The 61,029-nt window shown below is 39.3% G+C and overlaps 3 protein-coding genes across 5 annotated transcripts; 2 read left to right on the top strand and 1 right to left on the bottom strand.

Annotated features, from left to right (window-relative positions):
* The first annotated feature begins 795 nt into the window (after nucleotides 1-795).
* On the top strand, nucleotides 796-23,331 carry usp2b (ubiquitin specific peptidase 2b). The gene is made up of 12 exons (XM_061962832.2): nucleotides 796-1,134; nucleotides 8,693-8,740; nucleotides 8,828-8,951; nucleotides 9,405-9,516; nucleotides 9,597-9,707; nucleotides 16,126-16,190; nucleotides 16,262-16,365; nucleotides 16,441-16,521; nucleotides 16,586-16,664; nucleotides 16,793-16,900; nucleotides 20,646-20,766; nucleotides 22,867-23,331. The coding sequence occupies exons 1-12, from the start codon at nucleotides 979-981 to the stop codon at nucleotides 22,970-22,972; spliced, it is 1,215 nt and encodes a 404-aa protein (XP_061818816.2). The 5' UTR covers nucleotides 796-978; the 3' UTR covers nucleotides 22,973-23,331.
* Nucleotides 23,332-27,003: 3,672 nt separating this feature from the next.
* Nucleotides 27,004-51,932, bottom strand: lrwd1 (leucine-rich repeats and WD repeat domain containing 1). 3 transcript variants are annotated; one of them, XM_061962837.2, is made up of 16 exons: nucleotides 51,847-51,932; nucleotides 49,122-49,208; nucleotides 48,826-49,060; nucleotides 46,077-46,196; nucleotides 45,650-45,796; nucleotides 42,819-42,890; nucleotides 40,827-41,183; nucleotides 40,586-40,700; nucleotides 40,412-40,509; nucleotides 37,727-37,937; nucleotides 37,591-37,663; nucleotides 31,481-31,620; nucleotides 31,268-31,371; nucleotides 31,039-31,197; nucleotides 27,591-27,700; nucleotides 27,004-27,349 (listed from the first exon to the last, which is right to left on the bottom strand). In XM_061962837.2, exons 2-16 carry the CDS (start codon nucleotides 49,199-49,201, stop codon nucleotides 27,208-27,210), a joined length of 2,163 nt encoding a protein of 720 aa, XP_061818821.2. In that variant the 5' UTR covers nucleotides 49,202-49,208; nucleotides 51,847-51,932; the 3' UTR covers nucleotides 27,004-27,207. The 3 variants fall into 3 exon arrangements, with proteins under 3 accessions (XP_061818821.2, XP_061818823.2, XP_061818824.2); XM_061962839.2 differs by having other exon boundaries at nucleotides 27,006-27,349; nucleotides 31,481-31,624; XM_061962840.2 differs by having other exon boundaries at nucleotides 27,006-27,349; nucleotides 31,481-31,624; nucleotides 40,412-40,506.
* A 199-nt stretch (nucleotides 51,933-52,131) lies between these two features.
* Nucleotides 52,132-55,942, top strand: alkbh4 (alkB homolog 4, lysine demthylase). The gene is made up of 3 exons (XM_061961642.2): nucleotides 52,132-52,281; nucleotides 55,065-55,253; nucleotides 55,325-55,942. The coding sequence occupies exons 1-3, from the start codon at nucleotides 52,192-52,194 to the stop codon at nucleotides 55,844-55,846; spliced, it is 801 nt and encodes a 266-aa protein (XP_061817626.2). The 5' UTR covers nucleotides 52,132-52,191; the 3' UTR covers nucleotides 55,847-55,942.
* The last annotated feature ends 5,087 nt before the right edge of the window (nucleotides 55,943-61,029 follow it).

The following is a 61,029-nucleotide window of genomic DNA, read 5'->3' as shown; positions in this document are numbered from 1 at the left end:
TCAAGCATTATCATCACATGCATGTACATATATATGCATATGTATACATATATATGCATAAATATATGCACATGCATATATATATATATATATATATATATGCATATGTATGTATATGCATAACATGCATTATTATACACATATGCATGTATATATATGTGTGTGTGTGTGTGTGTGTGTGTGTGTGTGTGTGTGTGTGTGTGTGTATATATATATATATTAGTTTTATTTTTTTCTTCCTACACTTTCATGACCTAATCATGAAATATCAAGAATTTTTAATATTTTCCGAAAATTAGATGCAAAGTAGAATACTTGGAATGAGCTCAATAATGATACTATGGGGAATTATTATTTATTTTATGATTACGTCCCAAAAAGGTCCAATTGGATCAAATATATGTGTTACATATTGGGAGTCAATGGTCATGTTTCATACAATCAGCTTAAAAACAAAGCGAAATGTTGGTAATAAAAACAAAACACACAAAAAAAACAATAAAGCAGAATGTACACTAGTTTGAGTACCAAAGATGCATTCAAAGATAATGGTTAAAAAGAAAATATTTCACTTTTAACCAGCACAAAATAAAACCAAAGATTGTTTTCTCTTTAATTCTATTACTTAGACAAGATAACACGTCTCTGGAGGCTTCTCTGCCCATGCACTCTATCTTCAAGTCGGAAGAATTTACAATTTTCTCTTATAAGATTTAACTTTTCCCACAGAACCTAAAGGCATCATTGGCGCCTCTTTTATCAACGGTAGAAAGAAAAGGGGCGTTCACGTCCGCAGTAAAAAAAAAAAAAGTCAGGACACGGCAGCGTTCATTCATTCCTTCAACGGACATCGAAAGGTGGCGGACGTTTGCTGCTTGGCCGATAAGACTATTATGCAACCACCTGCGAGCCGCTAGACTCCACACCGCTCGAAAATCCTCATCTTTACATCCTTTAAAAACATCCTCGACGTCCGCTATGCCGTCCCTGCGACACTCTTACACGGTGACAGCACCGGAGGAACCGGCCACCGCTCTCCCCGCAGTCAAGCCCGATTTACGGCGTAAGGGTCCGTCCTTGTCCCGGTCCATGCTGGTGTCCACATTCATGGGTCTGATCATCAACCAGGCCAAGGTAAGTCTAAATAATCCTTTAGAAGTGTTTTTAATCTGCCAACACTAATAATATTCACGTAAAATAGCATTTTTTGAGTATGATTTAGCTGCTTTAGTGATGCTAACGCCAAGTCAATCATTACCGCCCCTAGATGTAACTTTAGTGTATATCGATATGATTCCGATATCGGCAAAACGGATGAGTCACACTTAGCCCTGTTAGCATACTGATGGCTAACATTAGCATACTTTGATCTATTCAGAAGTAATACAGAAATGACCATTGCAGTTCTTTGAAATACTTGTTTGCTTTACTTTGACTTTGTTGATTAACTTAGGTTTTTTTTTTTACTCTGTAAATGTTATTTAGAACAAGCCAGTACACATAATGTACAATTGTTTTCTGGTGTTTTTAGTTTTACATCATTTTTTAAATTTATTATATTATTTGTACATTTTTCGATGTAAAAATGCATTTTTGAATGTCTTAGCACGAGCAAACATGTTAGCACACTAGCTAGCATGTTACACTTGATTGTTTTCTGGACTTTTAACAGTTTCTAGTTATGTAAGTATTGTCGCTAGCCAGCATGCTAATTCATGCACACATGTTTTAAAGTTAAAGTACCACTGATAGTCACACACACACACTAGGAGTGGTGAAATTACCATCTGCATTTGACCCCTTGTTCCACCCCCTGGGAGGTGAGGGGAGCAGTGAGCAGCAGTGGCGGCTGCGCTCTGGGAGGGGGAAAAAAAATGAACGATTCACTAATTTGCGTGTTTAATTTGCGAATGCAGCTGAGATAGGCTCCAGGACCCCCCGCGACCCCGAAAGGGACAACCGGTAGGAAATGGATGAAATTTGCTGGTTTGCTGTACCTAAAAACTCAACTTAACCATGTGTCCTTCCTCGCTTATTTTTTTCTTCTTCTAGTTAGCTCTGCTAACATGCTAGCACGCAAATTATATTTTAATATTTGTAAAATTATTTTATTAAAACCCTTTTTGGGGGGGATACTTCTCCACAATCGTGCTTTTTTTAAGTCGCGATTATTCTTGTTAGCCTTGGCTTTATTTGCTAACCACAGCATTAGAGATGAACGATTTGAGTCTTTTAAAATGGTTCTTTTAAATGATTCTTTTAAGTGAACGATACGTTTGTTTAGGAGCTGGGTTTTTTTTTTTTTTACACATGCAGATACAGCTTAAGCAACTGCCAACGCTACTGGCAACTGGACTAGAAAATTAATCAAAGGAAACATGATAGCAACATTTGGGATTTACTTCTTTTTCAAAATTAAAAACATGTATAGATAATTTTTTTTATTCTTTTTTTTTAATTCACATTTCTGGTACATTTTTCTGATATGATAATTAGTTCAAGCAAACACACATATTACTATGTATTGTCCTAAATTTTGTATTTGTACTTTTTAGATCTACAAGTACATTTTATTCTCACTTATTTGTGTATTTTTCCTCTCTTTGCAAAATGATCTTGTGCTACAAAGTTTTTTTAGTAGAGATGTCCGATAATGTCGGCCTGCCGATATTATCGGCCGATAAATGCTTTAAAATGTAATATCGGAAATTATCGGTATCGTTTTTTATTATTATTTTTTTATTAAATCAACATAAAAAACACAAGATACACTTACAATTAGTGCACCAACCCAAAAAACCTCCCTCCCCCATTTACACTCATTCACACAAAAGGGTTGTTTCTTTCTATTATTAATATTCTGGTTCCTACATTATATATCAGAATCAGAATCGTTTTATTGCCATTGTTTGAGAAAGGGTTGACAAACTAGGAATTTTTCTTGGTGCAATCGTGCAACGTAAAACACATATAACACAGATTGGTAATAACAAGAGCTGTAACTTAGCTATCAGATATTGTTATAGACTTAGAAGGAATTCAAAGGAGCTACTGTTATATATATATATATATATATATGTGTGGGAAAAAAATCACAAGACTACTTCATCTCTACAGGCCTGTTTCATGAGGGGGTTCCCTCAATCATCAGAAAATCTCCTGATGATTGAGGGAACCCCTCATGAAACAGGCCTGTAGAGATGAAGTAGTCTTGTGATTTTTTTCCCACACATACATATATTGCGCTCTACTACGGTATCGAGCACTATTTTTTGGATAACCTTATTAAGACATATATATATATATATATATATATATATATATATACAGTCTGCAAGGGATACAGTCCGTAAACACACATGATTGTGCGTGCTACTGGTCCACTAATTGTACTAACCTTTAACAGTTAATTTTACTCATTTTCATTAATTACTAGTTTCTATGTAACTGTTCTTATATTGTTTTAGGTTTTTTTTTTAATTCAAGAAAATGTTTTTAATTTATTTATCTTTATTTTATTTTATTATTATTTTTAAAAAGGACCTTATCTTCACCACACCTGGTTGTCCAAATTAGACATACTAATGTGTTCACTCCACAACTGTAAATATCGGTATCGGTTGATATCCGTATCGGTAATTAAGAGTTGGACAATATCGGATATCAGCAAAAAAGCCATTATCGGACATCCCTATTTTTTAGGTGAGGGGAAATCCAAAAATAATGTCCCTGTCAAAGCATGGAGATATGGCACCACCTAATGGAAAGTTTACGATAAAAACATAAAAAAATTGTAGCTAATATTTCAGAATGCAGTAATTCCCACCAATAGTGTAACATTTGTGTGAATTTCAAATGACTCTGATCCACATCTTATCTTACAACTGCTGGCATTGATTGTTTCTTTGATAAAAAAGAACCGTAAGAACTATGATAATGAGCCAGTTTTTTTGAAGGAAAGGCTCCTAAATTCAAAAAGCCATAAATCCCATCTCGACACGCTACCAAACGCAAGTGTTTTTCTACCCTTTAAACCGTTTCTAGGAGTATTTGTGTACTTAAAACTTTCATATTTGGACCTTCCCCAGCCACGCTGTCCAGTTTGTTTGTATAGTTGGCACGGGAGTGGTCAAGCTGGAGTCCATGTTGACACGGCCTTGAGCGGCGTCACGTAGCCGCTCGATGACGCTTCACCTCATGTTCGAGGCATGCCAACGAGCAGAGAATGTCCTGAACGCACCACTTCCTGCGTGTTTTTAGACAGGGCATTTAAGAGGGGGCTCACGGGGGGTATCGCCTGCTGAGAGGAGCGAGCCAGTGACCATCTGGTGGAGAACGACCAGAACATAATGTCCTGTATTTTGTTTTTGCAACACAGAAACTAAAAACATGTTTACAATCAACTGGTACGAGTCTGAGCTGATCTTATTAAGCAATAATAAAAGTGCTGCGCTGCGCTATATGACTCCAACAACAAGACAAGCAGTAAACAAACAAAATCTGTAGCAAGGATTCAAAGAAGGCACACAAGACGGAAACACGTATCGCATGACCTGCTTGCGCCTGCATCACATGTGTTGCTGATGTCACGGTCGCTGCAAGGGGTCAGTGTGTACCGTGGTGCCACGTTCACTCATGCCAGCATGCGGATCAGTGGCTACCAACAATGTGACGGACCGCATTCCTCTCGGTCAACCCGGTGAACTGATAAAGGTGTTCAGTCATGGTGCAGCTTTCGCCGCATTTTTACGCACCGAAATAATAGTAATGGTTGCAAAATTTTGCAGTCCTTAAAAAAAAAATGGCAGATTCTGTCCTGAACTCCTTGTTTTTCTACTGAGCGGAATAATGCAGGCTGCAGAAGTAAGCAGATCGAGATCAAACTGTCCATTGCGTGACTTATGTTGATCAACTAGCTCGAGTTCCTCCTAGAGCAGGGGTCGGCAACCCGCGGCTCCGGAGCCGCATGCGGCTCTTTGATCACTCTGATGCGGCTCAGCAGCTTACTTGCTGAACCCCCCAATTTTCCCGTGAGACTTCCGGATTTCAGTGCCTCTCGCAGAAAACTCCCGGGATATATATATACCGATTATCACCCTTGCAACTATAATAAGGGCGTGCCATGATGGTACAACATTTGGCGCACTCTACAATCTGTATTAATAGCGTGCCAGCCCAACGCTTGTTATACAATGTACATCTTCTGCTTGCACACGTACGTGACAGCAAGACATACTTGTTCAACAGCCACACAGGTTACACTGACGGTGGCCTTATAAAACAACTTTAACACTCTTACTAATAATGCGCCACACTTTGAACCAAAACCAAACAAGAATGACAAACACATTTCGGGAGAACATCTGCACCTTAACACAACATAAACACAACAGAACAAACACCCAGAATCCCATGCAGCCCTGACTCTTCCGGGCTACATTATACACCCCTGCTACCACCAAACCCCGCCCCCACCCCAACCCTGCTCCCTCACACATCAACCCCCTCTCTCTGTGCGTCGGTTGAGGTGGGCGGGGTTTGGTAGCGGGGGTGTATAATGTATCCCGGAAGAGTTAGGGCTGCATGGGATTCTGGGTATTTGTCCTGTTGTGTTTATGTTGTGTTACGGTGCAGATGTTCTCCCGAAATGTGTTTGTCATTCTTGTTTGGTGTGGGTTCACAGTGTGGCGCATTATTAGTAAGAGTGTTAAAAGTTTTTTTTATACCGGCACCGTCAGTGTAACCTGTGTGGTTGTTGACTAAGTATGCCTTGCTGTCACCCACGTGAGCAAGCGAAAGCCCATACAACGTGTGGCTGATCAGGCACGCTGTTGGTAGTACGGTAGTTGCTAAATGCTGTACCATCACGGTACGCATGACGCCGACAAGCGCCAATCGATTAAAATTTGCGTGCCGCACAAGCTATCAAATTCCATATAAAGATGAGGGCAGCGTGTCTGAGACCCCTAGTTTATACAAGCACAAAGTAAAAAAAAAAACTTTATATGCAGTGATATTACATTTGAAATTTCAAAATAGTTTTGCGGCTCCCATGGATTTCTGTAATTTGTGAAACTGGTCAAAATGGCTCATTGACTTGTAAAGGTTGCCGACCCCTGCCCTAGAGGGTCGCCGAAATGTTTCTCAGCTTTGGTCCGTATGTGCCGTTGCAGTACTCAGTTGTAATACGCTTTTCCACCACTTGTGGCAGCAATCACAATATCAAACAACAGAAGAAGTCTGGAGCTAAAGTCATAGAGAGGTTTCTTAAGCACAACAATTAAGACTAAAGTGGTGAAGCTCTATTTTAATTTGCACTTGCATACATTTTACTGACAGTTTATTTAACAAACAAATATATTATTACTATTAATAATTAAGTTAAAATTACACAATGCTAAAATGAATTATATGTAAATGTATTTTTCATCAGTTTTTATGAGTCACTTCTTTTGCAATACATTTGATTAGTATTTAATTTTGTAATTAGCCTGACCTAAGCCCTGATAATAATTAGGGATGTCCGATAATATCAGACTACCGATATTATTGGCCGATAAATGCTTTAAAATGTAATATCGGAAATTATTGGTATCGGTTTCAAAATGATCGGTATCGGTTTCAAAAAGTAAAATGTATGACTTTTTAAAACGCTGCTGTGTACACGGACGTAGGGAGAAGTACAGAGCGCCAATAAACCTTAAAGGCACTGCCTTTGCGTGCCGGCCCAGTCACATAATATCTACGGCTTTTCACACACACAAGTGAATGCAAGGCATACTTGATCAACAGCCATACAGGTCACACTGAGTGTGGCCGTATAAACAACTTTAACACTGTTACAAATATGTGCCACACTGTGAACCCACACCAAACAAGAATGACAAACACATTTCGGGAGAACATCCGCACCGTAACACAACAGAACAAATACCCAGAACCCCTTGCAGCACTAACTCTTCCGGGACGCTACAATATACACCCCCCGCTACTCCATACCCCCCCGCCCCCACACACACACACACACCTCAACCCCGCCCACCTCAACCTCCTCATGCTCTCTCAGTTAGAGCATGTCCCAAATTCCAAGCTGCTGTTTTGAGGCATGTTAAAAAAAAAAAAGCACTTTGTGACTTCAATAATAAATATGGCAGTGCCATGTTGGCCTTTTTTTCCCCCATAACTTGAGTTGATTTATTTTGGAAAACCTTGTTACATTGTTTAATGCATCCAGCGGGGCATCACAACAAAATTAGGCATAATAATGTGTTCATTCCACGACTGTATATATCGATATCGGTTGATATCGGAATCGGTAATTAAGAGTTGGACAATATCGGGGGAAAAAAGCCATTATCGGACATCTCTAATAATAATCTTGGTGATTAACACATGCTTTCATATCATTTGACAAGGTTTATCCTGTTAAACTCTAAGTACGTTAGATATAATTCTTAAATACGATTAAAATCAAGAGTAAGGTTACTAATGAAATGTTAATATTCGAGCGGGTCCCTCTGTAGCGGAAAAGTTGGGCATCAAGGTCAAAAAGGTTAACGACCCCTGAACTATTTGAGGCCGGCTCGATTAAGACGTGACTAATAAAAAGTTCAAGTCCACACAATCAACTTAAATGATACTAATCGTAAACATCTACATAAATAGCGCGACATCATACCAGTGTGAACAAGAATGAAACGATCAGTTTTGTGGAAAATTTGTGACCACTCAGTCAGCCAATCAGCACACTGCAGTGTGTCCAAAGCCCGCCTGTTTTAGTACCGAACTACTTTTCGATAACACATCGGGAATGTGCCCAAAAGTGATTAGATATTTTCGTAACCAATGAAGAACAAAAAAAGTCAGTTTCCGTCATGTTTAAAGTAATTACCAAATGCGACCAGGCAGACTAGAATGTCGAATTCTGATCTTTTTTTTCAAATCCGATCTTTTTATGTAGTCGTTAACATTACAAAAACATTTCTATTGTGAACGCAAGCTGACCAGCATGTTCCATAAACATGCTGGTCATTCGATTGTAGTCGATCTGTGGGGAATTTGTTGCAATTCCAAGGATTTTGTGCGATCAAAGTCATTATTTTATGAACCAAATGAATGCGCGTACAAGATTAAGCAGTTTGTGGGACATTTGCTACAATGTCTGCTCTGAAGCGCGTGTGAGCGAGCAGTCAGAGACAGGAGGTGGAACAGTGACGTGGGTTCCTAAAACTTTATTTTTAACTGTTTTCTGCTCATTTGTCAACTATTTATTTTTGCAACCATCTATTTTAGCGAAGAATTATGACACTTACCACTTTTTGATGACGTTCTGGTCGGATGAATGCAGCCGACGCGTTCAGAGTGCAGTCACATTCTATATATGTCCCATTTCATATCCACATACGAAAGAGGCCTGGGTCGGATTTGAAAAATTCGGAATTGCACTGTTCACATTGATTCGAAAAAAAATCTGATACAGGAATTGACCTGCAGTGTGACCAAGGCCAGAGTCACAGAACAACGAAAACTAGGTTTTAGCAAGCTAGTTTTTTCTTTCCTATCATTACACTCAAGCAATGAATATTAGGAGAAAAATATGAAAGACTCAGAAATATATTCTTGGATTAATTGTATAGTTTTAGAAATATTTTGTGAATTTTACACCAATAATCCACTGTGTTTCTCCTAACAGAAGCAGAGTCCACAAGGCTTGGCAGGACTGAAGAACCTGGGCAACACCGTAAGTGTACCAGCATGTACCTCACACGGACAAACCTCTGATCAAATCTCCCGTCTTATTTATTCCTGTTTTTTTTTTTGTATGCAGTGTTTCATGAACTCGATTCTTCAGTGTTTGAGTAACACCCCAGAGTTGAGGGACTATTGCCTGAGGGACGTCCATCAAACCGACCTGAACAACAACAGCAGGACCACTTCGGCTCTTGTTGACGGTAAGTAATTTCAGTGGAAACGTTTATTTTTAGTGCAATTTTATGAGGTCAGTGTAGTCTGTGGTCTGCTACTTGTGGTGTTCTGCAAGCTTCAGTACCATGACCAATATTGTTCACCCTACACTGTCCTGTAGGTGCTATCGCTAGAAACCAGTCCACAACTTCTCTAGTTACACAGATGACCTCGCTTATCAATGAAAATTAGCCACGCAGTCTCTTGTTTTTGCACAGCAAAGATAAGATTGACCACGATACTTCTGTCTTATCTAAACGCAAGCACACTGTTTTGTCAAGCCAGCATATATACAGTGTTGGTTGCATAACAACATTGAGTCACTTTATGACGCAGAGGTACAGTAGGCTTCTATAAACTAGAAAATTGTAAATATTGACCATGTCTTTGTAAAAATATGTCAGGCTAGAAATATGACTTTGTCCCCATTTTCCCTCAAGCATTCGTCAAGCTGACTAAGAGCTTGTGGACGTCCGTCAACAACGAGACTGTCACGCCCTCGGACTTCAGGAACCAGGTCCAGCTGTACGCTCCCAAGTTCGCAGGATGCAAGTAAGATGCACACCCTTTTTTTTTCTTCTTTGAACCAAGTCTTCTTGAGCGCATGGATTCTGACCCCGTGTCTTACACAGTCAGCAGGACGCCCAGGAGTTCCTGCGCTTCCTGCTGGACGGCCTCCATAACGAGGTGAACAGGGTGACGGTGTGCCCGAGCCTGCCTGCCGGGGACTTTGACCACCTCTCGTAAGTCGTCGCGTCATCGCAGTAGTCACCTCTGCTCCCAATAAGTCACCCAGTGGTCATAAAATTTTGCCTGAATATAATTTCATGGTCGCGTCTTTCAGTCATGCCGCCTGACACCTCTGCAAAAAACTGTGACCAACGTATACTTTTTAAATTAAATTGAAAAATGAAGCCACATTTTTCTGAAAGCAGGAGCCTATTCAACCGATTGCGTGAATCGTCGGTTAAGTACAATTACTATCTTATCTGCTGAAAGGAAAGGATGTTATGGAAATGAGTAACTCTTCCTTTCAAAGGTAGATAAAACTGTACAATCCCAGTTTATCTCCAAAAAGTACAAAAACAAGGCTGTGTAGCCACTGTCGAATGTTATCCAACTGATTGCGCGAATCATCGGTTAAGCGCAGTTACTATCTTATTTACTGAAAGGGAATTAGTAACCCTTCCGGACTTAAACAGTAGATAAAATGTTCCGCGTAATCGCTGTTTAATCTCCAAAAATTTACAAAAAAAATGTTGTGTTCTCACTGTCGAGGTTATTCAACTGATTGCGCGAATCATCGGTTAAGCGCCGTTACTATCTTATTTACTGGAAGTGGTTTAGGTGGCGATTTGTCCAGGGTGTACCCCGCTTACCGCCAGAATGCAGCTGAGATAGATCAAATGGTCTGACCAAAAATGTACAAAAACGAAGTTGTGTTGTCACGATTGTGCCGTAGCTACCTTATTCACTAGGAGTGCACAAAAAATCGATTCACATACGAATCGCGATTCTTATTCATTCCGATTCAAAGTTGATCCCTAACTTTTTAAAAATCGAGAAAAAAATATAAATATATTTTTTTATTATAGTTTATAAAAAAATGTTTTTGATAAGAATCAATTCCCAAAAATTTTTTTATAAACTATAATAAAAAAATATATTTATATTTTTTTCTCGCAAATGGTCTGACCAATTGCTGTTTAATCGCCAAAAATGTACAAAAACGAAGTTGTGTTGTCACGATTGTGCCGTAGCTATCTTATTCACTAGGGGTGCACAAAAAATCGATTCACATACGAATCGCGATTCTTATTCATTCCGATTCAAAGTTGATCCCTAACTTTTTAAAAATCGAGAAAAAAATATAAATATATTTTTTTATTATAGTTTATAAAAAAAATTTTTTTTATAAGAATCAATTCCAAAAAAATTTTTTAGGCCAACTCAAAGAAACCAAAGGGTGTTTTTCTAACCTGTGACCGGTTTTGAAAAGGTTTCATTAGGATTATGATACCAAATAATACTTTGCATGAAGCGGTTTAAATCGAAAATCTATTCTGAATATCGTTCGGTGCCTAAAGATTCACACACTTGCTATTCACTGAAATGCGATTAGTAACTCTTCAGGAGTGAACAAAATGTTCCAAACAATCGCTGTTTAATCCCCAAAAATGTACAATAACAAGGTTGGGTTGTCATTGTCTAGGTCAGGGGTGTCCAAACTGTGGCACTTGTTCAATAAGCAATATGGGAGTGGTGCACTCATCTGGGGGCCAACGAATTGTTTGATTAAAAAACTTTAAAGAGGTTATCAAGGTAGTAAATAAGGACACTTTCACATACTCTTAATATCCAATTATATATCCATTATAATATTGTAGTAATATGTACTCATATATATTTAAAGTTAAGTACCAATGATTGTCACACACACACATTAGCTGTGGCGAAATTATTGTCTGTATTTGACCCATCACCCTTGATCACCCCCTGAGAGGTGAGGGGAGCAGTGGGCAGCAGCGGTGGCCACGCCCGGGAATCATTTTTGGTGAGTTAGCATGAATCATATATGTATATGCTTAACATTTTTTAAGCCCAAATGCGGCCCAACAGTCAAAAAGTTTGGACACCCCCGGTCTAGGTTATTCAACTGATTGCGCAAATCGTCGGTTAACTGCAGTTTCTATCTTATTATTCAAAGGTGATTAGTAACTCATTATGATTTAAAATCGGTCGATTAAAATTTCCGACAAATCGCTGTTTAACCTCAAGAATGTACAAAAATATGGTTGGGTTGTCCCTGTCGAGGTTATCTAATTAACTGCGCGAATCGTCGGTGAAGTACAGTTACTATCTTATTTACTTGAAGGTGATTGTGAGTGTGAATGTTGTCTATCTGTGTTGGCCCTGCGATGAGGTGGTGACTTGTCCGGGGTGTACCCCGCCTTCCATCCGAATGCAGCTGAGATAGGCTCCAGCACCCCCCCGCGACCCCAAAAGGGATAAGCGGTAGCAAATGGATGGATGGAGTGTAGTGCAATAACTATCTTATTTACTAAAAGGCGGCTATTAAATGTTCAGGTCTTAAACCCTAGATAAAATGTTCCGACCAATCGCTGTTTAAACCCCAAAAATGTACAAAACCATGATTGGGTAGTCACTGTCAAGGTTATCTAAGTCAGTGTTTTTCAACCTTTTTTGAGCCAAGGCACATTTTTTGCGTTGAAAAAATCCGGAGGCACACCACCAGCTGAAAACATTAAAAAACGAAACTCAGTTGACAGTAAAAAGTCGTTGTCGCAATTGTTGGATATGACTTTAAACCATAACCAAGCATGCATCAATATAGCTCTTGTCTCAAAGTAGGTGTACTGTCACCACGCCGTGACTTATTTTGAGTTTATTGCTGTTTTCCTGTGTGTAGTGTTTTAGTTCTTGTCTTGCGCTCCTATTTTAGTGTTTTTTTCTCTTTTTTGGTATTTTCCTGTAGCAATTTCATGTCTTCCTTTTGAGCGATATTTCCCACGTCTACTTTGTTTTAGCAATCAAGAATATTTCAGTTGTTTTTATCCTTCTCTGTGGGGACATTATTGATTGTCATGTCATGCTCGGATGTACTTTGTGGACGCCGTCTTTGCTCCACAGTAAGTCTTTGCTGTCGTCCAGCATTCTGTTTTTGTTTACTTTGTAGCCAGTTCAGTTTTAGTTTCGTTCTGCATAGCCTTCCCTATGCTTCAATGCCTTTTCTTAGGGGCACTTACCTTTTGTTGATTTTTGGTTTAAGCATTAGATACCCTTTTCCCGCTGTTTCCGACATCTACAAAGCAATTAGCTACCGGCTGCCACCTACTGATATAGAAGAGTATTACACGGTTACTCTGCCGAGCTCTATAGACAGCACCGACACTCAACAACAACACATCATTTGCAGTCTATAATTACTGGTTTGCAAAAAATATTTTTAACCCAAATAGGTGAAATTAGATAATCTCCCACGGCACACCAGACAGTATCTCACGGCACGCTAGTGTGCCACAGCACAGTGGTTGAAAAACACTGATCTAAGTGACTGCGCGACTCGTCTGTGAAGTATCTTATTTACTTGAAGGTGATTAGTAACTCTTCCGACCTTGAATGGTAGATAAAATGTTCCCACCGATTACTGTGTAATTTCCAAGAATGTACAAAAACATGGTTGGGTTGTCACTGTCGAGGTTATCCAACTGATTGCGCGAATCGTTGCTGAAGTGCAATAACTAACTTTTTTTTACTAAAAGGCAACTAGTAAATGGTCATGTCTTTAACCGTAGATAAAATGTCGCTGTTTAAACCCCAAGAATGTACAAAGACAAGGTTGTGTTGGCACAGTTGAGGTTATCCAACTGATTGCGCGAATCGTCGGTCAACTCTTCACCCCATAAACAGAAGATAACATTTTCCGACCAACTGTTTACCCCTCAAAAGACTACAACAACAACGCGCTGTTGTCACTGTCGAGGTTATCCGACTGATTGTGCGAATCGTCGGTTGAGTGCAATTATCTTATCTGCTAAAAGGAAATGAGCTTCTATGGATCAGTGGGTTTTTTCCACAAGTACCACCTTAGAAAATATTTAAAATATAGCCTAAATGTTCATTAAAAAACAGGCAGAGGTTTTATTTACAAGTATATTTAATATTTTGGCCACTATAACGCAGTCACACACAGTTTGAACAGTAACACTGTGTTTGAATATTTAATGAAGTGATTCTTTGGCGTACCACAGTTTGAGAATCACTGCGGTAGACCGTAAGTTGTTGATAGTTATCCCCAACATCAGAAAATGCTAAAAGCATCAAAGTTCTATATTGTCACTGTTTTAATTGTGCGAATCATCGGTCAATCTCGATTAGTCTTATTAGACTAATGGAAATGAGTAACTCTCCAGACAATAAACAGTAAATCGAGATGCCTTTTCCCCCAGAAATTTCAAAAGAACAAGGACAACTCTTTTGATATGCAATTGATGGCATCACTTGTATAGTTTGAGGTCGTCGAATCGATTGTGTGAATCAATGGTTAACTGGTCGCCATTAGATTTTTGGTACAGGTACCAAAATTTCGATACTTTTCAAAATAAAGGTTCCCCTTTCTTTGAACAGAAAATATTATACATTAAACATACGTTTTTTTTATTGCAATCAAAGAAGAATTTTGTCCTTAAAAAGGATAGTAAACCACTTCATTTTTATTAATATGTCAGCAAACAAAGGCCCCTAATTTGGCTGCTGACATATGCAGTAACATATTGTCATTTCTCATTCTATTATTTTGTCAAAATTAGACTTAGACTTCCTTTTTATTGTCATTCAAATTTAAACTTTACAGCACAGATAAGAACGAAATTTCGTTACATTAGCTCATGGTAGTGCAGGATAAAAAAGCAATAAGGTGCATATATAAATAATAAATATATATAAATATATATATAAAATAAATAAATATATATAAATAAATAGATTACTGTACAGATAAATATATTGCACTATTTCACATGCGTCCACGTTTATGGATGTATGTTATATTATCAAAATTATGATGGCTTATTAATCTACTTGTTCATTTACTGTTAATATCTGCTTACTTTTCTGGTTCAACGTCTTCTATCTACACTTCTGTGAAAATGTAAATAAACACTTATTTTTCTGGTTGATACTTTACATACGTTTTGGGTGATACTACACATTTTGGTATCAATCCAAAACCAAGTAGTTACAGGGTCATATATTGGTCATAATTAATGTTATGCAGTGTCCACGGACGTATTTCTTGATTTTATAAACAATTAAAAAAAAAAAAAAATTCTGATAATAAAAAATATCGATGTGATCATTGTAGTATCGACGAGATACGGTTCTTGTACTTGGTATCGTTACGGCCGACGTATGTGTGGATCCGCCCATTTGTTTTCATTGAGTAGTGCTAGCTTGCTGTTAGCGGTGAGCTATTGTATCTTCCTACGGTGTGGAGTGAAGCATGTTTAGATATTCCTCGTTCTGCAGGGATGATACTTGTAAGAAACGTACTTTATTTCTCACCATGGAGGCGGTGATTAGTGATTTAGAAGTGCGTGTGTGTGTGTGTTACGGAGCAAAGCCATGTCTGTCTGTTATTTCACTTTACCTTTTTCTGTGTTGATTGAGCTGTGTTGAAGCAGCAAAAAAGGACGTTATGTTAAATGAAGAGTTTCTGTCTCTGATAGTTGATATAATAATGTAAGTGCATCATAAAGCCTACATGAACTCCATAGTGTTCAGGGATGCATAGTCTTTCCTATTGCTATTGTACCATTTTTTCAGCTATAGTTACATGAATCATTAATAATGCAGCAGCCTAGTTTTGAATGGCAGGGTCCCTGCTATGACATGTTGATAAAAATATAACATTTACATAATGAAAATCAACTACAGGCTTCCCAAATGCTGTAATAAATGAAGCATGATGAGTTGACTTGAAACTGTTTAATGTTGCACTTTTTATATGTAGAAGAAATGTTTTGTCATTTTATTTAATCTGAGCAACAACTTAAGGCAGTTTAATGTTGATTAACGTGGGCAGAATTATTATAGTGTTCCCAATGTTACAAGGATAAAGCCATTGTTTACAAATTTGGTAAATAAATAACCAAAAAATTAATATTTTGTTGTTTTCTTACTGTACCGAAAATGAACCGAACCGTGACCTCTAAACCGAGGTACGTACCGAACCGAAATTCTTGTGTACCGTTACACCCCTAGCTTCACCTTTATTGTTTGTTTTTAAACCAAAATACGTCCATTCTGCCTCTTCTGTCTTTACACCGTGTCTGCTTGTAAGTACTCCGTGCGTGTGCATTGCCGAACATGACGACGGCACGCGTTGATAGCCGTAAAAGTACAAAAAAAACCACCTGTATTTTTCAGAAGCAGTATAGTACTGTTTTTCATTAATTGCCATACAACCCTAGTCGCCACTAATGTCAATCATAAAGCTCCGCCCCCTCTTTCACATAAACAAGTTATCTCAACTCTGGAACAAATGTAGTTTGTGATTCCGGATCATTCATGTTAAAATATGGTGAATAAGCTAAAAATGAGTGGGTGGCTTGAACGTTATTCATAATGTTGTGTCCACAGGGAGGAGGAAAAAGCCAAGCGAATGTGGAGCATGTATTTGGAGAGGGAGGACAGCAAAGTCGTGGGTAAGTCCAGCTAACGCCGCTCGCGGTGTCCTCGGGACTGTGAAATAAAAAAAGGTTCCCGTCTCTCGCAGATTTGTTTGTGGGGCAGCTGAAGAGCTCCCTGACCTGCACCGTCTGCGGCTTCCGCTCCACCGTCTTCGAGCCCTTCTGGGACCTCTCCATACCGATCGCACCGGTCCGTACCCCCACGGATGAAAAAGTGCCCGGATTGCGGCGTGTGTTTTCTTACACCAGTGCCTTTCATCCACAGAGGACGTCGGGCGAGGTGACTCTCCGAGATTGCCTGAGGGTCTTTACCAAGGAGGATGTGCTGGACGGAGACGAGAGACCGGTAAGACGCTAACCCTTTTTTTTGTGCTGAAGTGTTGTTTCAACTTGTCTGTGCTTCCTTGCAGACTTGCAACCGATGCAAAGCCAGGCGAAAATGCACCAAAAGGTTCAGCATTCAGAAGTTCCCTCAGATTCTTGTGCTTCGTATCCATTTTGTCCAATCCCGCTAACAGCCAAGCTAGCATGTTTTATTTGTTGCCCTCCTTTCGGAACAATGTTCCAAAGTTTTGAATGCTGAGAGTTGCCCTCCTTGACCCCCCTGACCCCACCAGACCTGAAGCGTTTCTCCGACTCCAGCGTCCGAGCCAGCAAGCTGTCCACGTACGTCAACTTCCCCCTCAAGGAGCTTGACCTGCGGGAGTTCGCCTCAGAAGGCAGCGGTATGTATTATTGTTATTATTATTGTTGTTGTTTTTATTATTGTTATTAATATTATTATTGTATTATTATCATTATTATTGGTATTGGTATTACCGTATTTTTCCGACTATAAGTGGCAGTTTTTTTCATAGTTTGGCCGGGGGTGCGACTTATACTCAGGAGCGACTTATGTGTGAAATTATTAACACATTACTGTAAAATATCAAATAATATTATTGATCTCATTCACGTAAGAGACTAGACGTATAAGATTTCATGGGATTTAGCAATTAGGAGTGACAGATTGTATAGCATGTTCTATATGTTATAGTTATTTGAATGACTCTTACCATAATATGTTACGTTAACATACCAGTTGGTTATTTATGCCTCATATAACGTACACTTATTCAGCCTGTTGTTCACTATTCTTTATTTATTTTAAATTGCCTTTCAAATGTCTATTCTTGGTGTTGGGTTTTATCAAATAAATTTCCCCCCAAAAATGCGACTTATACTCCAGTGCGACTTATATATGTTTTTTTCCTTCTTTATTATTCATTTTCGGCCGGTGCGACTTGTACTCCGAAAAATACAGTAATGTTATTAATAAATGTCATTATTATTATTATTATTGTTGTTGTTGTTGTTGTTGTTTTTATTATTGTTATTAATATTGTTATTGTATTATTATTATTATCATTATTGGTATTGGTCTTAATGTTATTAATAAATTTCATTATTATTATTATTATTATTGTTGTTGTTTTTATTATTGTTGTTAATATTGTTATTGTATTATTATTATTATTATTAACTTTTATTATTGGTATTAATGTTATTTATATTGTTATCATTATTATTGGTATTAATGTTGTTAATAATATTACTGTCATTGTTAATATTATTATTATTATTATTATTATTATTACCGTATTTTTCGGTGTATAAGTCGCACCTGCCGAAAATGCATAATAAAGAAGGAAAAAACATATATAAGTCGCACCGGAGCCCTGCCAAACTATGAAAAAAAACTGCGACTTATAGTCGGACAAATACGGTATATATGGTAATTACACAGCCATACACCTTATAGTCATATAACTTGGTATGTGACACATGCTAACCGTTAGGATGTTTATGTTAGCATGCTAGCAGGCTAACATTAAAGTGTTAGCTTTTAGAGCTTTGCTACGGTTTACCCTACAGTCATTTAACCTGTAACCTTTTAACTGTTAGCATGCTAACATAAAAGTGCTAACTTTTTAAGCTATTTTAACACTGTTTGCTCAAATTCCCCAGCCTTACACCTTAGAGTCATATAACTTGGTATGTGGCACAAGCTAACTATTACCATGAATTGATTAACGTGGACCGCGACTTAAACAAGTTGAAAAACTTATTGGGGTGTTACCATTTAGTGGTCAATTGTACGGAATATGTTCTGTACTGTGCAATCTACTAATAAAAGTTTCAATCAATCAAAAAACGTTAGCTTGCTAGCATGCTAAAATTAGCATGCTAACTTTGTGAGCTAGTTTTGCAACCGTTTAACCCAGAGTCCTATAACTTGGTATGTGACACTTGTTAACTGATAGCATGCAAACTATATCAAGCTAGCAAGCTAACTTAAGCATGCTAACTTTTTCATCTAATTTTACACTTTTTTTTTTTTTTCTATTTCCGCAGCCATACACCTTTTAAGTCATATAACCTGGTATATGAAACATGCTGACTGTTATCATGCTATCGTTAGCCCACATGCTCGGTGTTAGCATTTTTATGTAAACAAGCTACCGTTTTAGCTGTTGCTCATTTTGTACACCTAAAACTCACGGATTCAGACACTTGGCACCATCTTATAAGTACGGCAGCTTTCGGCCAGAAGTCCAGGGCACAGATAGCAGCATACTTGCCAACCCTCCCGATTTTTCCGGGAGACTCCCGAATTTCAGTGCCCCTCCCGAAAATCTCCCGGGGCAACCATTCTCCCAAATTTCTCCCGATTTCCACCCGGAAATATATATCCTTAAAGGCACTGCTTTTGGCGTCCGCTTTTCCTCCATACAAACAGCGTTGCGGCCCATTGATTGATTGATTGAGACTTTTATCAGTAGATTGCACAGTTCAGTACATATTCCGTACAATTGACCACTAAATGGTAACACCCCAATAAGTTTTTCAACTTGTTTGTCGGGGTGCACGTAAATCAATTCATTTACGTTTATATTATGTGTCCCAGTCACATAATATATGCGGCTTAAACACACACGTGAATGCAATGCATACTTGATCAACAGCCATACAGGTCACACTGAGGGTGGCCGTATAAACAACTTTAACACTGTTACAAATATGCGCCACACTGTGAACCCACACCAAACAAGAATGACAAATACATTTCGGGAGAACATCCGCACCGTAACACAACATAAACACAACAGAACAAATACCCAGAATCCCTTGCAGCACTAACTATTCCGGGACGCTACAATATACACCCCCTGCTACCACCAAACCCCCCCCACCCCCCCTTTCTCACGAATTCGGAGGTCTCAAGGTTGGCAAGTATGGATAGCACATACTTGCCAACCTTGAGACCTCCGATTTCGGGAGGTGGGGGGCGGAGGGCGGGGGTGGGGCGGGGGGCATGGTTGGGGGCGTGGTTAAGATATATATATATATAAGAAATACTTGACTTTCAGTGAATTCTAGCTATATATATATATATATACATATATATTTTATTATATATATATATATATATATATATATATATATATATATATATATATAAATAAATAAAAGAAATACTTGAATTTCAGTGTTCATTTATTTACACATATACACACACATAACATTCCTCTACTCATTGTTGAGTTAAGGGTTGAATTGTCCATCCTTGTTCTATTCTCTATCACTATTTCAGAACACACACATTATACAAATATACATTATAAAATCAATAAGAAAACGGGAGCTCTAATTTGGGAGTCTGAATTAGGATCAGAAGTTCCTCTATAAACATTGCGCACTCACGTCGCCTTTTTGTATTGATTGCTGCAGCTGTGCACTGGATTCATTCACAAATACAAACTACAACTCACAAACACTTTAGAGTTAGGCTCCACCATCAGAATGTGTACTTAAACTTATAAAGATCACATGGATATTATTCAGTGAGTTGATTCACCAAAACTAACCTGTTATACAGGAGGAAAAATCACACGGGACGTTTCAATTGTTGACAGACTGGTCACGCTCATCAGAATGACAAGACACTTCCGGTCTGCAGGTGATAGCATTCAATTGGGAAAAAACGCCCTACTGCCCCCTACTGACCAATGTGAATACTGATAAATGTGCAATGACAGCTCCAAAAACGAATTCAAACCACAAAATAAAATAAATAAATCAACACAAAAATGTGACACATTATGGGTGGGTCACATATGCATGTACAACAGGCTGTCAACACGTCACTCAGGTCCGCATGGAGCTGGAGGGGGCGTGGCCTCCAGCTCCGCCTGAATTTCGGGAGATTTTCGGGAGAAAATTTGTCCCGGGAGGTTTTCGGGAGAGGCGCTGAATTTCGGGAATCTCCCGGAAAATCCGGGAGGGTTGGCAAGTATGGGATAGCAGGCCCATCAAAATTTCCGCGGGAATTTTCTAGTTATTATCATTATTCTATATGGGCAGACGATGCGCTCTTTTTTTGTGGTGAACTTTTGTCCAAGCGTGAATGTGCGTTGTCGCCCCCTGCAGAGCGTGCTGTGTATAACCTCTATGCCGTATCCAACCACTGGGGGAACACGCTGGGAGGCCATTACACCGCCTATTGTAAGAACGCCATGGTGGGAGAGTGGTACAGCTACAACGACTGCAGGTATATACAACATTCTAAATGTCTTCAAAGATCTGACTGACATTTCACTTTGAATATGCCTGCTTTCCATTTCATGTCTTTTTTGACATGGTTATCTCTACATTTTGTGAGCAACTTAATTAAAAAAAAAAAAAAATGTTTTCATATAGGACAAAAAAAATCCTCTTTTCATCAGTTTTTTTCATTTTTCTCCACAAATGTGTCAGCAACATAATATAAAAAATCACAACAAATAATCTTTTAGACTTGTTTTTCATGTAAAGACAAGAAAGTCTAAAAAATCACGACAAATAATCTTTTTGACTTTTGTTAATGTAAAGATAAGAAAATCTAAAAAATCACGACAAATCTCTTTTTGATTTTTTTTTTATGGAACGACAAGAAAATCTTAACAGTTGGGAGATACATGCTTTTATATGACTTTTTTTTTAATGACGATATCTCCAAAATGTTTTAAACAACTTCATTTAATATTTAGATTAAAAAAAAATTTCATGTAAAGAGAAGAAAAATCTTTACATTTTGGAGATACATATTTTATAAGGCCTTTTTTTTAATTTTTTTTTAAAAACACTTACACTTACTCACTTAGGCCTTAGTATTCCCTGAGGAACATAGGCCATCGACGAAAGCCTTCCAAATTTTTTTCAACAATTTAGTTTAAATATTTTTTGGGGCATTTTCTTTATGTAAAGTCAAGAAAACCTAATGTTTTTGACGTACATGCTTTTATATGACATGTTTTTTTTAAATGTTTTAATAACAGTATTTCCATTTTATTTTAAACAACTTAATTTAGATACACAACTGCACTACACAAACAAGAGCATCAAGTTGCAACTACAGGCTGAGTGTGAATTTTGCTTTTCATTTGTTTAATAATGGTATCGCCATATTTTGTGAACAATTCAATCTGGGGAAATAAGGAAACTTGTTTTTTGGCATTTTTTTCCCAGATAAAGACAAAACATATATTTCAAGAAAGTCTCAAAAATCACGACAAATAATCTTTGACTTTTTTAATGTAACAACAAGAAAATCTAACAGTTGGGAGATACATGCTGTTAAACAACTTCATTTAATATTTAGATCCATTTTTTTTTTTGCATTTTTTTCATGTAAAGAAAAGAAGGGGAGGGGGGGGAATTGTTTTTTGGCATTTTTTTCCATACAAAGACAAAAAATATATATTTTTATTATTGGGGGACATGCTTTTCATTTGACATGTTTTTTTTTAAGCTTGAAAAAAGCCACAAAGAGAAAATCAGGTTGTTTTTTTTTACTTTATCCAAAAAAAAAAAGACATATAAAAACAAAAAGATTTTTGGAGGTATATGCTTTTCATTTCATACATGTTCTTTTTTTAAGTGAGCAACTCATTTCTTTAAACACAGAAAAGAAAGTCTTTGACATTTTTCATACAAACATAGAAAAGCCAACATTTATGGAGATACATGCTTTTCATTTCATACTTTTTTAAGTATCTTCAAATTTTGTGTCCAATGTGTTGTACGATTTTTTTTTTCATGTATGGGCAAAAAAGCAAACATTTTTGGAAAAAAAAAGTTTTTTATTTGATATATTGTTTTTAAAAAGCAGGTATCTAATAATAATAAGAATAAGAATAATAGTTTTTATTTGTAAAAAGCACTTTACATTGAGTGAACAACCTCAAAGTGCTACAGTGTCTTAAAAAAAATAAAATTAAAATAAAAAGATAATTAAAAAAATAAATATAAATGAAAACTAGAACAGCCAAATAGCTAAAACTAGTATGCATATATCTAAAAAAAAAAAAGCTTTTTTAAAAAAGAAGGGTTTCGAAGCCTTTTTTAAAAGCATCCACAGTCTGTGGTGCCCTCGGGTGGTCAGGGAGAGCGTTCCACAGACTGGGAGCGGCGGAGAAAGTAAATATCTCCAAGTTTTGTGAGCAACTTAGAAAAAAAAAAGTATTTTTGGCAGAAATAATGAAGGAAAATCTCATTGATGTTTTATATATTCCACACAATGACAACGACTAGAATAAAAGTGTGAGTGACATTGTGAGGTTTGTGCTGTCAACATTTGTTTGTAACCTTTTTCTGTGGCGCTTGTGTGCAGGGTGAGCCCCATGTCCTCCAGTCACGTCCGCAGCAGCAACGCCTACATCCTCTTCTACGAGCTCGCCACCTCGCAGCACGCCAAAAGTCAGACGTGTCGCCTTTGAAAGCGCACCAAAAAAGAACTTTCCCCCCCCCCCCAACGCCTGCGGACTATAAAGACCGACTGCCGGGATTTTGTGCAGGTGCGACACGTTTGAACTGATGGACACCCTGGACTTGAATTTCTATCTTTCCTAGTCTTTTTGAGGATTTATTTTTTTTGTATGCACTTTTGACTACTGAGAACAACTGCACTCTATAAATTATTCGAGTCGACATAACAGAGGAGGACGTTTTAGAACAAGAGTGTGCGTGACGAAGCTTTATTTTTGAATGTACAACAAACTAAGGTGCTGACAGAGTGTATATACAGTGTATATAAATAGGATGTGTAAATGTAGGATTAAAAGTCAATGTTAACTTACCTTACTTGATTTCTTTTGAACAGATATGGTGGGGTCCTTTTTTAAAAAAGGCAAAGAAATTATTAATACACTTTTTTTTTTTTTATCACAGGTATCATATATTTTGACACAAAAAAGGCACAAAAATGATATCCAAAACAAAACATGGATCTTCCTTGTTTCCCCATTTATGTAGGATAGCAACATTAAAAATAACACAAAAAAGTGAGAGGAAAATCCTACATTTAGCACGGAAATGTACAAAACCAGTGAAGTTGGCACGTTGTGTAAATGGTAAATAAAAAGAGAATACAATGATTTGCAAATCCTTTTCAACTTATATTCAATTGAATAGACTGCAAAGACAAGATATTTCATGTTCACACTGAGAAACATAATTTTTTTTTGCAAATAATCATTAACTTAGAATTTAATGGCAGCAATACATTGCAAAAAAGTTGGCACAGGGGCATTTTTACCACTGTGTTACATGGCCTTTCCTTTTAACAACACTCAGTAAACGTTTGGGAGCTGAGGAGACCAATTTTTGAAGCTTTTCAGGTGGAATTCTTTCCCATTCTTGCTTGATGTACAGCTTAAGTTGTTCAACAGTCCGGGGGTCTCCCTTCTGCTATTTTAGGCTTCATAATGCGCCACACATTTTCAATGGGAGACAGGTCTGGACTACAGGCAGGCCAGTCTAGTACCCGCACTCTTTTACTATGACGCCACGGTGTTGTGACACGTGGCTTGACATTGTCTTGCTGAAATAAGGAGGGGCGTCCATGCTAGGATGGCAACATATGTTGCTCCAAAACCTGTATGTACCTTTCAGCATTAATGGCGCCTTCACAGATGTGTAAGTTACCCATGCCTTGGGCACTAATACACCCCCATACCATCACACATGCTGGCTTTTACACTTTCCACCTATAATAGTCCGGGTTGTTCTTTTCATCTTTGTTCCGGAGGACACCACGTCCACAGTTTCCAAAAACAATTTGAAATGTGGACTCATCAGACCACAGAACACTTTTCCACTTTGCATCAGTCCATCTTAGATGAACTCGGGCCCAGCGAAGCCGGCGGTGTTTCTGGGTGTTGTTGATAAACGCCTTTCGCTTTGCATAGTAGAGTTTTAACTTGCACTTACAGATGTAGCGACAAACTGTAGTTACTGACAGTGGGTTTCTGAAGTGTTCCAGAGCCCATGTGGTGATATCCTTTACACACTGATGTCGCTTTTTGATGCAGTACCGCCTGAGGGATCGAAGGTCACGGGCTTAGCTGCTTACGTGCAGTGATTTCTCCACATTCTCTGAACTTTTTGATGATATTACGGACCGTAGATGGTGAAATCCCTAAATTCCTTGCAATAGCTGGTTGAGAAATGTTGTTCTTAAACTGTTCGACAACTTGCTCAAGCATTTGTTCACAAAGTGGTGACCCTCGCCCCATCCTTGTTTGTGAATGACTGAGCATTTCATGGAAGCTGCTTTTCTCCCCAATCATGGCACCCACCTGTTCCCAATTAGCCTGTTCACCTGTGGGATGTTCCAAATAAGTGTTTGATGAGCATTCCTCAACTTTCTCCGTCTTTTTTGCCACTTGTGCCAGCTTTTTTTTAAACATGATGCAGGCATCAAATTTCAAATGAGCTAATATTTGCAAAAAATAACAAGGTTTCTCAGATGGAACGTTAAATATCATGTCTTTGCATTGTATTCTGTTTTTATTTACCATTTACACAACGTGCCAACTTCACTGGTTTTGCCACTTTCCAAAAATGTGTCTAAATCCTACTAAGATTTTATTAGCAGTAATATTATCAGTATCCAAAAGCACAACAAAAACAAAACGGGTTAATTCATGTTTTGTTATAGACAGTACTGTTACGCAATATCAACAAAATACATTTAAGTGTCGGGAAAAAAATCCTGGGTCTGCACCAAAATGTAGTAATTGTACAAAAAAAAATGCTTAATAGAAAAAAGGACCTAAAACCAGTAGTGATTTTTCATTACAATGCATGAAGTATTTATCCAACATATCCATCCATCCAATTTTCTACCGCTTGTCCCTTTCGGGGGTGGCGGGGGGGTGCTGGCATGAAATAGATGATGTAACCACAGGTAAAAGGATTCATCTGTAATATCCAGATTGGTCACAAGAGGGCGTCCTCCAGCAATTCCTGTTTCTATGTAAAATATTATTTTTGTTTTTCTATTTAAAGAAAATAGATATATAACTAACGCAGTAGTTTGACTCACGTCTTATACAGCATAGTTTTATGACAGTGAGGGTCATCGGGTGTAAACGAACCAAAAGGAGCAGATTACGAGCAGATTGGATTTAATGGCTAAACCACGTGATACACTTCCTTCCTCCAGCCTGTATGAGGATTAATGGTGCGTTTAGGGCAACTGGGAAATCGAAAACTACGGTAATACGTTTGTTTGTTTGATTGATTGATTGAAACTTGTATTAGTAGATTGCACAGTACAGTACATATTCCGTACAATTGACCACTAAATGGTAACACCCGAATACATTTTTCAACTTGTTTAAGTCGGGGTCCACGTCAATGGCGACGGCCGTCGTGAACCTTATTTTAACAATATTTGTTTGTATTTTTGGTAGAAGCCTACTAAAAATGTTACATTTATCAACGTCTGTTGTTAATTGTTGCTAAGATTATTCGTAAAATGCACTGGATTGATACAATCCAGTGTGTCATATATCCCAGCAAACATGAATGCGCCATTTAGTCATGAGGCAAAGTCACAGCCGCCAGAGGGCACTGTTTTGCAGTTGTCCCTCTTGGTGTTCACATTTCAAGGTCTTTTAAGGGCATATTTTGCACTTTGAAAAGGTGAAATACAAAATTTATTTTTTTTATCCAAGGATCTTGTATAACATCTCTTATTGTGGTGCGTCTGATATATAATATGATAAACGAAGTAAACAGAAACCACACTATGTATGTGTTATTAATCATGTTTACACAAAAAGATCATACAAACCTGAAGACAACCACAGTAAAAATAATTGTTCGGTTTCATTTATTTCTTCTACTTAATCTTTTTATTATATTTTATATGTACAATATGAATAGTTATATGTATAACATGTGTATATACAGTACATACATGTATTTACAAGCACACATACATATGTTTATATAATATTTATATTTATAGCACTATATATATGTATGTATGTATGTATGTATATGTATATATATATATATTTATGTCTATGTATATATATATGTATGTATGTATGTGTATATGTATATATATATACATACATACATGTATATATATGTATATATATGTATATATGTATGTACATACATATATATATATATACATATGTATGTATATATACATATATGTATACATATGTATATATACATGTGTGTATATACATTCATATATATATATATACATACATATGTATATATACATACGTATGTATATATATACATACGTATGTATATATACATGTATATATGTATGTATATATACATGTATATATGTATGTATACATGTATATATACATGTATATATATGTGTATATGTATACATATATGTATATATATATATATATGTAAAAAGTAAATACTAACATCATGGACGCAATTTCCTTGGTACAAATTGCCCAATTTAAGTTTGAATTATGACAATGTGTTTATTTTAGGGGACACATGACATAAATCACTATATCCTGCTGTCAAATTACAAGAAAACAAAAAGTTTTTTTTACAGGCTGAGGCAGTAAAGTAGTATTTATGTTTTAGGTGTAACATATCACTGACTCCTTCAACACCAACATTTACTACTTTTTCAAACAAAAATAAAAGGCTCTTCAAGCGTTCCAACTTCAGGATGATGCTATCCTTTTCCACACCACCACCATGTTCTTGTCGCTGAGGGCCACCAGGTACTGGAAGTCGGGGTCCATGGCCACGCTGTTGATGGAGGGGCCCTCCACTTTGCCAAGACCCTTGCAAACAGGGGCGGGCCACTGGAGCACCTGGCCAGAACAAAGTCACGTGTTAGCGGACTTTGGGGGTGTGATGTAGAGTCCCCAAGCGCAAAGAAATCAAGTTCCTTAACAACGCCGCTTGTGGAGGAAGATTGCGCAATCATCTTTATTATGGGGAATATATTTAGCATCTGCTTTCTTTCATTGTGGCTGTTGAGCCATTTATGTCACAGTTCCTGAGTCCAATACACACATCCCTACATTATACTGTGTTGTAGGAGAACGTTACCTCTGTGGGCTCGATGGCCGTCCCCGTCTGGAAGCGGTCTTTTTGGATGTCGGTGACGTGGTACGTCCACAGCCTGCCCTCGTTGTCTCCGCATACGACGTACGCTCGGCCTAAAGACAAGATGGCCAAGTTACACAGAATGCAATACCATACTGACCCCAATTTAAGACTACATCCCATTTTTGAAGAGAACATCCAAAAATATGTGGGGTTTAGAAAAGTTGATCACCATCCATCTGGATCACCATGGACATACAGGACAGGTTGAGAGAGAGCAAAAGTTGAGAGAGAAAGACAGAACAGAGGTTTCAAGAGAGAGTCCAAGAGCGAATGAGTCCGAGAGAGAGAGCGAGAGAGTCAGAGACAGAGAGAGAGAGAGAGAGAGTTGGAGAGCAAATGAGCCAGAAAGAGTCAGAGAGAGAGAGAGAGTGAGCGAGAGAGAGAGTCGGAGAGTAAGTGAGCCAGAAAGGGTCAGAGAGAGAGAGAAAGTGAGCGAGAGAGAGAGTCGGAGAGTAAGTGAGCCAGAAAGAGTCAGAGAGAAAGAGAGAGAGAGCGAGAGAGAGAGTCGGAGAGCAGGTGAGTCAGACAAAGTGAGTCGGAGAGCAAGTGAGCCAGAAAGAGTCAGAAAGAGAGAGAGAGTCGGAGAGCAAGTGAGCCAGAGAGAGAGAGTCGGAGAGCAAGTGAGCCAGAAAGAGTCATAGAGGGAGAGTCGGAGAGCAGGTGAGTCAGAGAAAGAGAGTCGGAGAGCAAGTGAGCCAGAAAGAGTCAAAGACAGAGAGAGAGAGAGTCGGAGAGCAAGTGAGCCAGAAAGAGTCAGAGAGAGAGAGAGTCGGAGAACAAGTGAGCCAGAAAGAGTCAGAGAGAGAGAGAGTCGGAGAACAAGTGAGCCAGAAAGAGTCAGAGAGAGAGAGAGTCGGAGAACAAGTGAGCCAGAGAGAGAGAGAGCCAGAAAGAGTCAGAGAGAGAGAGAGTCAGAGAACAAGTGAGCCAGAAAGAGTCAGAGAGAGAGAGAGTCGGAGAGCAAGTGAGCCAGAGAGAGAGAGAGACAGAAAGAGTCAGAGAGAGAGAGTCGGAGAGCAAGTGAGCCAGAAAGAGTCAGAGACAGAGAGAGAGAGAGTCGGAGAGCAAGTGAGCCAGAAAGAGTCAGAGAGAGAGAGTCGGAGAACAAGTGAGCCAGAAAGAGTCAGAGAGAGAGAGAGTCGGAGAGCAAGTGAGCCAGAGAGAGAGAGAGAGAGACAGAAAGAGTCAGAGAGAGAGAGTTGGAGAGCAAGTGAGCCAGAAAGAGTCAGAGAGAAAGAGAGAGAGAGTCCAAGATAACGAGCGAGTGAGTCCGATAAGAACAGCGAGAACAAGTAGGTAAGAGAGAACCCAAAAGCATGTAAGCCAGAGAGAGAGAGAGAGAGAGAGAGTCATAGAGACAGTGAGTCAGCCCGAGAGAGAAAGAGCGAGAACGAGTCCCAGGGAGAGCAAGTGAATCAGAGAGAGAAAGCGAGAACGAGAGAGTCGGAAAGAGGGAACGAGTGAGTCAGAGAGCGAGCGGAAAAGAGAGAGTCCAAGAGAGAGATTTTGAGAGCCAGTAACCCTGAGAGACAGCGAGAACGAGAGTCAGAGAGAGAGGGCAAGTGAGTTAGAGAGAGTTCGAGAGTGAGTGAGCCAGAGAGAGAGAGAACGAGATGCAAGAGAGTCAAAGAGAGAGAGAGAGAGAGTCAGACAGCAAGTGAGCCAGAGAGAGAGCAAGTGTGTTAGAGAGTGAGTCCGGGAGCGAGTGAGCCAGAGAGAGAGAACGAGATGCAAGAGAGTCAGAGAGAGAGAGCAAGTGAGTTAGAGAGTGAGTCCGGGAGCGAGTGAGCCAGAGAGAGAGAACGAGATGCAAGAGAGTCAGAGAGAGAGAGCAAGTGAGTTAGAGAGTGAGTCCGGGAGCGAGTGAGCCAGAGAGAGAGAACGAGATGCAAGAGAGTCAGAGAGAAAGAGAGAGAGAGAGAGAGTCAGAGAGAGAGCAAGTGAGTTAGAGAGTGAGTCCGGGAGCGAGTGAGCCAGAGAGAGAGAACGAGATGCAAGAGAGTCAGAGAGAGAGAGAGTCAGAGAGAGAGAGAGAGAGAGAGAGAGAGAGAGAGAGAGAGAGAGAGAGAGAGAGAGAGAGAGAGAGAGAGAGAGAGAGAGAGAGAATCAGAAAGTGAGTGAGCCAGAGAGAGAGAACGAGATGCAAGAGAGTCAGAGAGAGAGAGAGAGAGAGAGAGAGTCAGAGAGAGAGCAAGTGAGTTAGAGAGTGAGTCCGGGAGCGAGTGAGCCAGAGAGAGAGAACGAGATGCAAGAGAGTCAGAGAGAGAGAGAGTCAGAGAGAGAGAGAGAGAGAGAGAGAGAGAGAGAGAGAGAGAATCAGAAAGTGAGTGAGCCAGAGAGAGAGAACGAGATGCAAGAGAGTCAGAGAGTGAGAGAGAGAGAGAGAGAGAGTCAGAGAGAGAGAGTCAGTGAGAGAGAGAGAGAGAGAGTCAGAGAGAGAGAGAGAGAGAGAGAGAGTCAGAAAGTGAGTGAGCCAGAGATAGTGAGCGAGAGGCAAGAGAGTCAGAGAGAGAGAGAGAGAGAGAGAGAGTCAGAGAGTGAGAGAGAGAGAGAGAGAGAGAGAGAGAGAGAGAGAGAGAGAGAGAGAGAGAGAGAGAGAGAGAGAGAGTGAGTCCGGGAGCGAGTGAGCCAGAGAGAGAGAATGAGATGCAAGAGAGTCAGAGAGAGAGAGAGAGAGAGTCAGAGAGTGAGAGAGAGAGTCAGAGAGAGAGTCAGTGAGAGAGAGAGAGAGAGAGTCAGAGAGAGAGAGAGTCAGAAAGTGAGTGAGCCAGAGATAGTGAGCGAGAGGCAAGAGTCAGAGAGAGAGTCAGAGAGTGAGTGAGCCAGAGAGAGTCAGAGAGAGAGAGAGAGAGAGCCAGAGAGAGAGAGTGAGTCAGGAGAGAGTGAGTCAGAGAGAGAGTGAGTCAGTGTCAGAGAGACAGAGCCAGAGAGAGTCAGAGAGAGAGTGAGTCAGTATCTGAGAGCCAGAGAGAGCGAGTCAGAGAGAGAGTCAGAGAGAGAGTCAGAGAGAGAGAGAGTGAGAGAGAGAGAATTAGAGAGAGAGAGTTAGAGAGAGAGAGTGAGTCAGAGAGAGAGTGAGTGAGTCAGAGAGAGAGTCAGAGAGAGAGAGAGTGAGAGAGAGAGAATTAGAGAGAGAGAGTTAGAGAGAGAGAGTGAGTCAGAGAGAGAGTGAGAGAGTCAGAGAGAGAGTCAGAGAGAGAGAGAGTGAGAGAGAGAGAATTAGAGAGAGAGAGTTAGAGAGAGAGAGTGAGTCAGAGAGAGAGTGAGTGAGCCAGTGTGCAAAGTAGTGTACTTGTATTACAGTACCAAGTAACAGATTACATTATCAGGAAATGGCATCTTCAGGGTGTCAAATGACAAACGAGGCCAAGGAGTGGGCGGGGCTTACCAGGACAGGTGTTGACCGCCAAGTAGGGAATATCCGTGTTGACCCAGCGCAGCTCGGCCAGGACGGCGGCTCGCAGGCGTCCGCTCTTGCCGGGCCGCTGCGAGCGCGTCCTGTTCCAGCTCCACAGGTAGATGCGGCCGTGCGTGAAGTTCTTGGAGGCTGCGGACAAGGCGCGGTTAGACCCGTGTACCTAACCATGTGACCGGCAGATTGCGCCGACACCACACACCCACGACGTCGTCCGTGAGAAAGCTGAGGCCGTCCACGGTGTGGTAGTCGTGGTCCTTGTCCTCCTCCTCGTACACGGGGAAGGTGATCTCCACCTCTCTGGACCTGCACACACACACACACACACACACACACACACACACACACACACACACACACACACACAGAGCGCTTTGAGGACAGCGTGGGGGTGGAAGTCGGGAGTGTGACTGACCTCTTGGTGGCGCTGCTGGGGGATAGTTGTGTGTTGTAGCAGTGCAGGCCGTCCTCGCACGCCGCCAGCAGGTGGGCGTCGGCCCCGGCGGGGGGCAGGCAGATGTGTAGCGGGGTGGCGCTGCTCTCCAACGCCAGCAGCTGCCTGGAAGAACAACCCTCTCTTCACCATTATTATTATTACTAAGTGAATGCCACAAGGTGGACATTCAGCCAGCATGCTTCCCCGATCCAAAAATTCCCGGATTACCCGGAATTACCAGGAATTTCCCCCCCCATTTAAAATGAATGGGCAATATTCAAACTTCTACATACACCACATTTCTCAATGGATTTGAGCGGTTCCAAAGACAAAATACTCCTTGCTTTTGTTACTTCAGTACTAGCATGCTACTGTTAGCATGCTAGTATGCTAACATACCTGCCGACTAGTGATGGGTCCGGCAACACCGATGCATCGGCGCATGCGTCGAGCTCATAGAGCAAAACCCTGTGTCGGTGCACGTACCGCTTTTAGAAAGTCACGTGACCGATCATGAGCTGTTTTGGTCATGTGACCGATACGCCAACTGTGTCGCACTGACGCCTCCTCTGTGCCCTGTGAGCGGCTCTTTTCTACAGCCAGAGAAATAATAACTAAGAAGAGAAAGTGCCTAAAATTGAATACGTTGGAAAAACTGTTTTTTTTTTAAAATAAAAATGAGTAAAAAAAATAAAATAATCATTTCCAGGTCCACAAGCATCCTCATTCACAACACGTTCTCTTAGATTTCCATGTTATGATACATGTTCACATTATTTATTGACTGTATCTAAAAAAGACAAAAAATATATTTTTATTTAAATGAAGTTATGAAATAATCCTAAATGAAATACAATGACTTGGTTTATATTATTGTATATACTAGGTCAGTGGTTCTCAACCTTTTTTCAGCAATGTACCCCCTGTGATTTCTTTTTTTAATTCAAGTACCCCCTAATCAGAGCAAAGCATTTTTGGTTGAAAAAAAAAAGATAAAGAAGTAAAATACAGCACTATGTCATCAGTTTCTGATTTATTAAATTGTATAACAGTGCAAAATATTGCTCATTTGTAGTGGTCTTTCTTGAACTATTTGGAAAAAAAGATATAAAAATAACTAAAAACGTGTTGAAAAATAAACAAGTGATTCAATTATAAATAAAGATTTCTACACATAGAAGTAATCATCAACTTAAAGTGCCCTCTTTGGGGATTGTAATAGAGATCCATCTGGATTCATGAACTTAATTCTAAACATTTCTTCACAAAAAAAATCAAAAAAATCTTTAACATCAATATTTATGGAACATGTCCACAAAAAATCTAGCTGTCAACACTGAATATTGCATTGTTGCATTTCTTTTCACACTTCTTTTTGACAGACATTTTAGTGACAAACCTGAGCTTGTGCTTAACTGAGTTTATGAACTTATATTTTGTTGAAATATTATTCAATAAATATATTTATAAAGGATTTTTGAATTGTTGCTATTTTTAGAATATTTAAAAAAAATCTCACGTACCCCTTGGCATACCTTCAAGTACCCCCAGGGGTACATGTACTCCCATTTGGGAACCACTATAAGCGGTAAAAAATGGATGGATGGATGGATGTACTAGGTCATAAAATCAGTTTCAGTTGAGTCGGTCCATAGGTTGCCTGTAGGGATTTATAATGTCCAGCAGATGTCAGTATTTAGTGACACAGTATCAATACAGTTTTGCAATGTGTCGAAACGCTTCATGACGCCTTATCAACCCATCACTACTGCCAACTTTTGAAATCAGAAAAACCTAGTAGCCAGGGTCCAGGGGCCGCAGGCCCCGGTAGGTCCAGGACAAAGTCCTGGTGGGGGGTTCAGAGGGGCGAAGCCCCCCGACGCAAAATGATTATTAGCATTCAGACAGGTTAAAATGTTGCTAAAACCATCACTTTTCTATCAGTCACAGTGACTTTTCAAAACAAAAATATTACAGCAAAAATCATATGGGTTGATTGACATGTTTATTCTGTAAGCTAACTTCAATAGTTTGAAATTGTTTTGACAGATAATGCCAGTTATCCTGTCAACCTTTCACAAGACTTCAATTTGTTCATTGAAAGTATAAACAGTATAAACACTTTTTACAGTAAACAAATGGTAAAACAGTACTAAACAATTCCATAAAAAAAAAAATTGGTGTCATTATTAACTTTCTGTTTAAGCTTGTATAATCTACTGCCTTGTTCAATTGTAAAAAATATTCTGTGCCTAAAATTCACATTTCTATCACAATTATCATACTGTAAACATGGTAAGCTAACTTCATTAAAATTAATAGTCCTGTCAATAGCATGGAATTACAATTCAAATGTAGTTTTTTTGTAAGCCTTTCAAAAGAATTCAAAATATGAAAAATTAATGAAAATGAATTTAAGCCATCAGACACTTGAAAAGTGGCACATCACATCTCTAATGTAATCATTTGAACTTTTCAACAGAAATAGCACTGCAAAAATATTAAGGACATACTTCTGTATTTTGGTAGTTACCGTATGCTGTCAACATTTAACAAGATTTCTTCAACTTGGACTTGAAAGCATAAATAGTATAAACACTTTTAACAGTATAACAGTACTAAACAATTCCAATAGATAACATTGGTGTCATTACCTTTTTGTGGCTAAAATCCAAATGTATTCTAGTCCATGCTCAATTATTGCCTCCGTAAATAAAACTTCGGCATTTATCACATCCAAAGAATCTGTTTGGGCAACGAAAAACGTTGAAAGTTTTCCACTTGTATCGCTAGCAACGGCATTAGACTTGTGTTTTTTTGTCCCAACGTGGTCTTTTACATCGCTAATTCCTCCGTGTCCGATCGAAAAATCTTGTCTGCACAAGGTGCAATTCGCGTAGTTTTCACCCTTTTTGGAACGGATAATTATTCCCGGATAGGCTTTTGAATATTCTTCACGGAATGACTGCAGTTTTCTTTTCGGTTTAAGACTCGTTTGCGATTTTTCTCCGGCTGATTCCATGATCGTTCGCCCGTTTGGAAACAATGGCAACTGGTGCCTCGTGCTTGGCAGCGGTGCTATAAATAGCCTCGCGCATGGCATTCGGAATGGCTCGACAGGAAGTTATGGGAAGCAGTGTCGATTGTCATTGTTGTTACGCGATTTCGTGAATAAAACTTAAAAAAAAAAAAAAAATGTAATTAATGAAAAACCGTATTTTTTATCACTGCAACCGTAACCCGGAATAGGTTGATGAAAACCGTACTAATTACGGGAAAACCGGAGTAGTTGGCAGGTATGTGCTAACTTTTTCAGCTAATTTCACACTTTTTTCTCTTGTTCCGCAGCCATACACCTTAGAGCAGGGGTCACCAACGCGGTGCCCGCGGGCACCAGGTCGCCCGTAAGGACCAGATGAGCCGCCCGCTGGCCTGTTCTAAAAATAGCTCAAATAGCAGCACTTACCAGTGAGCTGCCTCTATTTTTTAAATTGTATTTATTTACTAGCAAGCTGGTCTCGCTTTGCTCGACATTTTTAATTCTAAGAGAGACAAAACTCAAATAGAATTTGAAAATCCAAGAAAATATTTTAAAGACTTGGTCTTCACTTGTTTAAATAAATTCATTTATTTTTTTTACTTTGCTTCTTATAACTATCAGAAAGACAATTTTAGAGAAAAAATACAACCTTAAAAATGATTTTAGGATTTTTAAACACATATACCTTTTTACCTTTTAAATTCCTTCCTCTTCTTTCCTGACAATTTAAATCAATGTTCAAGTAAATTTATTTTTTTTATTGCAAAAGAATAATAAATACATTTGAATTTAATTCTTCATTTTAGCTTCTGTTTTTTCGACGAAGAATATTTGTGAAATATTTCTTCAAACTTATTATGATTAAAATTAAAAAAAAATATTCTGGCAAATCTAGAAAATCTGTAGAATCAAATTTAAATATTATTTCAAAGTCTTTTGAATTTCTTTTAAAAATTTTGTTCTGGAAAACCTAGAAGAAATAATGATTTGTCTTTGTTAGAAATATAGTCCAGTTCAAAGTGTGACATGATTTATTTAAAAAATTTGAGAGTTTACTTTTGTATTTTACATGAGTTATTATTTGTACAAACATGGTGCAAAGTAATTCATGATTTGTTAAAAAATGTTAGTGGCTAGCTAGTTAAAATGGGTCTTAGAAGTGATCATTTCAAAATGTTCAATTTGAAAAAAATGCACTTAAGGAAAATATAAAAATAATGTGTTGCATATTGATATTTATCTGTTTATATATATATTTATTGTGAGAAATCATTAAGATGATCAGTGTTTCCACAAAGATAAATATCATTAATTATTAATAATAACATAGAGTTAAAGGTAAATTGAGCAAATTGGCTATTTCTGGCAATTTATTTAAGTGTGTATCAAACTGGTAGCCCTTCGCTTTAATCAGTACCCAAGAAGTAGCTCTTGGGTTCAAAAGGATTGGTGACCCCTGCCTTAGAGTCATATAACTCGGTATGTGAAAAATGCTAACTGTTAGCGTGCTAACGTTAAAGATGCAAACTTTTTTGTAGCTAATTTTGCAACCGTTTACCCCAGAGTTGTACGACTTCATAATTGACACATGCTACCTGTTCGCCATTTTCGCAGAAGTACACCTTTGAGTCATTACACTTGGTACCTGATACATGCAAACTGTGCGAATGCTAACAGCCAGCATTTCGGTTGGACTCACGCGTGTCGACGGCTCGCGTGTTTCCGCGGTGGCATTCACACGCAATTCCTACCGGAAATTGCACATATTCCATTTATAGGTTCCAATTCTTATTTCACCAGAGTTTGGCCCCTTGCAGTGTGTATCTACTATACACACACACATACATACATACACATATACATATATATATATATATATATATATATATATACACACTAGGGGTGTAACGGTACGTGTATTTGTATTGAACCATTTCGGTACGGGGGTTCCGGTTCTGGTTCGGTTCGGAGGTGTACCGAACGAATTTCCACACGGACAAATTAAGTAGCGTGTGTTGTGCCTCGGTGTGCATTGTTTACTCAAAATGCCGGACATTTGAGGCATTTAAGAAACTCGGTGTATTGTTGCGTGTATTTTCAATGTACGTTCAGGGTTAAGAAGGGGTTAAAAACAAAACAAATTGTGCGCGCAGCAGCATTGGTGAGGGAGGGACAGAGAGAGAGCGAGAGAGTTATGATAAACGCGCATGCGTCGCCAGGCTCTGCTTTTTATCCATAGATTTATCACATTTAATTTTTTATTATCTATAGCAGGGGTGTCAAAAGTGTGCCCCGGGGGCCATTTGCGGCCCACAGCTAATGTTTTAAAGGACCACGGCACATTCTAAAAATACTATTAAAATGAACAAAAACATAACAAAAGTGAAATAGAAAAACTTAAATGTAATTTAGAAAAAAGTTGCAATGTTGACTAATAAAACAAAGCTGGGTTTTTTTCTTTCCAACTGTCATTGCTCAAAACATAATATTGAATCAAAATCAATGTTATTATGAATTATTGACCTATCCAAGGTTGCGATTACTTCACATCAAATATTCCACTAAGAAAAATATTTTTGGTGGAAGATTTTGCAAATTTGGTAAATAAATAACCCAAAAATGTATATTTTGTTGTTTTCTTACTGTACCGAAAATGAACCGAACCGTGACCTCTAAACCGAGGTACGTACCGAACCGAAATTTTTGTGTACCGTTACACCCCTAATATACACATATGCATATGTGTATATACATAAATATGTATATATATATATATACACACATATATTGTCACACACACACATATATATATATATATATATATATATATATATATATATATATATATATATATATATATATATATATATATACATATGTATTTATGCATACATATTATCACAAATCTTTGTTGTTAAAGTGTCTTTTCCAAAAGTGATTTTTCTTCTTCTACAATTTTGGTTCTGGGGCCACCTGCGTATTCAGTGCAAATTATATATTTTTTTTCCATTTTAAAACATTTGCATGCTAACAAAGTGGAAACGCTTACACGACTTTGAAGTTGTAGCTGCTGTCCACACCGCCAATGTCCCACAGGATTATCTTGTTGTCATACGAGCCCGCTTTAAGACAAAAATAAGGTTTTATCTCTGATGTGGTTCTAATGACGTGAAGAGGCAGCTCACTGAAAAGGAAGTTGCCCCGCCGATGGTTGAAGCGCAGCACCGACAGCGCCTTGCGGCTGGCCCGGAACTCTCCGTAGGCCACGTTGTATTTGGGGTGGATCAGCTTGACCAGGCCTCGCTTTCCCCCCGCCGCCAGTATGCTGCAAGTCTGTGCTGAGGCCCCGCCCCCTCTGGACATCAGCACCGTGGACCAGGCCAGGGTGAAGAACTCCTGTGGGCAAAGAGCAAAGTTCAGGATGAGCTCACCTGTGAGATATTAAAAAAAAAAGATAACGCTCATATACTGATACTACCCTTGGCATCGACACTACAAATATGGGTTCAAGTAAAGTATCAAACAACAGAAGAGAAAGTGCTTATTACATTTTAAAAGTGCAAATACATGTTAAAACAGAAAACAAGCAGATATTAACAAATAAATTAATAATCCATTCATCCATTTTCTACTGCTTGTACATCACCATTTTGATAAAATAATACGAAATTGGCCCGATATGTTACCTCATACATCAGCAGCCAAATGAGGAGCCTTTGTAAACCATTTACATCCAATAAAAGAGAAGTTGTCTCGTATGTTATCTTCACTGTTATTTTATTTGAAAGTTCTTGTTTTTTGTGTGCAATAAGAAACATGTTTAAAGTATCATACGCTTTTCTGGTAAAATAATGCCAATAATGACATTTTTTGTGGTCCCCTTTATTTGGAAAAGTATCAAAACACATTTTGGTACCAATACCAAAGCATAAGTATCAAGGGATGTGTACAGTTCACATTTGAATGGATATGGTACCTATTACCGGTTCCTGGGAATCCATACCGGTACTTAACGGTACCAATGTTCAATACTTTTGTGTGGGTACCGTATTTTTCAGACTATAAGGCGCATTTAAAATCCTTTCATTTTCACAACAATCGACAGGCCTTTTGTACAGATGAATTCTGGTTGTGCCTACCGACCTCGAAGCAATTTTATTTGGTACATGGTGACCGGTAGATGGCAGTCACACATAAGAGCTGCATGTGGGCTGCAGGTTAAAGTTAAAGTACCAATGATTGTCACACAGACTAGGTGTGGAAAAACTATTTTCTGCATTTGACCCATCACCCTTGATCACCCCCTGGGAGGTGAGGGGAGCAGTGAGCAGCAGCAGTGGCCACGCCTGGGAATCATTTTTGGTGATTTAAGCCCCAATTCCAACCCTTGATGCTGAGTGTCATCTTTTCTTAACTCTTATTAATCTACTTGTTCATTACCTGTTAATAACTGCTTACTTTCTGCTGTAGCACTCTTTCATCTACATTTCTTAAACTAAAAATAAAGCAAGTATCAGCCAGGAAAGGATCTTTTTTTTTCTTCCTCCAATTAGTGATTATGTACATTTTCACGGAAGTGAAGTGAAGTATATTCATATAGCGCTTTTCTCTAGTGACTCAAAGCGCATTTACATAGTGAAACCCAATGTCTAAGTTACATTTAAACCAGTGTGGGTGGCACTGGGAGCAGGTGGGTAAAGTGTCTTGCCCAAGGACACAACGGCAGTGACTAGGATGGCAGAAGCGGGGATCGAACTTGGAACCCTCAAGTTGCTGGCACGGCCACTCTACCCCATATATATACAAATCGGACCCAAATGGGCCGATTTGTATATATATATATATATATATATATATATATATATATATATATATATATATATATATATATATACGGTATACATATATATATATATATATATACATATATATATACATATACATATATATATATATATATATATATATATATATAATATGCAAATATTACATATATGTTATATTTTATATTGCTACTATGGTACGTTTTTAGTCTACTTTATACCTGCATTATCATTTCCATCCTTTGTAAGTGAGCTACTGTGTGGAACAATTTCCCTTGTGGATCAATAAAGTTTGTCTAAGTCTAAGTCAATTCTGATCGATACAATTTCCATGCCGCATACAAAAAAAAATGATGTGATATTTTTTAACATTTTTGTAATTTTGTAAAAAAAAAATTGGAAAAATGTTTTTATCAATTAATCAAGTAAAAAGTATATCTGTATCAACATTTGAGCTTTTTCTCTTTCGGTTAAATTTTTAAATGTAAATAAATTGTATTTCCAAAGAACTACCTGCGGGGCACAAATGGGCCAGAATCTGGACACCCCCGTGTTTCCATCTTATCTGTCTTGTCTTTTAACAAAGAAACAAAGAAGTCACAATCTTCGTTCAATGAATGTTCTGCAATTTGTCGTCCCCAAAGTAAGAACTGAACTGGGCAAGAAAGCATTTAGGTTTTCAGCACCGAAGGCTTGGAATAACCTACAATCGAACATTAAACTTCAAACCCTAGTTACGCTGAATGAGTTTAAAGCTTCTGTGAAAGGACTGCAGTCTACCTTGTCTGTATGCACATGTGTCATGTGAGCAAGTTTTAATGTTGTAAATGTGATGTTTTATGTATTTGTTTACTGTTTTTAATGTAACCTTGCTGCTGCCCTCTTGGCCAGGTCTCCCTTGGAAAAGAGATCTTTGATCTCAATGGGATTTTACCTGGTTAAATAAAGGCTAATAATAAGGGGGTTGTTGTAGCAATGTTAAAAAAAATAATAACAGTACAAATGCAATCACTGCTGGCATGTCTTTTTAAAGTCTACTGTACAAACCTCTCCAGGGACCTTATACTTCTTCATGACCATGCCTGCCTCGCAGTCTATCACACACACGGAGTCTCCCCCGCAGGTGGCGACCAAGCGGCTTCCTGCTAGAAAAAAAACAGAAACACAAAGTTGTTGAAGTCACTCCAGTACTCGGGAGTACAATATTGGGACAATAAGCACCCGAAGAGGCATGCTGAGGCTGGAAGGCGCAGGCCCAAAGCTGAGTGGAGAAGTCCTCTGAGTTGTCCTGCTTGCTGTGACACTGCAGCACGTGAAGAGGCTGCAGGTGCACCGGCTGCGAAGAAGACAGATATGGACGACCAATAATGTCAATGCAAACACATTTTTATAATACAATAGATCCCTACCCATTGCTTGGATTTTACTGACGTAGGGACACGTTTAAAGACGACATAATTACCTGTGTCCTGCCACGGCTTTTCTTTATCGCATCATCACTTGTGTTCTCCCCACGTTGACCCCGAGCTCCATCAGCCGCCACTATCTTCATCGTCCGCACGTTGCAAGGCTTTCTTGCTGCCGCCTTCTCCGCCGACGCCCGGGTAGGGGTGGAGGGACGCGAACTCCTCCTGGCAGGGCTCAAGGGAACACCGCCGGTGAGCGCCTGATTCTTAAGGCGCAGGCAGGACTTGCGAGGGCTGTCCTCAGCTGGGGACGCCGAAGGATCGGATCGCGGCTTTTTTGAAGGCGTCAGGCTGACTTGGGAGTCTGTCAACGCGGGGGTTTGGTGCTTCCTTTTGACGGGGGTGGACACCTCCTAGATGACAGCACAAGCACAACACAAGTCAACTACAGTGGAACCTCGATTTACAAACCCTTCCATTTGCAAAACTTTCCAATTTACCGATTTTTAGATCGAGCCAAATATGCCTCTGTGTGTAAACTGTGTTTCTGTGTACGAGCACTTCATTCATTTTGTGTCCCACCCGCAGTATAGTACATTACTAGTCATTTCTCAGTGCTTCAGCGTGTATGGCTTTTTTCCGCCTTTTGACAAGTTTTGTCCATTCTACTAACTCAGGGGTCGGCAACCCGCGGCTCCGGAGCCGCATGCGGCTCTTTGATCACTCTGATGCGGCTCAGCAGCTTACTTGCTGAACCCCCCAATTTTCCCGTGAGACTTCCGGATTTCAGTGCCTCTCGCAGAAAACTCCCGGGATTATTATTCACCGATTTTCACCCTTACAGCTATAATTAGGGCGTGCCATGATGGTACATCATTTGGCTCCCTCTACAATCTGTAATAACAGCGTGCCAGCCCAACACTTGTTATACAACATACATCTTCTGCTTACACACTTACGTGACAGCAAGGCATACTTGGTCAACAGCCACACAGGTTACACTGACGGTGGCCATATAAAACAACTTTAACACTCTTACTAATAATGCGCCACACTTTGAACCAAAACCAAACAAGAATGACAAACACATTTCGGGAGAACATCTGCACCTTAACACAACATAAACACAACAGAACAAACACCCAGAATCCCTTGCAGCACTGACTCTTCCGGGCTACATTATACATCCCTGCCACCACCAAACCCCGCCCCCACCCCAAGCCTGCTCCCTCACACATCAACCCCCCCCCCCCCCCCCCCTCTCTCTGTGCGTCGGTTGAGGTGGGCGGGGTTTGGTAGCGGGGGTGTATAATGTATCCCGGAAGAGTCAGGGCTGCATGGGATTCTGGGTGTTTGTTCTGTTGTGTTTATGTTGTGTTACGGTGCAGATGTTCTCCCGAAATGTGTTTGTCATTCTTGTTTGGCGCATTATTAGTAAGAGTGTTAAAGTTTTTTTTATACCGCCACCGTCAGTGTAACCTGTGTGGTTGTTGAACAAGTATGCCTTGCTGTTACCTACGTCAGCAAGCGGAAGCCTCACACAACATGTTGCTGATCAGGCACGCTGGTCGTAGTGGGCGTTATATGCTGTACCATCACAGCACGCATGACGCTGACAAGCGCTAGTCAGTTAAAACCTGCGTGACGCACCAGCATAAAAATTTCATATAAAAGGTGTGGGCAGCGTGTCTGAGACCCCCAGTTTATACATAGCACAAAGCAAAAAAAAAAACTTTGTATGCAGTGTAATTTCATTTAAAATTTAAAAAATGTTTGCGGCTCCCATTGTTTTCTATAGTTTGTGAAACTGGTCAAAATGGCTCTTTGACTGGTAAAGGTTGCCGACCCCTGTACTAACTCAATATGAGTCCCAAAAAGACAACACAGCAGCGTGGAAAAGACTACATTAATGGCGCTCACAGGTATGGAGGAACCGACGAAGCAGGCTTCGTACCACAGCTAGTAGATGCCAAAGCAGACTTATATCACAGCGGAGGAGAATACTATATTTGTTCAAGAATAAGCAGTTACGAGGCTCGGTGTCTTACACAAGTCTTCTTGGGCGTTTCTTTCTTTGGTGCAATCAGGGAGTGAAGGTACTCTCTGGCCATGGTTGCAACCTAGCAGAAAAAAGGGACAAGTACGTGCTGTGAATAAAAACAATGAAGATATTTTGATAGCAAAGGATATAAATCAATCAGAAGCGTGTACAAAGAGAGCATGGCCAACTCGGTTTCAGGCGACCTCCTCAATAATTGGTGAAAAGGCACTCCCGTGACGACAGGGCGCCATGACTACTACCAACTTTGAGTGTTTGCGGCGCTTCCTCGTTAATTTTTCGCCGTGTAATAATGCCCTGTTGCTCCCCCCGTGAGAATAGTGGAAATCTTTTACATCGCTTTCCCCACAACCCGGAAAGATGTATGGAGAGCCAGCGATTACACGGTCTTGTGCGAGGTAAAGACGCGACACAGCGTCTGCGTTTTGTTCAGGAGAGAACACACAGAAGCTAACACAAATAATAACTGAAGGAATTAATAAATTGAAGAGATCGTTCGACAAAAACAGACCTTCTTTGAATCTCAGAAAAAAATAAAATAATGCTATTAGGTAGCAACGGAAGAGAAAGTCAAACACAAATTAAACATAGATGGACATTGAAAGAGTAAAAAAAACACATTTGTGGTGTAATAATGAAAGACAAAGTGAACTGGATATGTTGTAAAAAAAAAAAGACAACATAGAGGTGGCAAGAAATGTCAATAATGAATAAAATGACCAAAAATCAATCCATATTCTGTACTGCTCGCCAGTGTTACCATATCTTAGTTATTGTGCAGAAATATGGGTAAAAAAGCACAAAAGTACACTTATTCAAACACCCTGTTGAATACTTCACACAAAAGTCACAATTTCTCCGTGATTGTGGGTCCAAAGCTAATTAAGATTTTGGCAAAATGAGGTTAGAAAGTTAATATTTTGTTGGTTCTGTGTATTTTTTTTATGTTTATTGTGACGTCGGGTGCGTGTAAGAGTGCCTGCAGGTCACGAAACACTGCATTAATGTAGCAGCAGAGTCCGGCTGCAAAACTCTACTTTCACAAAAAAAGCATGTTTTATTGTAAGTTTATAAGCTGGTGTATGTTTAGAACTATATATAAACGCATTATTTTGGTATATATCGTCAGAAAACGTCAAATCGACAGCAATTGCAGTCATGGCGCCTGTCGTTTAGTTGGCAATACTCTCTATTTATACATGACTCTGAATTCAATTAGGCTTGTGCGCCCTCTGGTGGCCAGCTGCAGTACAGCACATAAATAAAACGGTCAATTCAAATGTTAAGTTTTCCATAATTCCTTAAACCAAGGGTGTCAAACGTACGGCCTGAGGGCCAGATCAGGCCCGCAAACAGGTTTTATCCAGCCTGCGGGATGAGTTTGCTAAGTATGAAAATTAACCTGAAATTTTAGTTTGAAAGAAACAGCTGTTCTAAATGTGTCCACTGGATGTCGCAATAGCAATTATTTGTATCTTTGTAGATGACGCTACATATGTAAAAAACAAACCACATGATGTTAGTGTACCAATCGAGGAAAATTATCAAATTACATAAATAACATACTGTAATTTGATTTTGATATCATTTTTTTTATCTTGATAGATTGTAAATTAACACCAATGAGTTGACTGATGAACATTATCAAATAATGTATTCATAAAATATAAATAACGACGAATAAAGATAGAATATTATTAACCGCAACATGTAAGTGTAAAAAAACCAACACCATTACGATTTGTACAATTTCATAATGTGCTTGTTCTATTTTTAAACAAAGAAAATAATCTGAAGTTGTCTTTATTTTTAAGTTACCGTGCCGTGATTTTACCAGTCCGGCCTACTTGGAAGTAGATTTTTCTCCATGTGGGCCCCCGACATACTTGCCAACCCTCCCGGATTTTCCGGGAGACTCCCGAAATTCAGCGCCTCTCCCGAAAACCTCCCGGGACAAATTTTCTCCCGAAAATCTCCCGAAATTCAGGCACACAATATAAACAGCGTACCTGCCCAATCACGTTATAACTGTAGAATGATGGAGGGCGAGTTCTTGGTTTCTTATGTGGGTTTATTGTTAGGCAGTTTCATTAACGTCCTCCCAGAGCGGTAACAACACACAACAACAGCATTTCGTCTACCGTAAAGCAGTTCGTCTGCCGTAAACAGCAATGTTGTGACACTCTTAAACAGGACAATACTGCCATCTAGTGCATTTGATGAAAGCACTTTTTGCGTGCCACACAGCAATGCATCATCAGTGAGGGTGTTCAGCATGGTTAGAAAAATAGTGACAAATAGAACAAGGATGGACAATTCAACCCTTAACTCAACAATGAGTAGATGAGTGTTATGTGTGTGTATATGTGTAAATAAATGAACACTGAAATTCAAGTATTTCTGTATATATATATATATATATATATATATATATATATATATATATATATATATATATATATATATATATGAAATACTTGACTTAGTATTTCTTAGGGAATAAGCGGTAGAAAATGGATGGATGGATAGATATATATATATATATATATATATATGAAATACTTGACTTGGTGAATCCTAGCTGTAAATATACTCCTCCCCTCTTAACCACGCCCCGCCCCCAACCACGCCCCCGCCCCTCACCTCCCGAAATCGGAGGTCTCAAGGTTGGCAAGTATGGCCCCCGATCTAAAATGAATTTGACACCCCTGCCTTAAACAGTAGCCAGAATGTTTATCTGCTCAACCCCAGAGAGTAAAAGCCATTTACATTGCGCGGTAATTTTTGGGGTATTTGACTATAAGTACATGTATTTTTTACCTTCCATTTTGTGAAGTCGCTGACCGAACTGGGTCCGTATTTCACCTCCCGGCATGCCGCGTTAACAAAGTCTTTCTCCAGGACAGACAGTTTCTGCTCGGTGAAAGGATCCGGGAGGGTGAAGCTCTTCTCCCAAACTGCAACCATCTACGAGACACGGCGTGTAAGATTACGCCTTGTTTCACATCACATGCAAAACATCAAGTATGATGTGGCTCAGATGGTAGCGCCTTCATCCAGAAACTTGAGAGTTCCTGCAACGAATCCAGCTTCCGCCATCCCGGCCACTGCCGTTGTGTCCTTGGGCAAGACACTTCACCGATGGAAATGAGCAACTATGCTCTACTCTGGCTCATTTACAAGGTGTACACCAGATTGTTTGTTAAGGTCCACAGTCCCAAATAAATAATAAGAAAAAGTTTCGTACCCTGGTCTTCAGGTTCTCTGTAAACACAAAGCGCACGTGGTTGGCGGTGGTGGTGATGTCTTTGCCGTTGTAGCTCCTCAAATTGGGCAGCAGCGTCATGAGCTTGTAATTGTCACTCACCTGAGGAGGAAAGGCAAATCAAACGATTAGGACGTCATTACGAAGGATGAAGTTTATTACAGTGGAACCTCGATTTACCAACGCCTCTATTTGCAAACTTTTCGGTTTACCAACTTTTAGATGGCGCCATAATTGCCTCTGAGTACAAACGCTTCATTCGTTCATTTTCTGTCCCGCTGGCAGCCATTTGGTGCTTGCCCGTGTTGAAAAGACTGAGGAAGCCGGCTTCGTACCACAGCAAGTCTTTATTTGCGATGAAAACCGACTTTTCCGGGGAAAAATGCCAAGGAGGACTTATTTCACAGCGGAGAAGACTAACTCTCGTTCAGCGGCGCCTCTTCGAGCAGAACACACCCACACAACCCCTCCTCCATTTTCTTTCTTTCCCTCTGTCTGCTCCTTTCTCTCCTCTCCTCAGCTGCTCATTTGCCAATGACAATGTAAAGTGGATTCTACTTTCTCAAATATTTATTATTGTAGCAATATGGTTGTCAAAGTTAAGGATTTTGTGATTTCTGATCATTTGTGAGGGCACCAAAGGTACTTCTGTGTGTCTAATCGTATTAGCAAAGCATAGAGCACAGTTCAGCTTGTCGTCGTCATTTTAGCACAGGGATGTCCAAACTACAAACTAATGCAGCTTGCTGACGTCTTCACTTTGGGCCGCGAAATGTCATGAGTTTAATAAGGAATTTTACCCACAGGGAGACTTCATTCATTTTAATAGTCTGACCATTTTGATGCTGCTGTTACGTCGCAATCTACTACATAATGTAAGAAATTCAGGTCAATTACCTTTAATTATACGCCGAATGGAAGTGTGCACAGCATAAACTTATATGACCCAATGCAAAAAACCTTCCTGAGTCATTTTGCAAAAAAAAATTAAAAAAACACAAAATGTCAGACATGGTAACACACAACAAAACTTTGTGAACATTATTTAAAAAATCCACGCACCATAAAAAAATTAAGAATTACACCCATTTAAATCTATTACAAAGCATGATAGAAACAATGCAAAACACTCTCGACACTTATTATGTTTGACGCATTTTAGCTGCTTGATATTTCTGATTGGTTACACAGCTTTACGGAGCTTACCACAGAAGTAAACAAGGGATAAATCGAACTTTCACATACCGGTACTCTTAAAATCCAACTATTGTAATTATTAATTTGATATATAAATTATATTACTATAATATATATAAGAATACCGTATATATATATATTAGGGCTGCAACCAACAACTAATTTGATAATCGATTAATCTGTCGATTATTACTTCGATTGATCGATTAATAATCGGATAAAAGAGACAAACTACTTTTCTATCCTTTCCAGTATTTTATTGGAAGAAAAAAAACGCATACTGGCACCATACTTATTTTGAGTATTGTTTCTCAGCTTTTTGTAAATGTTGCAGTTTATAAAATAACAAATAACATTTTTTACAAAAATAAAAAATAAAAAAAGCCTCTGCGCATAGCATAGATCCAACAAATCGATGACTAAATTAATCGCCAACTATTTTTATAATCGATTTTAATCGATTAGTTGTTGCAGCCCTAATATATATATATATATATATTTTAAAAAATATATATGTACTGTATATGTTTACATGCAGCCAGCTTTCGGCCCTCAACCAAATTTATTTTTGCCCAATGCTGCCCCTAAGGCAAAAAGTTTGGAAACCCCTGTTTTAGCATTATTTCATAATTTCCTTAAGTTTGCTTGTTGTACAGTACTGTATAGCACTTTCCATTGTGTTCAAAGTGTACAAACCTGAACTAAAATAGGGACTTTTGTCAAGGCTGGAACCCGTTATCCATATTTACATTGTTTCTTATGGAGACATTTGCTTCACGATACAAACTTTTCGATTTCGGACCCTGTTTCACAGTACTTGCTTTAAAGCACATGTATGTATTTTCGCATTGTAGATTTTCCCATTCAATTAACACTAGTAGGCCACTCTATTAGGCACACCTGTACTGTATAATGAGACGGGGAACATGAGTTCAGTTAAAGTCCCTACAATAGTCACACGTACACTAGGTGTGGTGAAATTATCCTCTGCATTTGACCCATCCCCATGTTCATAGGAGGTGAAGGGAGCAGTGAGCAGCTGCGGTGGCTGTGCTCTGTAATCAATTTGGTGATTTAACCCCCAATTCCAACCCTTGATGATGAGTGCCAAGCAGGGATACAGTATATAAAATACTAGTATTATTAATTAAGAATACCAAAATAAAATAACAGATAAATAAAAAAAAGGGGAAATGACAGCGGAATCTACAAATATCCACAAACTGATTTTTTGAAATTATGTTGTAAAAAATATTTTTAAAGTAAAACAAAACGAGTTGGTATATTTTACTATTAAACAAAAAAAGAGTAAAGACAGGCCTTTCACATGCGGGTTTTGTTAATATTGCTTTAAATCAAAAACGTATGTGTGTATATGTATGCATATAAATGTATACATGTTCACACAATCAATTCTCAATATAAACTATATTACAAATGATAATACCAATCATCACCTCCCTGACAGTGTATTGGATCTCATTATATTTGAGCAAGAGTTAGCGTTCCATAAAACATTTGATTTCCCCCTTACGGTAATATAAAGGTTATCTTCCATCTTCAGCTCCTCCAGGCTGCACAGGCACTCGAGAGGGGTGACGTCTTCCATCTGGTTGTCGCTCAGGTCTAGGCGGCGTAGTTTGGGCAGCTCCAGGTTTTTGGGCATCTCTTGGAGTCTGTTTCCAGACAGATCCCAGCTCTCCAGGGACCAAAGACGGGACAGCAGCTTGACCGGTAAGTCTGTACATTTTAGCCCCAGTTTGGAAAGACTGTAAAGAAATACATTGTTAGTAGTTTTCCTGTTGTCACGTTAAGAGAGTGTGTGCTTACTTTAATGTTTTGATGTCTTCAAGTTTCTTGCTTTTCGGAGAGCCTTTCTCCAGGAGAAGTTTCTCTGTGATTTTCTCCATTGTTTCTCTGGAAGGAAAAGATTACTTTTGAAGACGAGGTTAAGTCTAACAAAGAGACTGGCCACACCCCTAGACCACATTTACATGAATACACATTCCACTTAACGCAGTATCAGAGTAATAGTAAAGCCAAAATACATGTTAACAAGATACAGTATAGCTTGTCATAGTTCATCAATCCTCTTGTTTACTTGCTTTGTTCAAGAAATCTGCTCAAAGTAGTTTATTTTGTACATGCATACAATTACAATATATAATCTAATTACAGCTTCTCATTACAACATGGCCGAAAAGTTGTACAAACAATTCAATATTTGTAGACATATTGAACTTTTATGTGGCATCTCGTTGAAATTATCTTGTTTACCTGGCCAAAGGGGAACAGGGACCCTCATCAAGCTTCAGGTTTTCTTCTTTAAACATGCCTACATTGCGTAAATAATACTTTTAAACCTGATGCTGGAAATATAATATAAAGTTTGACTATATTTATAATATAATATAATAAACATCAGTTTAGTTTAGTTTATTAAGGATCCCCATTAGTCTACACCGCTGTGGAGACTATTCTTCCTGGGGTCCAGACAAAAAACATCACACAATCACAAAACAAAAGATTACAATGCAGTACAACATGATCAATAATAAAATGTTGAAATACAAAAACAGCAATAACAAAGAACAAAAAAAAACAACAACAAAAAACCCAGTAACTTCGAGTTTACATGATAATGTTCATACCAAAGATAAAAAGAGCAATATAAAAAAAATATAATAATACAAATACAAAAATAGATTTTATATATATCAGTGAACATCAATGAAGGCTAGCTAAGGCAGTGATTTTCAACCACTGTGCCGCGGCACACTAGTGTGCCGTGAGATATCGTCTGGTGTGCCGTAGGAAATTATGCAACTTCCCCTAATTGGTCCAAAAAATATTTTTTGCAAATCAATAATCATAATAATGTGCCGTTGTCTAGTGCCTGTGCTGTGTAGAGCTTGGCATGGTAACTAAGTAATACTCCATATCAGTAAGTGGCAGCAGGTAGTTCATTGCTTTGTAAAAGTCGGAACGCGTCGAGGATGGTTTGTCGTGATCCCAATATGCAGAGCACAGCGGGAGACAGCGTGCAGGTAAAAAGGTATGTAACGCTTAAACCAAAAATTTACAAAAGTCAAGTCCCGCTAGGAAAAGGCACTGAAGCATAGGGATGGCTATGTAAAACAAAAGAAAAACTGAACTGGCTACAAAGTCAACAAAAACAGAATGCTGGATGACAGCAAAAACTTACAGCGTGTGGAGCAAAGACGGCGTCCACAAAGCACATCCGTACATGACATGACAATCAACAATGTCCCCACAAAGAAGGATGGTGTACGCACAACTTAAATAGTCTTAATTGCGAAAACAAAGCAGGTGCGGGCAATACCACTCAAAGGAAGGCGTGAAGCTGCTACAGGAGAACCATACTTGCCAACCTTGAGACCTCCGATTTCGGGAGGTGGGGGGTGGAGGCGTGGTTAAAAGGGGAGGAGTATATTGACAGCTAGAATTCCCCAAGTCAAGTGTTTCATACACACACACACACACACACACACACATATATATATATATATATATATATATATATCTCTACATCCTGAAATTATGCAAACAAAACTGTGTTTAGATAATTGATACTTCAAACTTGCATAAATAAATCTTAAGGAATATAACATAACTTGGCTTCTGAGAGTTTCAAAATGTAATGAATGAAATGCTAAAGTTGTTGATAAACAAGCAATTATTTTAATAATTAAATATGGTCATTTTAAATGAATTATTATGATAATTCAAAATTAATTATTTCAAATATGTTTATTTTAATGTATAATTCTATGGCTGGATGTAATAAGGAGTCAGGAAAAAATACAAAGAAAAATACAATTAATTTTTATGTTTTTAGCAAAATATAATAAAATGTATTTATTATATTTTTTTTAAATTAATAAATATATTTATTTTTAGGTAAGATAAACATAATAATACAATTTATCTCTAGTCTGGATGATTTAGTTCTTGTCACCCTGTTGTCCTCTCGTCATGAAAAAAGGCTGTCCTCACTCAGGTCCGCATGGAGCTGGGGGGGCGTGGCTTCCAGCTCCGGCTGAAAATCGGGAGATTTTCGGGAGAATATTTGTCCAGGGAGGTTTTCGGGAGAGGCGCTGAATTTCGGGAGTCTCCCGGAAAATTCGGGAGGGTTGGCAAGTAGGAGGAGAACACCAACAAAACAGCAACGGTCACCAAAATAACAGCGCAAGACAGGAACTAAAGCACTACAAACAAACAACAACAAACTCAAAATAAGGCAAGACAACCTGGTGGAGTTAATTTTTTAACCTTTTCTGCTGGGGGTGTGCCTCCGTATTTTTTTTATGAAAAAAATGTGCCTTGGCTCAAAAAAGGTTGGAAAAACACTGAGCTAAGGTAACACTGTAAACAAGGGGGCCATGTTTGTTAGCTCGCCACCATAAAAGCCGTCGATTATTTGTATAGTAACAATATAATTCATTACACTTAAGACAACAAATTCAACATTTTTCAAGATACGCATCACTAACTGAAACTTTGGGTGCCAATAAAAGACATTAAGTGTACTTACGGCAACTCCTGCGTGGGTCGTGCACTCACCAACTCAACAGAAACTTTCCCGGGGATTTGCCCTACTTCCGGTGGGCGTGGTTTAAGTCTTTTATTGCCTTTTTTTTTTTTTTTTTTTTTTTTACTAAAACCTTTATTGAACTCGGAGTGCTAACACAAATAACACAACTGCTTAAAAACGACTTATAAGTTATTAAATAAAATATTGTAAGCATAAACACAATTAATAAAAATTGCAGCGGTATCTTGACGTGCTACACGAGCTGTCCGCTTGGGTGCGGTGTCGGTCTACCCTAACAGCGTCGCTACCCGTATAGGTTTTTGCAGAAGAAGATGCACAGGAACGATGCTTCCGGGTGCTTCTTGCGCTTGCAAAGGTGTTCGGAGTTGTCTTGTCTGTGAGCATTTGAAAGACACTCACTTACAAGAAGATAAGGTAAATAAGTCATTGTTGCTGCGAGTTGTGTTTAATGGACATATTTGTGGTTTTGTACTTACAATTTAGCCTTCAATAGCAATCTATGGACGCTATCGCGGGACAAGGGCTGGGCGATACTGCAACTGTCGGTATCGAACAATTTCTCGCACAATAACTGTGACGCGGAAAAATTAAACACTTACATATTTTAGATCCTACTGTTTCTCTCTCCCACATATTGTAGTACAATACCGTAGTGCTTTAATGACTAGCTCACGACTAACGCACTAATCGCTAGCTGACAGGAAGTGCGCTAATCGCTAGTTGACACTGTGCTAATCACGAGCTGACGAGTGGTTTGTTAATCACTCGCTGACAACTGGCGCGTTAATATACAGCCGACAACTAGTGTGCTAATCGCTGGCTGATAACTGGTACATTAATCTAGCTGGCATCTAGTGCGCTAATCGCTAGCTGACAACTGGCACACTAACCGCTAGTTGACAACTGGTGCGCCAACCGCTAGCTGACTACTGGCGCACAAATTGCTATCTGACAACTGACACGCTAATGTGCTAATTTCTAGCTGACACCTACTTTGCTAATGGTTAGCTGATAACTGATGCGTTAATCGCTAATTGACAGTGTACTAATCGCTAGTCGACAACTGGTGCGGCAATCACTAGCTGACAGTGTGCTAATCGCCAGCTGACACTTAATGTGCTAATTGCTAGCGGACACTAAATGTGCCAATTGCTAGCTGACAACAGATGCGCCAATCGCTGGCGGACAGTGTACCAATCGAAATCGCTAGCCGAAAAACTGGTAGAACCAGTAGTTGCGCCGCTCATGATAGCTGGCAACTGGTCCGCTAATTGCTGGCAGGCAATGTTCCCTCTAAAGGTGCGCGCCTGTGCAATTGCGCACTGCTCAAGCGTCCTCTGCGCACGGCAAATCTATGCCACGCACAAAATCAAAAAAAAAAAAAAAAATAAGCGCATAACAATTTTCGACACACGGACACGACAGAGAAAACAGTTTTCGTCGTCATTGTTCAAATATTGTAACGTCTGTCGAGACGCTTTGAGGACATGAATTCCATTGATCACTTTACTGAGCAAAACTCTTTATTGTCGGCCATAAACACATCACCAAAACATTAGTAAAAAAAAATGATATCTAGCAAAAGTGGTCATTTTCTGCAGTACAAACCAGACCAAAAGCAACTTTGTTATATCAACAGCAGCCGCTCGCTCTTTCTCACTTGCGCCAACACATGCACATATGGCACTTAGCCAGTGATGCGTTTACAGCCACACAAAAAGTCGGACAACTCCAACACCACACATAAAGTGTAATTCCAGGTCGTTACACTATGATTAACCAATCAAATGTGTGCTTTTGTTAGTGTCATTTATTAGGAATCTTAATTTATAAATATTAATCATGAAATGCTATTAGTATATTAAATAGATACTAATAAAAGTATATTTTTTACAAACGGGAAGTTGCAGGAATGTACACATGATCCCCTGCTTACATCTCATTGTGCAACATGTGAATGTTTTAATGGGAACTAAATGCAATGTCTGAAAGGGGTACAAATTATTTCCAAAGCAGGACCTCCACCCAGACAAACAATACAAGTACACAGTTCATGAAAAACAATATTTGTTGTTATTGTCATTGTAAGTGGGCCTAAACACCTACATTAGAAATGGAAATGACTGCTGTCTTTTTATTATAATAATAAGAGAATGTTGTCTGTCTATCTGTGTTGGCCCTGCGATGAGGTGGGGACTAGTCCACGGTGTACCCCGCCTTCCGCCCGAATGCTGCTGAGATAGGCTCCAGCAACCCCCGCGACCCCGAAAGGGACAAGTGGTAGAAAATGGATGGATGGATGGAGATTGAACTTGTTATTTAGTCAGGTTTGGGCCAGGTGTGCTGCTGGTGTAGCCACAGTGTGCACGTTTGATGTTGCTCACATGGGCTCCACTGAATGCTCAGGGACTTTTTGCGTTTGCTCATACACATGAAGAATGAGAGGGAACATTGCTAGCAGGTTACTAGAGCGCTAATCGCTAGTTATCTTAAATACTCACATTGGTACAATAACATTTGTTCATGATTTTATTTTAAGGTTGTAAGATTATTTATAAATAAATGATAAATGGGTTATACTTGTGTAGCGCTTTTCTACCTTCAAGGTACTCAAAGCGCTTTGACAGTATTTCCACATTCACCCATTCACACACACATTCACACACTGATGGAGGGAGCTGCCATGCAAGCCGCTAACCAGCAGCCATCAGGAGCAAGGGGTGAAGTGTCTTGCCCAAGGACACAACTTGACACAATTTGAATAGGATAACTATGCCACTACTATTTCTAAACTACTTAAAAACATTAACATTTGTGGAAAAATTGCCTGGAGAATATGAAAAAACTATTTAAATAATGCCTAATCAACCTAAAATTTGATGTATTTTGTGGACAAATCGCAGATCCCTGTTAAAGACCTCTGTTGTAATGTAATCTTGTTATTGTGTATGACAATGATAGTTAATGCCATACCAAGTAAATACAGGGATAGTGTTGCTGATACCATTTTTTTTATATCTTGATAACATAAATCTCACAAAGTGCTACAATAAAAACTAAACATTTTGTCTTAAATTTGTTCATCTTAAAACACAGGACAAAGGTTGTATGGCCGACTGTATATTTGCCAATATTTGAGGTAATTGGTAAAAACGAGTGTATTTATGAGAAACATAATCGCCCTAATGTCCATGTAGGTTGTGCACCTTTTCTTCTATGATCCCGAGAGAAAGCTCGCCGTCCGCAAAGATGCAGAGCCTTCGTCTTTTGCCTTTCCCGGGGTGTTCCTGTGGGAGAACTTCCTATCAGAGGAGGAGGAGACGGAGCTGATAAGCAGCATGGACCGGGAGGTCTGGAATCCGTCCCAGTCTGGCCGCAGGAAGCAGGTACAGAATAGACCATGTGATCGCAGAATAGTTCGCATGGATTTCACAGTTTGCAAATATCACTGTCGCAGGACTTTGGCCCAAAAGTGAATTTCAAGAAGAAGAAGGTGCGCCTCGCCAGCTTCAGCGGACTCCCCGCTCTGAGCAAGAAACTAGTCCTGCGAATGCAGCAAGATGCCACCCTGGCGGACTTCCAGCCCGTGGAGCAGTGCAATCTGGACTATCAACCCGGGCGAGGCTCCGCCATAGACCCCCACCTGGACGACGCTTGGCTGTGGGGGGAGCGCCTGGTCACCGTCAACATGCTGTCTGACACCACGCTGACCATGTCGCTGGAGCGGGGTCTCCCCCCGTTGGGACCGGGCGAGGAGGTGAACGTCGCCGTGGCGCTCCCGCGCAGGTCCTTGGTGGCGTTGTACGGCGAGGCGCGCCACCTCTGGAAGCACGGGATCCTCCGGAAGGACGTCAACGGGCGCAGAGTTTGCAGCACCTACAGAGAGCTGTCTGCAGAGTTCCTGCCCGGGGGGCCGCAGGCGGAACAGGGGGCTCGGCTACTCGACGTGGCTTTAAGCTTCATGGGAGCTCCGGTTTAAACGCTGCAGATACTCTCCGAACGAGCAACTGCGATTAAACATTGAACACTTCTATCGTTGAAATAATAAAGCATTTTTATTCATGTTGTGCAACAAGAACCATAACTGAGTGTGTACTTTACATCAGGGTTCTGAAATGTTTAACCTCGGGGCCTGGGGCCCACTCAAATATCAATACTGAATTAGTAATCTTACTCTTGATTTTAGTCATAATTATATCTAACCTTGTCAAATGATATTCATCCATGTGGTAATCATAAAGATTATTTAACACAAAAACCTTAGGCCAGGGGTTCGGCAACCCAAAACATTGAAAGAGCCATATCGGACCAAAAATACAAAAAACAAATCTGTATGGAGCTGCAAAAAATTCAAAGCTGTATACATGTCTTATAATTAAGACAACACATGATGTGTCTATATTAGCTATGATAGCCTACTATCAAAATGACTATGTGTCGCAGGCTGAAGCAAGTCCTCGTTGACATAAATGTTTAAATTTAATATTTATTCTACACATTTTCATAACATTGGAAAACAGTAAACTTCTCAGAGGGTGAGATAACTCCTGGAAATTACTGGCTTTTAATGGCCAAAGGTATAGATGTGTTTGTCCAAGTTAAAGGAAAGGGCAGGCTGTCTTTTAATGGATTTATCACAATCTTTTCAAGATGGGTAACGTTTGCTGTGGTCTGGAACAACATGGCGCATCAAAAATGCAGCCAATATTACATACAGATAATGTGTCACGAGACATGCAAATATAAATAAAATAGAGGACATAAGTAAAGGAAATGAAATGAGCTCAAATATACCTACAAACGAGGCATAACGATGCAATGTGTACATACAGCTAGCCTAAATAGCATGTTAGCATTGATTAGCTTGCAGTCATGCACTGACATAATATGCCTGATTAGCACTCCAACAAGTCAATAACATCAACAAAGCGCACCTTTGTGCATTCATGCACAGCATAAAACGTTTGGTGGACAAAATACGACAAAGAAGGAGTGGAATATTTTACTTGTAAACAAACTGTAGTCACAGTCCACACTATAGTGAGTTCAAGAACCGCCAAAATTAGTAGGACAAAGCGATGTTCACCAAATACTCTCATCAGTGAAGCACACACACACAAACATATTAAACAGTGGGCTTTCTAACAATTGGGAAGGTTTGTGTCATGTTTGTCCTAAAACAAAAAACGTACTAAAACAAAAAAAATATTTTTCCCCCCATCTTTTTCCATTTTCAATTTAAAAAAAAAAAGCTCCATGGAGCCACTAGGGCGGCACTAAAGAGCCGCATACGGCTCAAGAGCCGTGGGTCAGACTGATCTACTAATCTAATGTACTGCCAAAGAAGGGACTCAAAAACACAGTTAATAAGTAATGATAAATGTATTTCCTAAATAAACTCAATAAAATGTAAGTGCAAATGAAAATACAGCTTCACCACTTTAGTCATAATTTTTGCGCTTAAGGAACTTCTTCCTACATACCTCAATTCCCCCTGCAACTCCCAAAAACGGATTACCTCGCTGGACTATAAAGAAAATATAACATCTATAAACGTCCAATATATTTATCCGTACAGTAATCTCACGCATAGCTCCTGTTATATATCTATTTAAATATGCACCTTATTTTGTAAATGCAAACATTCTGCACCTTATTTTACATATGCAACAGTCTGCACCTTATTTTGTAGAGGTAATATACTGCACCTTATTTTGGTAAATGCAACATTCTTTCTGCAAATACCTCATGCTGCTCTTTTATCCTGCAATAATGAAGTGAAACAATTAACTAATGTGTTTTGCTTATGGTAAAGATTTATATCCAACTTGGAGAAGGCGAACCACCGCGTTTGATTAAATAGTGGTATTTCAGTTTGAGCACATAATAAGATAAGGTGAAATTACATCATTTCCCACGGCACTCCAAACAATATCTATGCATTACATGCATAGATATTGTTATTATGTTATCATTACATACTATACATTACCTTTTGCACTATATTAATTTATACAAACCCTGTTTCCATATGAGTTGGGAAATTGTGTTAGATGTAAATATAAACGGAATACAATGATTTGCAAATCCTTTTCAAGCCATATTCAATTGAATATGCTACAAAGACAACATATTTGATGTTCAAACTCATAAACTTTTTTTTTGTTGCAAATAATCATTAACTTTAGAATTTGATGGCAGCAACACGTGACAAAGAAGTTGGGAAAGGTGGCAATAAATACTGATAAAGTTGAGGAATGCTCATCAAACACTTATTTGGAACGTTCCACAGGTGTGCAGGCTAATTGGGAACAGGTGGGTGCCATGATTGGGTATAAAAACAGCTTCCCAAAAAATGCTCAGTCTTTCACAAGAAAGGATGGGGCGAGGTACACCCCTTTGTCCACAACTGCGTGAGCAAATAGTCAAACAGTTTAAGAACAAAGTTTCTCAAAGTGCAATTGCAAGAAATGTAGGGATTTCAACATCTACGCTCCATAATATCATCAAAAGGTTCAGAGAATGTGGAGAAATCACTCCACGTAAGCGGCATAGCCGGAAACCAACATTGAATGACCGTGACCTTCCATCCCTCAGACGGCACTGTATCAAAAACGACATTAATCTCTAAAGGATATCACCACATGGCTCAGGAACACTTCAGAAAACCACTGTCACTTAATACAGTTTGTCGCTACATTTGTAAGTGCAAGTTAAAGCTCTACTATGCAAAGCGAAAGCCATTTATCAACAACATCCAGAAATGCCGCCGGCTTCTCTGGGCATGAGATAATCTAAGATGGACTCATGCAAAGTGGAAAAGTGTTCTGTGGTCTGACGAGTCCACATTTCAAATTGTTTTTGGAAATATTCGACATCGTGTCATCCGGACCAAAGGGGAAGCGAACCATCCAGACTGTTATCGACGCAAAGTTCAAAAGCCAGCATCTGTGATGGTATGGGGGTGCATTAGTGCCCAAGGCATGGGTAACTTACACATCTGTGAAGGCACCATTAATGCTGAAAGGTACATACAGGTTTTGGAACATATGCTGCCATCTAAGCGCCGTCTTTTTCATGGACGCCCCTGCTTATTTCAGCAAGACAATGCCAAGCCACATTCAGCACGTGTTACAACAGCGTGGCTTCGTAAAAAAAGAGTGCGGGTACTTTCCTGGCCCGCCTGCAGTCCAGACCTGTCTCCCATCAAAAATGTGTGGCGCATTATGAAGCGTAAAATACGACGGCGGAGACCCCGGACTGTAGATCGACTGAAGCTCTACATAAAACAAGAATGGGAAATAATTCCACTTTCAAAGCTTCAACAATTAGTTTCCTCAGTTCCCAATCGTTTATTGAGTGTTGTTAAAAGAAAAGGTGATGTAACACAGTGGTGAACATGCCCTTTCCCAACTACTTTGGCACGTGTTGCAGCCATTGAATTCTAAGTTAATTATTATTTGCAAAAAAAAAATAAAGTTTATGAGTTTGAACATCAAATATCTTGTCTTTGTAGTGCATTCAATTGAATATGGGTTGAAAAGGATTTGCAAATCATTGTATTCCGTTTATATTTACATCTAACACAATTTCCCAACTCATATGGAAACCCTGCCCCAAGTGGAGACCCTGCCCCAAGTGGAGAAGTTCAAGTACCTAGGAGTCTTGTTCACGAGTGAGGGAAGAGTGGATCGTGAGATCGACAGGCGGATCGGTGTGGCGTCTTCAGTAATGCGGACGCTGTATCGATCCGTTGTGGTGAAGAAGGAGCTGAGCCGGAAGGCAAAGCTCTCAATTTACCGGTCGATCTCCGTTCCCATCCTCACCTATGGTCATGAGCTTTGGGTTATGACCGAAAGGACAAGATCACGGGTACAAGCGGCTGAGATAGGGTGAGAAGCTCTGTCATCCGGGAGGAACTCAGTGTAAAGCCGCTGCTCCTCCGCATCGAGAGGAGCCAGATGAGGTGGTTCGGGCATCTGGTCAGGATGCCACCCGAACGCCTCCCTAGGGAGGTGTTTAGGGCACGTCCAACCGGTAGGAGGCCATGGGGAAGACCCAGGACACGTTGGGAAGACTATGTCTCCCGGCTGGCCTGGGAACGCATCTGGGTCCCCCGGGAAGAGCTGGACGAAGTGGCTGGGGAGAGGAAAGTCTGGGGTTCCCTGCTTCGGCTACTGCCCCCGCGACCCGACCTCGGATAAGCGGAAGAAGATGGATGGATGGATGGATGGATGGATGAAATAAATAAATAAATGAAAAAATGAATGAAATATTTCACGTTACACTAGTGTGCCGCGGCACAGAGGTTGAAAAACACTGCTGTAAACATTTTTGATTGATTGAAACTGAAAAAAGTAGGTTGCACAGTGAAGTACATATTCCGTACAATTGACCACTAAATGGTAACACCCAAATAAGTTTTTACACTTGTTTAAGTCGGGGTCCACGTTAATCAATTCATGGTAAATATGTAAAAATCTGTAAACATCGTACTTGCCAACCTTGAGACCTCCGATTTCGGGAGGTGGGGGGTTGGGGGTGGGGCGGGGCGTGGCGTGGTTAAGAGGGGAGGAGTATATTGACAGCTAGAATTCACCAAGTCAAGTATTTCATACATATATACAGGGACGTGCACATGATTATAGAGGGGCAGGGGCTCAAAGTCAGAAAAGGGCAGGACATTTTTTTTTGGTCCTTTACACAATATGGAAATTAATGTAAAATTAAATTTGCTAATAGGAAGCTAACTACTTAGCTGTGTGTCTTTTGTAGGTAAAAGTGATTGCCATTTCTTTTGTGTCAACAAATTATTGTCATAATGAGTTAATTCACATTATCATAGGCTTGGAAGACATGAAAAGCAACAAAACACTGGTTTATTATTTGGCTATTTATTGTTAAAGATAAGCACTTTAATATTGAACATTGAACAGTGCAACATGAACTTTGAAAAAAAAATACAAAAATAAATACTCCAATGGAAAAAAACTTCAATGAGAAAATCTGTCCTTCTTCCCTTAACTTGATGAAAACACCATCAAGTTGTAACTTATGGTCTTTCTCACTTAATGCTCAGACTAAACAACTGAAACGCAATACAGGGCCAAAAATATGGACCAGGGGCCAGTAGAGGGCTGTAGGATGGAGGCCACCCATACC

Source organism: Nerophis lumbriciformis, linkage group LG09 (assembly GCF_033978685.3).
Source record: "Nerophis lumbriciformis linkage group LG09, RoL_Nlum_v2.1, whole genome shotgun sequence".
Lineage (NCBI taxonomy): Eukaryota > Metazoa > Chordata > Actinopteri > Syngnathiformes > Syngnathidae > Nerophis > Nerophis lumbriciformis.
The sequence above is the reverse complement of the archived record's forward strand: the minus strand, read 5'-3'. Positions and strand labels throughout refer to the sequence as shown.

What these genes read in the sequence shown, in the direction of transcription:
- usp2b (XM_061962832.2), top strand. Translation starts at nt 979, where the DNA reads ATGCCGTCCCTGCGACACTCTTACACGGTGACAGCACCGGAGGAACCG. An exon ending in TGATCATCAACCAGGCCAAG is followed by an intron (nt 1,135 to 8,692) that starts GTAAGTCTAAAT and finishes TTCTCCTAACAG; the next exon opens with AAGCAGAGTCCACAAGGCTT. An exon ending in CCCAAGTTCGCAGGATGCAA is followed by an intron (nt 9,517 to 9,596) that starts GTAAGATGCACA and finishes TGTCTTACACAG; the next exon opens with TCAGCAGGACGCCCAGGAGT.
- lrwd1 (XM_061962839.2), bottom strand. Translation starts at nt 49,201, where the DNA reads ATGGAGAAAATCACAGAGAAACTTCTCCTGGAGAAAGGCTCTCCGAAA. An exon ending in AAGATAACCTTTATATTACC is followed by an intron (nt 46,197 to 48,825) that starts GTAAGGGGGAAA and finishes TTTCCTCCTCAG; the next exon opens with GTGAGTGACAATTACAAGCT. An exon ending in CAGAGAACCTGAAGACCAGG is followed by an intron (nt 45,797 to 46,076) that starts GTACGAAACTTT and finishes CGTGTCTCGTAG; the next exon opens with ATGGTTGCAGTTTGGGAGAA.
- alkbh4 (XM_061961642.2), top strand. Translation starts at nt 52,192, where the DNA reads ATGCTTCCGGGTGCTTCTTGCGCTTGCAAAGGTGTTCGGAGTTGTCTT. An exon ending in CTCACTTACAAGAAGATAAG is followed by an intron (nt 52,282 to 55,064) that starts GTAAATAAGTCA and finishes ATGTCCATGTAG; the next exon opens with GTTGTGCACCTTTTCTTCTA. An exon ending in AGTCTGGCCGCAGGAAGCAG is followed by an intron (nt 55,254 to 55,324) that starts GTACAGAATAGA and finishes TCACTGTCGCAG; the next exon opens with GACTTTGGCCCAAAAGTGAA.